General features: G+C 41.0%; 1 protein-coding gene and 1 long non-coding RNA gene across 3 annotated transcripts; one reads left to right on the top strand and one right to left on the bottom strand.

Annotated features, from left to right (window-relative positions):
• Window positions 1-27987: 27987 nt before the first annotated feature.
• hnf4b (hepatic nuclear factor 4, beta) lies at window positions 27988-50559 on the bottom strand. Of its 2 annotated transcripts, none has more exons than XM_017700627.2 (10): window positions 50137-50559; window positions 43330-43507; window positions 40947-41041; window positions 36543-36646; window positions 35113-35265; window positions 34830-34917; window positions 34600-34752; window positions 32291-32563; window positions 30499-30618; window positions 27988-29549 (listed from the first exon to the last, which is right to left on the bottom strand). In XM_017700627.2, the coding sequence occupies exons 1-10, from the start codon at window positions 50249-50251 to the stop codon at window positions 29419-29421; spliced, it is 1410 nt and encodes a 469-aa protein (XP_017556116.1). In that variant the 5' UTR covers window positions 50252-50559; the 3' UTR covers window positions 27988-29418. The 2 variants fall into 2 exon arrangements, with proteins under 2 accessions (XP_017556116.1, XP_017556117.1); XM_017700628.2 differs by having other exon boundaries at window positions 27988-29546.
• Window positions 48691-59692, top strand: LOC108429114. The gene is made up of 3 exons (XR_001857980.1): window positions 48691-48787; window positions 53141-53284; window positions 59557-59692. It is a non-coding gene; the product is annotated as an uncharacterized LOC108429114 (long non-coding RNA).
• The last annotated feature ends 12397 nt before the right edge of the window (window positions 59693-72089 follow it).

Below are 72089 nucleotides of genomic sequence, written 5' to 3'. Positions count from 1 at the left end.
GTCTAATTGTTTTTCCTTGGTAACAGTTATTGAAAATTTAAGTAGTAAAATTAAAATAAATGTACTGTGACTTAGAAAGTCCCATTACAGGGGAACTTTTAAGAAATGTGTACAAGAGTGCTTGTAGACTGTATTTGCTACTTTCCAGCTCTGCATATAACCTTTCTGCTCTCTTTCTTGGAAATCTACATAATCCTCTGGCCTATTTAGTTTCCTCTTCATAGTCCCTAGTAGTTATTTACTGTCTGGAAGAGACGATGGAGCAGCTTTCAGAAGATATTCCAGTCCCGGGTCTAATCCACATGTTCTAACCTGTTCTGCTACTTTGTGTGCACATATGGTTATTGTCGTCAGAAGAACTGGGGCGGATGTATAGAGTACTTGTGCTCTGTGCAACTTGTATGGGTGAAAGGTTACTTGTGTGGTCTGTAAGTATGATTGGTACCTTTTCCGATACCTACACTACATGGCCAAAACTATGTGGACACGTTCTGCAGGATTTTGGAGTGTGCCTGGTGGAATTGGTGCTCTGTGCAGGCCTGCACACCAAGCTTCTCAAACCATGTCTTTATGGACATTGCTTTATTCACACAAGCACAGTCATGCTGAAACAGGAAAGTGTCTCCCCAAGCTGTTGCCACAAAGCTGGAAGCATATAATTGTATAAAATGTCTTTGTATGCTGTAGTATTATCAGACCCAGGCTATCATTCCTCCTCCACAACTTTACTGTTGGCATTTTGCATTCTGGTTTCATGACTCCAGAGAACATTCCACTGTGCCCAGTGAGTCCAGTGTGCTACATACCACTCCAGCTGACACTTGGCATTGCGTATAGTCATATCAAGCTTGTGTGCAAGGTGGCATTGTAAGTGTGCACTTACTTTTGACCTTGGAAATAGGAACTTTTATTTACTTTTTTCTATTGGGTAACTTTAATGTTAAGCCCTTTAAATGTTAGACAGGTACAGTAATCAGAAAAGCCGTCATTGCAATTTATGAAGTAATAGATGATTTGTATGTGCTTGAGGGTGCCTTAGAAACTCTGATGTTTTGCTAGTATTTCACTTGCTACTCTTTTTGCATCAAGATCTGGATGTTCCACCCTGGTCCATCGAAAGCTGTGATACTTTTAGAGTCCTCTTTGGCTCCACTTTGTGAAGTGCACATAAAATTAATTGTCATCAAAAGAATTTGGGCAGTTATAAAGAGGTACAGAGCTCTGTACAGCTGGTGTGGTCTGTAAGCATGACTGGTACCTCCGGCTTGTAAAAAGAAAAGGCCGGTTTTCCACTTTTGAAACGTTTCCATTTGGTAGGATGTCCCACCAAATGCAGAAAATATTTGCAGCTCTTACGAAAAGCACAGTGATCAATAGAGCTAATGTTTCAGTTTATGAACAGCATATCATTTGAGCTTGTCTTTTCCAATGACCATTCGAATTGTAACCTTTTACCTGCTGCTCTTTTTGGATTGCTTTCTCATCACACATGCTGCCTTGGCGCCAAGGCCTTCTGAAAGACACAGGGCAGACCCTTAGCTAAGCCACAGCTTACAAGACCCCGCCTGTGTCTGGTTTGTGGGTCTTTTCACCAGAACATGGTAAAGAACTAATGGTTGTGTTTATGTCTGAAATAACCATGTAGCAGGTCTGAGGTTACCATCATGTGTTTTTAAGTCTCACCTGAGGTGAGACGTCAGGATCTCAGAAGACTTTATAGCACAATATTTACATTTTGGGTGACTTTTACAACTTTTATTGCATCGTATGGAAATAAAACGTGAGATGTCCCATGTGGCAGTGCCTGAACGCAGACTGAAGCATACCTGTGTGCCAGTACATTCCAAAGGGTTTCTAAGGTTTGCTGCCCTTCAGTTGACTTTGGCCTTGTTATTACTCAAGGTTTATCCCATGTCAGATCACCTTCAGTTTTCCAAAAAAAAAAAGTTTCATTTTCATTATATGTCTGTGAAACATTTAAGTAATAGGAAAATATTACACAATGTTGGGCTAAATAGTAAAAATGTTGAAACTATGGCTTTTTTGCCTGCTCTGGATTCTTCAGACCTTTTATTACATAACAGAATGATATGACATCTTACAATTATAGTTAATGTACCTAGAGGCCAGGCAGTGTTAAAATATTTTATACTATTGTGATAAATTGTGTCACAATATGCCAAAATATTATTTTATTTTATAAAATAATATATTCTATATTGTAAATATCATCAGTACTCAAAGAACACTAAACAACTACATGTTTCATTACACAGAGAGCTTATTTGGACTAAGTTCAATACAAAATAGTAAACACTGAACAAAAATCAATGCACTCGTGTTTTTAAATGTGTGGGCATTCTGTCAGTTCCAGCTTGCTCTGTAAAAAATGGTTTGCCAGTTTAACCTAGAAAAAAAACTTTATGTTGGAACAAGTTAAAGGGGGGGGGGTGAGTGCGCCAGCTTATCCCCGCTGTACAATTCAATGTAACCTTTATAGTTTGGTTGAACATTCTTGTATTTATATGAGTATACATCAGCTCACATGACCCAACCCAAAACAATACTGGCCTGCTGGGAATTCACACAAATCTTTCAGCACTGTTCCAAATACAATATAGCCAACGAATAATGAAAGTTTTCAGCCATTAGTTTAGATGACACCAACAATTCAACACAGTTGGAAGCAAATGTGACTTACAGTTTGCTTGATGCTAACTGAGATATAAGCTTCCACTACTTTTTAAATACTGGTAAATATTGGTCTCATGTCTCTCTTCAAGCACAAAACATGTCTCAGCTCATTATATTATGTTAAAAGGAAAATTGTGAGCCATCGTTTTAAGAGGAAACTTTGAACATTAAATTCCGGGCAGACCAAGACAAAAGCCAAGGACAGAATCAAGAAGAAGTCCTTTGCCAGTTCTGAACCTTGTTTAGAAGAATGCTACGACTATAAGCGGTGATACAGGGCTACAGAACTACATATATGAAATATATAAATGTGTAATACTCACAAATAGCTTAAATCAATCAAATCATTAATGCTTTTTGACAACCTGCCTCTTTAAAATTACTCCTGAGTGGAAAAGTACTCTCCTGTTTGCAGCCTCAGGTGTAACGTGAGAAGCTCTGCTTAGTTTTGTGTGGCTTTGCCTCTCTAGGGTCTGTGTATGTGATCAGGTGTGTTGGAGGCTCATGCCACAGTCCTGCTACTGCCAAGACCCTGTTCCTCTGTTCACCCACAGTCTTATTCCTTCACCCCCATCCATCTCTCAGCCCCTGGAGCCAGCTCACAGGTGGGTGAGCGTACGTGGTGCTCAGGAGTGCAGTTTCGCCTCTGCTTAGCTGCTTAACCTCAGACTGAAAACAGCTGGAAAAAGTGAGCAGAGACTGATGTGTATACAGAAACTTGTAAAAACTTGTAAAGCTCCCTGCTGTGCTTACCTGAACCCTACTGTACAGGTAAGCATGCGCCAGTGGGTATTTCCCTGAACAGGGTGGCATTTGGAGTGGGGGAAAAAAAACAATTTAAATAAAAATAAATATCTTATTTTCCAATTTTGTCTGTTAACACTTTAAATGAAAACATGAGCTTAATGTGCTGTATGTTTTTAGATATTTTTTTGAAAACAAATCAAGATCTGAAATATTTTTGAAAACAAAGCAGATATGAAATCAAACTGAAAGTGATTCTTCTCAAAAATAAAATGTCTGTTACAGAGATTTTATATGTATTCACTGAATAAAATATGTATAGCAACTGACTGATTGTTTGGTTAATCATCCTTGTACCAAAAATATGATGTAGACAAAGAGTCTGACTCCAGTGACAGACAGGCTGACGCATGCAGCTTTGCTTAAAATTGCTAAATTAATTAAAAGCCTAAAATGTTTAATTATTAAATTATTTTGAATGAATGTCACAAAATGGGATTTTTAAAACCAGTAACACACAGAGGTAATTGTGGTCTGAAATGTAAAATGAAAGATACAGTTGTGTAAAACGGGGAGAATGTGAAAACACCTTCCCCTCCAAAGATTCGAAATGACACTTCCACATCCAATTTGTGACCCCAAAAAATGTTTAATTCAAAATACATATTAAAATGTTATTATGGCACAAGTAACAAAAATATTAATCACAAAATATTTTTAATAAAAATGCAATTTTAGGTTTTGTTTCAAAACAGATCAGCTCAAGAATAGCGTAGAGAGCTGGATGGGGGATTATGGTGTGGGGTTGTTTTTCAGGAGTTGGGCTCAGCCCCTTAGTTTCAGTGAAAGGAACTCTTAATGCTTCAGCACCAAGAGATTTTGGACAATTTCATGCTCCCAACTTTGTGGGAACAGTTTGGGGATGGCCCCTTCTTGTTCCAACATGACTGCGCCCCAGTGCACAAAGCAAGGTCCATAAAGACATGGATGAGCAAGTTTGGTGTGGTCCTGGTAAGTCCTGACCTCAACCCAATAGAACTTTGGGAGGAATTAGAGCGGAGACTGCAAGCCAGGCCTTCTCATCCAACATCAGTGTATGACCTCACAAATGCGCTTCTGGAAGAACGGTCAAAAATTCCCATAAACACACTCCTAACCCTTGTGGAAAGCCTTCCCAGAAGAGTTGAAGCTGTTATAGCTGCAAAGGGTGGGCTGACAATATATTAAACCCGATGGATTAAGAATGGGATGTCAATAATATGGTTAATATGCGCATGAAGGCAGATGAGCCAATAATTTTGGAAATATAGTGTATGTTGGCAGGCTGGCGATTCTAGGTTGAATTTTTTCTCCTAAAGGACTGGTCCTTTCCTGGATGATGCTTTTGTGCCAAATCATCATTATCTTACCTCATTTCTAGCCCTAAATTAACCCCATCTAAACTTTTTTGAAATGTGCTGCATGCCTGAATGGCAGGAATGGATGTATATTTACAAATGAAATGAACTTGACCAGATGAAACATGAAATATTGGGTTCATACTGTCTGCAAATGAAATACAAGTCAAAGTAAATTTCTGAGAACTTGGGCTGGAGTTCTGTGTAGCTTCTGACTGAAACTAGAAGGCCAGATCTCCTGTAGTAGGACTGATGCAGGACTGAGGAACAGGGAGGAGATGGGTGGTGCTGGCGATTGAGAACCCTTCATCATGGGAACAAAAGGTGAGATATAAATTTATAGGGCATTAGACTGAAAGAAGAAGGGGTTTCAGGCGTGTTCCTTCCCCAAACTTCAGTAATAACAACCACATTAAGCTAAAAACGCTACAAAAAGTCCTTTATTGCTTTAAGAGCTTTATTGGACTGTCTGAAGATATAAACATAGGCTGTTGTTTTGCTTATTTATGATTAGAAATAATCTAATCTAGTTGTGTTCTATTGTTAATACCTCCTGGACTTGACTGGCCACTTCTGGCCATATTAAGAATAGCAGCTGAGGTAGCAACCTAACATAAAATTTTAGCTTCTCAACAGAAGTGGAATGCAGAGCTGCAGAAGTGGTTCATTAATCTATAATATGCAGTATTTTGGAAGGATAGTAGTAATGTGTCTTTATAAGCAGGATAAATGCAGAAATAAACCTTGGCATCGTGCATTAGGTGGACAGTAAATAAGGAAAAGGGTGGACACATATTCCTGCCATGTCACATCAAACACAGCTGCCCCCATGTCCTCGCATAACCTTCCTCTGTTTGGGATTTATTGTATGCCTTGGCCCAGAAGTCCTCTGGACAGAGACCAGCAGCAGGACAACATGCAGATTCCAAGAGTCATTCTTGGACATGCACAGTCGTGCGATGTGACTGGCATATCTGCTATGAGAGCAAGCATACTAAGAGTGCACTCAATGCCCTCTGTGCAGACTACTATAGCTGCCCATGATTTATGGAATCGCTTTCAAGTCCAGCATCAACATTTCATTAGAAACTCCCAGTGGTGGACAGTGACTAAATAAGTTTAATTAGTTTCTGTACTTAAATAGTTTTTCGTGTATCTGTACTGAGGTTTTTCTACTTTAACTAAAGTACATGGTTTGTGTACTTCTTCCACCACTGGAAACTCCACCCATTTATAGAATGGGCCAATGTGCTGACCTCACATTTCAAAGTCAAATATCTGACTTTTTCCTCCACTACATTTTGAGAAATCTATCGTTCCTTTGGGTTTCTATGTGTATAAAAACGTAACATGTCAAAACGAAAGAAGTGCAAAGCAAGAACACCAATCAGGGCACAGCGGTCACTTTGTTTTGAGTATGTTTTGACCTGCTGGTCATACCGACCCACTGCAGCACACAGTTCAATGTCAGTGCAGCAGCATAAAATTTTGGGAGAGTCTATTCAACATAAATGATGAACTAACCTAACTTTGTGAAAATAGAGCACAATATAGAAATATGTCCACATATGCAGTCGTGACTGACTTTATAGTAAATTAGTTTGGGCTGGTTTCTGTTTATGAACAGAGACCTACAGATCAATATAGTAAAGCCAGTTTTTATTAAACTTAAACTTGTAACTAAGTTGTAAATAAATCTTAAACTGAAACTTTGCTTGTTTGTAAAAAGTGATTTCAGAGCCACTCGGTTCTACCTGATGGAAACTGTTTGCCTTCAGTGTTTTGTGCTTATGATCATTTTAATAAACATCAGCGTCACTAATTAATGACATTCTATTAAAAGACTGGTTTACCAAGAGAGACACTGGAGGATTTTCACCTAAAATGAGTTCATGAAGCCAGTCTTGTTATAAAAATGATAACAGGACATCAGAGCCATAATTAATCTTTTAGTTTACTTTTACTTTTGATACTTAAGTACATTTGAAGGTAAATACTTTAGTACTTTTACTCAAGTGGAGGTCTAAAGGGAGGAACTTCTACTTTTACTGGAGTAATATTTTACCTTGGGTGTCTCTACTTTAACTCAAGTACATGGTTTGTGTACTTCGTCCACCACTGGAAACTCCACCCATTTATAGAATGGGCCAATGTGCTGACCTCACTGCTGCCTTGACATAAATTTTTAATTAAAATGATAAACAGTGAGCATCAGCAGCATTTTATTCCCGACAGTAAGTTAATAAACAAAACCTTTCAATCTTTCGCTCATAATATATTAAAACCACACTTACTTGGAGATGGACTGATGAAAAAGCATTGTTTTATTGAGGCTTGTCTTTTATTAAAACCTCTGCCAGAATGACATCAAAGCCCTGGGTCTCAGTCAGTGCGTATTTTGAACAAAAAAACAGATGGCTGAGCCTATCGAACCACGTCCTTCTACGATGATTAGAAGGCTGGCAAACAAAAGGCTTTATCTAAACTTAAAAGCCTGTGACATCAACTGCAGTTATGACTAACAAATGACAATAGACAGTCATTTTGCCCCTTATCACAAAGCAACAGTAGTCCACTGCAGGTGTGCAGTGTGGCTGAGCTGATGGCATCAGCTGGCTGAGCTGATGATTTATGAAGAAGGGGAATTCCACCAGATTTTCAAAATGTCGTCATAATTAAATCACTAAGATGTAAACAAAGCTGTTCAGAGTGGTTTGATATGAGTCAGAATTGATCACATCGGTGGTATTTGGAGCATTTAATGCAACTTAAAGCTCCCTTGCAGAACGCTACTCCCTGGAATGGTTATAAAGACACGGCCTGATGTCTGAGACATTGTTTTATAGTAGTTTTTTTAGATTTAGTTTTGGCCTAAAACAAAAATTCATTCATGGTGGAAAGAAGCATGCAGGGTGTGAGGCCAACTATCCCCCAGTAGAAAATGTATTTTTTCAGATGTTCTCCAGTTGTGCCGTCATCAATTTTACATATAAAACCTCAAAAGATGTGTAGGTTCATTTTGTGTAGTAAATAAAATGGCTATATTTGCATTGAAGGTATTGAGACTCCTGGGGTGGTATTACAGAAAATTCTTAAGTCTGAGATCTACTTTGTTTTCATGGCAATTTCAGTTAAGACAGAAGTGTGGACAGAAACCATTATGGAACAACAGTTCTTAAGACTGAAATCATATCTTCTTTCCAGATAAGAAAACAGTTTTATAGAACTATCCTAAGTTGCCAAAATACCCTAAATATTTTAACTTTAAGATAAACCCCAGAACATCTTAACTTCTGTTTTAATCATCTGTTTCTATTGTTTTATGCAGTGATGGGCAGTGCCGTTCGCAATAAGTAGCACAATGACGTCAGCTACGCGTTTTACACCGAAAACGGTGCTTTGACTTTTGACTTTTTTTTAACAGCGTTTTAAAGCTCCAGATGCTGCAGACATGATCTTCACCATCCCCTCTTATTACTTTTGTGTGTTAATGTTGATGATAAAATATTACAGTGATGGTGGTGAATAATGAGGAGACAGAGCTAAACGTGTATCTGTTTGTTAGGGGGAATAACATTAGTGCGCTCGGCTAAAGCGTTTGGGAAATGGAGACTGAAACTGGAGACGGTGACGCTCTGATAAACAGCCCTAAGTCCTGACAGAATATTTTTTACTCTTAGTTTTAGACCTGTTTTACCTCAGGAATGGTAGCTAACACTAGCTGTCTGTCTAACTAACTTGATTATGTGTTTACATTTCAACTGTACACATATGGTTGGTCCTAGGTAACAGACACAACAGTTGATTGTTGACTTCAGTCGAGTAAGTTAAGATTTCCTAACGTGAGATAATAAAAGATGCTGTAAGATGAGATAAGATTCCCAAATTAAGATCAGATTTGCTTCTGTAATACGAATTAGTGAAAAATCTTATCTTGGCCTGTTGGATATCCATCCATCCATCCATCCATCATCTTCCGCTTCTCCGGGGTTCGGGTCGCGGGGGCAGCATCCTGAGCAATGAAGCCCAGACCTCCCTTTCCCCAGCCACTTCCACTAGCTCCCTGGGAGGGATTCCGAGGCGCTCCCAGGCCAGCTGGGCGATACAGTCACGGCAGCGTGTCCTGGGTCTTCCCCGGGGTCTCCTCCCCGGTGGACTTGCCTGTGACACCTCCCAAGGGAGGCGTCCAGGAGGCATCCTAACAAGATGCCCGAACCACCTCAACTGGCTCCTCTCGACGTGAAGAAGCAGCGGATCTACTCCGAGTCCCTCCCGGATGACCGAACTTCTCACCCTATCTCTAAGGGAGAGTCCAGCCACCCTGCGGAGGAAACTCATTTCAGCTGCTTGTATTCGCGATCTCGTTCTTTCGGTCATTACCCAAAGCTCATGACCATAGGTGAGGGTGGGAACGTAGATCGACCAGTAAATCGAGAGCCTTGCCTTATGGCTCAGCTCTTTCTTTACCACAACAGACCGGTAAAGAGCCCGCATCACTGCTGACCCAGCACCAATCCGCCTGTCAATCTCCCGCTCCCTTGTACCATCACTCGTGAACAAGACCCCGAGATACTTAAACTCCTCCACTTGAGGCAAGAGCTCATCCCCGACCCAGAGAGGGCTCTCCACCCTTTCCCGCGTGAGAACCATGGCCTCGGATTTGGAGGTACTGATCCTCATCCCGGCCGCTTCACACTTGGCTGCAAACCGATCCAGTGAAAGCTGAAGTTCACGGCCTGATGTCCCCAATAGGACCACATCATCTGCAAACAGCAGCGATGTGACCCTGAGGTCACCAAACCGGACACCCTCCATCCCCTGACTGCGCCTAGAAATTCTATCCATAAAAATTATGAATAGAATCGGTGACAAAGGGCAGCCCTGACGGAGTCCAACTCTCACTGGGAAAAAGTCTGACTTACTGCCGGCCATGCGAACCAAGCTCCTGCTTTGTTTGTACAGGGCCTGAATGGCTCGTAGCAAAGAGCCATGTACCCCGTACTCCCGAAGCACCTCCCACAGAATACCCCGGGGAACACAGTCGAATGCCTTCTCCAAATCCACAAAGCACATGTGGACTGGTTGGGCAAACTCCCATGAACCCTCAAGAATCCTGGAGAGGGTAAAGAGTTGGTCCAGTGTTCCACGACCAGGGCAGAACCCGCACTGCTCCTCCTGAATCCGAGGTTCGACTATAAGCCGGACTCTCTTCTCCAGTACCCTTGCATAGACCTTACCAGGGAGGCTGAGGAGTGTGATTCCCCTGTAGTTGGAACACACCCTCTGGTCCCCCTTTTTAAAAAGAGGCACCACCACCCCAGTCTGCCAATCAAGTGGCACCACCCCCGATGTCCACGCAATGTTGAAAAGGCGTGTCAGCCAAGACAGCCCCACAACATCCAGAGCCTTGAGGAACTCGGGACGGATCTCATCCACCCCTGCAGCCCTGCCGCCAAGGAGCTTTTTAACTACCTTAGCGACTTCGGCCTCAGTAATGGACAAGCCTATTCCCGTGTCCCCAGACTCTGCCTCCTCACTGGAGAACGTGTTGGTGGGATTGAGAAGGTCCTCAAAGTATTCCTGCCACCGCCCAATGACGTCTTCAGTCGAAGTCAGCAGCACACCATCTCCACTATATACAGTGCTAGTGGCACACTGCTTTCCCCTTCTGAGTCGCCTGACGGTTTGCCAGAATCTTTTCGGAGCCGACTTAAAGTCACTTTCCAAGGCCTCACCGAACTCTTCCCACACCCGGGTTTTTGCCTTGGCAACGACTGAAGCCGCAGATCGCTTGGCCTGTCGATACCTGCCAGCTGCCTCTGGTGTCCTACAGGCCAACCATGTCCGGTAGGACTCCTTCTTCAGCTTGACGGCATCTCTCACCTGGGGTGTCCACCACCGGGTTCGAGGATTACCGCCCCGACAGGCACCAACTACCTTGCGACCACAGCTACAGTCAGCCGCTTCAACAATGGAGGAGCGGAACATGGCCCATTCTGAGTCAATGTCCCCCACCTCCCCCGATATCTGGTCAAAGTTCTGACGGAGGTGTGAGTTGAAGATCAATCTGACAGGTTCTTCTGCCAGACGTTCCCAGCAAACCCTCACTATACGTTTGGGTTTGCCTGGTCTGACTGGCATCTTCCCCCACCACCTGATCCAACTCACCACCAGGTGGTGATCAGTTGACAGCTCAGCTCCTCTCTTTACCCGAGTGTCCAGTACACATGGCCGCAAGTCCGCTGACACGACTACAAAGTCAATCATTGAACTGCGGCCTAGGGTGTCCTGGTGCCATGTGCACTTATGGACATCCTTGTGTTCAAACATGGTGTTCGTTATGGACAAACTGGTTTGCACAGAAGTCCAAAAACTGAACACCACCGGGTTCGGATCAGAGAGGCCATTCCTCCCAATCACACCCCTCCAGGTCTTACTGTCGTTGCCCACGTGAGCGTTGAAGTCCCCCAGTAGGACAATCGAGTCTCCAGGAGGAGCACTTTCAAGCACCCCTTCCAAGGACTCTATGAAGGCTGGGTATTCTGAACTGCTGTTCGGTGCATAAGCACAGACAACAGTCAGGACCCGTTCCCCAACCCGAAGGCGTAGGGAAGCTACCCTCTCGTCCACCGGGGAAAACCCCAACATACAGGCGCCGAGTCGAGGGGCTATGAGAAAGCCCACACCTGCCCGCCGCCTCTCACCATGGGCAACTCCAGAAAAGAAAAAAGTCCAGCCCCTCTCAAGGAGATTGGACCCAGAGCCCAAGCTGTGTGTTGAGGTGAGCCCGACTATATCTAGCCGGTATCTCTCGACCTCGCGCACCAACTCAGGCTCCTTCCCCGCCAGTGAGGTAACGTTCCAAGTTCCAAAAGCCAGTTTCAGCAACCGAGGATCAGAACGCCAAGGCCCACGCCTTCGGACACTGCCCGATCCACAATGCACCGCACCCCTACTACTGCCCCTCCCATCGGTGGAGGGTCGATGGGAGGGGGCCTGTTGGATATGGTTACTATTATTACGACTGTAAAGACATCTGAGTTTTTATTTACATCTCAACCATTGAGTTTTGAAACATTGATGGAATTCCTCCCATTCTAGGCTTCTAAGAGGTTCAATAAATTATTAGTGTTCCTTGTTGTTGACCCATATTCATGCTTTTGGTGTGTTTAATATATGGGATTAATCTGTAGGCTTCCCAGGTTAAAGAGCGCTGATTTTAAATTCAGGTTGCGGAAGAAGAAAGTCTATCTACGGCTACATTTAAGAAGCCTGGTTTACTGTCATAAATCCGTTACTCAGTGGAGAGTCCTGTCAGTCATAACTACCTGAGAGGGCAGTAGAAATGTCTGGAGAACTCATCTTTTGCCTTATTTAACTTATTTAATGATGCATTGAATTTATTTGCTCATGAATAAAATATTTCTTCACTACTTACTTTATTTAAACAAGACTTTATGTTTATTCATGTGGAAGCGATGTAAACACCTAAATTCTAGACAGTGCAATGTTGAATAGATTATGAATAGATTATTCATTTACTAAACCCAAATTAAAGTGGTTACTGCTTTAAACTTGCTTTATTCAGATCTGGCTCCCTTGTATCACAACAGAGATATTTCTGTCAGACTGTCATTCAGTGAGTGACTGTTGTAGGGAGAATGGTAATGGAAAGGAAATAGCAGGATTTCTTTAAAGCCGACCTGGATCTAGAGGGTATAATGATAATCAGGCCTGAATACTGCTGAAGCATCTGTAAACTCTTTAGTTTATGCGCTCTCGTCCCTGCCTGTGCTTGGCGCCAGAGTGGCACCCAGATAGAGACCCATCCTGTCATGGTTTCTGAGGGTTTTGCATCCCCTGACTCATACCACCTCTTCTGTTCCCTTTCATTCTAGGCTTGGTAAACCCTCGTCTCCTCCCAGATTGGGTTACACTCCACTCATCACTGTGACGTCGTTGGCAGTGTTTGAGACTTTACTGCTCTGTTATTGTGGGATGGAAGGACCTATACCATCCACTTTTCTTTAATTAAAGAATTAGAAAAGAGACACTTCCGTTTAACAGTCTGCTTGCCCACTCTGTTGAGTGCTTGTGTGCTGTTTTTAAATGTGTGTGCGTTTGGTCCAACATCAACACCCACTTTGAGACTTGCAAATGAAAGCCAGATTGTTGTGTTTATGTTCTATATTGGGTTGGGGCTTTATGGTCCACGTTATGATCAAATGTGGCCTCTTGACACACTTTTCCAGCCTGTAACTGTAACCTTGGTCTTGTCTTGGGATGAATGTTGACAAGTTCATCAACATGTCACGTTAGTGTCGTGTCTCGCACAAATTGGTTTTTTAAAGTGATCTTTAGATATGGACTCCACTTATGAAGTCATGTTTCAGTAGTGGTGACCCGTGACTATTTCAGCAAGGCCTCAGTTTGTGCCATTAATACCAAAACAAGTGGAAAACACTTTTATGATGAGCTACACTAATGATGATTGACACAAACATTTTTTGACTCTTCTAGATATAATATATATATATATATATATAATATAAAATATATTGACATTTGAAGCTTGTAAGACAATATGTTTTATTTGAAGCTTCTAACAGACATTTACATATATGTAACCTTGTATGTAGCAGTTTTACAGTGGCTCCTAAAGTAAACAGCCCCCTGGCATAGAACTGCCACTGTTCTCCATTACTATCAACTGAGGCAGTGATGTATCTAGGACTTCCAAAAGGCCTAGAGTGGCATATTTGTCCTATTCATTGGAAATCAAAATGTGATTGGTTGATTCCACTGTCAGTTCCTAATTATATTAGTGGTTTCTCTGACCTGTTAGGCCTTCAGTTTACATTCTGATGTCTAAACCAATAGGAACACTTGCTTGGCTGTATCTGCCTAGATACCACAAGGGAGAAAAAAAAATACTGATCAGATAACTTTATGTTGGGTGTTTTTAAATGTAGTCCTTTGGCTTCCAACCAAAATTTACCAATAGCTTGTTTTCTATACTCCAATTATTTTCAAATTTTGCAAATGCACAAAAACACTCAATTATCACAAAAAATGTTTTACACTGAGCTGGGGAAGATAGAAATTAAGCAGAAATGCGAAAAAAAACAGAGGTTGAAAGCGATTGGCCCTACAGATCTCTGATGATGGCTTGTAGCTTTTTGAAGGTTGTGTTTGACATTCTGAAATCTCTACTCCAAAGCTCGTTTGAAAAATGGCTCTGACCAATGTGCTCCCAGAATTGTCTGGTGCGTGTGCACACCTGGTGGGAAGGTGGATGTAGCCGGGGTGGCGCAGAGATTTCAGCCCTCATTAGGTAGGCCATTGCTCATCCAACCCAGTGTCTCTGAGCTGCAAAAACCAAGGCCAACAATAAGATGGTAAATGGCTGTAAGGATAATTCTACTCAAGTTAAACCAAGTTAAATGTACCAATAGTTAAATAAACCACTGTAGCCCCTAATCATGGAAGCCTGTCATCTAAAGCTTCTTAACATAACAAGAGTGGCTTAAACATGACTTAATTTGCATTTTTATCTGCTGAAATTTCATAAATGGATATAATAGTCATGAAATGTTTGAATGGAAACCCGACTTAATGCAACAAGAGTTTTACTACAGTTCTTGTAGAATTTAAATACAATAAGTATAATAATTAACTAAAAAAACTGATTTTTTATTCACAGAAATCATTAGGCCTTTTCTGAAGGCCCTGAAAGTTCCCCACTGTGTTACAGAGAGTAGTGATGCCTAAAATCATTCTTACTCAAGTCTTTCTTTTCAGTCAGTTTCAGTCACCCAATTTACAGAAGACCGTTTCCAAGTGGAACCAGGATGGTTTGAGGTGATTGACCATGCGTCAGTATGGTCTGATCTTTATTGTGAAGCACAGTTATTAACTCATGCCTTGGCCAAACTGAATTGGAGATGTGTGTTCCTTATTTTGGCAGCTATAATAACATGTTCATGGTTTTAAAGGTCCCTGAGCATGTTCACTCACTTACATGGACTCAATCTCCAACAGTATTCTTTGCTGAAATGTAAGCATGCCATTAGATGACGTTAGTGATCATGGCCACAAATGACATGAAACGATATACCACTAAGTAAAAGGTTCAGATGAATGTGTACCCACCAAATAAAAGAAATAAATGGTGAATAGTGACATTTCACTGGAGACATAAACTGATCAGGCACAACATCATGACCACCTCCTTGTTTCTGTGCTTATTGTCCATTTTATCAGGTCCACTTACTGTATAGGTGCACTTTGTAGTTCTACAGTTACAGACTGTAGTCCATCTCTTTCTCTGCATACTTTGTTAGCCCCCTTTTACCCTGTTCTTCAGTGTTCAGGACCCCCATGGACACTTAAAGAGCAGGTACTCTTTGGGTGGTGGATCATTCTCAGCACTTCAGTAATGCTGATCTGGTGGTGGTGTGTTAGTGTGTTGTGTTGGTACGAGTGGATCATCAGACACAGCAGCATATATAGTAACCTATATATATATAGTAAGTGGAGCTGATAAAATGGACAATGAGTGTAGCAACAAGGAGGGGGTCAGAATGTTATGCCTGATTGGTGTCTGCTGGGAACAAAAAAACTAAAAGGCCCAGCTTTTGCTCATAAGGAAAGCTTCTAGTAGTACAGTCACTGTCCTGGGTTGTATCAGACAATTCTAGGGAGTAATAAAGTGCTTTATCATCAGTACAAAATGATAAACACAGAGAAATGACTAACTCTACAGGAGTACAAAGTGTCTAATACCAAACAACCATCATTAATCCTAAAGACTGCAACAACCAGCACATCTGACACTTAACAGTGTTACTACGTCATGGTCTAGGGTGAGTTTGCCACTAATGCTGTAATACAAAGACATAAGACAGATGAATTCCACCTCTTATCAGATAAAATCATGCCAATATTACGCTTTTGGAAATGTGAGGCCTCAACCTTTCATTAGAGTTAGATGAGGTGACCTACTATAGTAATCTTTACCATTGAAACAAAACTAGAAAATGATGAGCAGGCCGGGCAAAGCCAGATGGAAAGATCAGTCTGTATAGTTGTATGCATGACAGTGGAAATCAGTGCTTGTTTGTGAGCATAATACCTGATGTGCATTCTTTCCACTTGGCAGTCTTGCTGTCTGTCACGTTGCCTTGACTTCACCCCTTGACGCCGCCTTCAGAGGACGAAACCAGGTCAGCGAAAATCATTTCACCCGAAGCTCCAAGGCACCGCCAACGTTTTGGTATCTGAGAAAAGAAGGCAGGTTCTGGAGAGGCTAAGTGAGGCTTTGGGTCAGCGAGGACGATGTGCAGGCTGAAAGGCCTAGTCTGTGTGATGCGGGCTATGTGGTTTGCCGTTTATTCCTTTTGCCCCCACCCCTAAAAAAGTTTGAGGACAGGGCTGGAGCAGGATGGAAAAGCCCAGCTGTACTGTAGCACTCAGAGAACGGAGAAGGAGCAGAGGAGAAAGAGTTGGCAAGAGGCAAACAGTTGGAAACATGCAGAGCTCCTGATCCTTTCCCAGAATGTTGAAAAAAGCTTTTTAGCTCAAGTCAGGGGCCCTGTTCATCCACGATGGAATAGATGGCCATTTCCTTGAATGAGTACTGAGGCTGCTTCTTAGTAAAACATATAAATAAATCTTTTCAATGGGAAAAAGTTATCTGCTGTTATTTCTAACCTTAATGATTAGAGTGGACTCCTAACAACAACAACCATGGAACAGAAGTACTGCAGAGTCTCATTTGGGTTTTGTGTGAATAAAAGGCTCATGAATTCATTGCAAAAGCTCATAGTGCTCATTGTGAGGACTGTGTAGGTCCTTCTTGGCAATTTAACACCTGTTCAACTCTTTATCTATTTCTTTCTTTATTTGTTACACCACTTTCTGCTTCTCATATTTCATGTTTATGGAGAAAGTTGATCATCAAAGTAAAGACCTGGAATGGGTTTGATCTGAGTTTGCTAGCAAATAGCATGATTATTTTAATGGGTACAGACTTGCCTGGCGTGTAAACAATTGTGTAGCCTAAACTCTTGATATTTTTAAACCAATTAACTCCAAATTTAAAAGAAGAGCAGACAAAATATCTCCTACTTACATCCTGACCTCACAGCAGCTCAACAGCATTCACAGGATCAAGATGGAGACTAAACACTGTAGATCACAGTCAAAAATGGCCCAGCTTCCTTAAATAGCCTAGCAATCCTAGCAATGTATATGAGATGGAAATAACAGTAGTATTTTTTTCTGGACTAAATATATGTTTAGATATACTTTTACCCACTTGTGCCAAACCTTTTCTGTTATTTTTTTAGATGTTAATGTTGTACCAGTGACCTAAACGGGTTCAACATTGTGTCTTTACATCTGTACTCTCTTTTTCATAAACTCTTTCATAACCTTTGTACTTTTTATGTGGTAATTGAGAGCAACGTCTATTGACAGTGGGCTTAAATAGACAAAGGGACAAAGAAACACTGTTTATGCTGCCCTAGGTCTTGCTATGTTAGCTAAGCTAACTAAGAAAGTGGCCCACACTGTATAATCAAGACCCAATCTCTTGGGTTGTTGGGTGTCTGATTTACAGGTACCCCACCCAAAACATTGTGGCATACTGAGGTGCTCAGTTGCAGTTACAAAAGAAGTGGAGTTTAAAGAATAACTTGTACATCATAGAATGGGAATCAGATTTTGTGTGGTACTGGGAAGCTTGACTATTACTGGACGCTGCTAGTTTGTATGATGACGTTGCTTCAATAATCCTAAAACATTCCTAGGAAAAACTACTTGGCACTAGTTAAAAACTACTCTACATTAAGTGATAGCTGTTTGCTGCTGTCACGAGTGGATCAGACACAGCAGTGCTGCTAGAGTTGTTAAACACTGTGTCCAATTCTACCGTGTCAGTCCACTTTGTAGATGTAAAGTCAAAGACGATAGCTCATCTGCTGCTGCACAGTTTGTGTTGGTCATCCTCTAGTTCTTCATCAGTGGTCACAGGACACTGCCCACAGGACGCTGTTGGCTGGATATTTTTGGTTGGTGGACTTTTCTCAGTCCAGCAGTGACACTGAGGTGTTTAAAAACTCCAGCAGCACGGCTGTGTCTGATCCACTCAGACCAGTGCAACAAACACTAATACACCACCACCACGTCAGTGTTACTGCAGTGCTGAGAATGATCCACCACATAAATAGTACCTGCTCTGTGAGGGTCCATGGGGGTCCTGACCACTGAAGAACAGGGTAAAAGGGGGCTGACAAAGTATCAGAGAAACAGATGGACTACAGTCTGTAACTGTAGAACTACAAAGTGCACCTATATAGTAAGTGGAGCTGGTAAAATGGAAAATGAGCGTAGAAACAAGGTCAAAATGTTATGCCTGATCAGTGTATATGCTGCCTGCAAATGGCACTGTTGACACTTTTACACAGAATCCAAACTCGCAGTAAAGAGTGAGACATATTCAGTGCTCTACTACTCAAATGACAATTTTGTTTTATGGGAGGTTGATAGAATTACATAAAAATGTGCTCAGATAATTATATACACTGAAAATAGGGTGGAGAGAAAAAGCATATGTTTGTTCCCCACTATAAATGTCGGGGTAGGGGGGCTGAATTTGCTCCTTCAGGGACCTATATTATAGTACTGGATAAATGTCAGAGGCAACCCTTCTATTATTTAATTTTGGTATAAAACAATTCCAAAAAAGTTGGGATAGTAAGTATAATGCAAATAAAGCAGTGACTTATGAGTCTACATTGACCTGTATTTGAACAAAAACAGTACAATTAAAAGTTAAAACATTGGTGCCCCAGAGGAAAAAAAGTCTTTTTTAAGATGGTCTCAGAGAAATAAAGCAGATCTCCATACTGTATTAATGAAGAATCACTGATTTCTGAATTGTTTCTCCTAAACTCCCCTTAGGAGAAAAGAGGAGATTAGCATCAGCATTTCACTGTGAGAAGTTCTGGTGATTAATGAGAAAAGCATAAGTTCTCCTTCTACACTAACCGATTGCTCAGAGAGTTCCGTGATCTAGAACAGAGCTGTAAGAGGAAATGATGAGATCTTACACATTTTTTATGGAGATATTATCCAGCTCAGACTGGGCTGAGACAAGTTAGATGCTAAAGAGTTAATTCACATGTGTGACAACATTTTGATCCAAGAGAGAAGTTTTATTTCTCAAGTCTCACTTTGATTTCAAACAGGACTGAACCATGTCTAGGAGAAGAACATAAAGTCAAGAGGAGATCTCATTTAGAATATTTCTTTTCTCTGGGACATTAGCTTATCAACTTCATTGTTATATATATATATTTCTGTGATGGCTATCACCGTACAGGCTTGGGAAGGCTTTAAAAATTTAAGTTTGCTTTGAAAAATGCAAGGCAAGACTATAGCATGAACAGTGGAAGTCATACATCATCAGTGTCCGGAAGCGCTGCCAACTTCTCTGGGCTAGAAATGGATTGACGCACACAGGAAACGTGTATTGCGGTCTGACGAGTCAGCCTTTCCGATCGTAATTGTCGGGCCAGAGAAATAAAGGAACATCTAGATCGTTACCAACTTCATAAAGTTCAAAACCAGTCAAGCTTGTCAAGGCATGAGGGCAGGGGGTGGTGGTGTTAGCGGGTAACTTGCACACCTGTGAAAACAGGCATGCTGTCTTTTAGACATCGTCTTTTTCACAGACTCACATGCTTATTTCTACATGACAACACCACACCACATCCTGCACATGTTACAACAGCATGGCTGAGTAATCGGAGAGCGGGTGCTAGACTGGCTTGCGATCTCAAGTTGTCTCTTACTGAAAATATGCGTCTTATTAAGCTCAAAATATGACAACAAAGGCCCTATATGGATATGCAGCTGAAGACCTGTATAGCAAAAAGATTAGCGAGATAACGAAAAAAATTCTGCTTTCAAAACTGGAATAGTTGATGTCTTCAGTCCCCAAATGATTATTAAATGTTGTTGGAAGGAAGATTGATGTAACACAGTGGTAAACATGCTCCTGTCCCAATTTTTTGTAACATAAAATCTTGTGTTTTTATGCTGTTTTCAACTTGAAACAGCATTTACTAATCACTGTTTTTTGTTTTATTAGCATTTCACTTACTGTCCCAACTTTTTTGGAACTGGGGTGGTACAAGTTACAATATTCACTATACATTCTATTCATTATAAGCAGAAATCCTGTTTAACAGAAAATTATGCAGTAACTAAACATGAAAGCCACCTTTTTTACAGCTTCCATTCTTTTTTCTTTGCTTTCAGATTCACCTCCAAAGTTCAGTTTTAGAAGTTGGTTGCATTTTCTGCTTGTTATGGTCTAAGCAATCCCAAACACATTCAGCGATGTTGAGGTCTGGACTGTTGTTCTGAGAACACCAGCAGCTTCTTTGTTTGCAAGTGTTGTTGTGTGTTGTCTGTTTCCTTTTCTCAGTAAAAGCTTCAAGATGGCTATACATCCTGTTGTTGGGTTGTCTTCTCACAGTGAAAGGATAGACAGAAACATCTTTGGAATTTAGATCTGAAGCAAGAGCTGAGCTTGATTTTCTTCTGTTTATCACAAATAAAAGCTTAAAGTACTAACACCTAGTTTATCTGACGGTGGCAGTTTTGGTGGTTTACCAGGTCTTGTCTGGTCACGGTTGTTAGGAACCCCATTTTCTCTACAACTTTTAACAAATTTTAAACTCTAGTTTCAGAAGCATGTTGACTTTTCAATTTCTTATGCAAGTGAGAGATTATCTTGCATCTAATCTCCTCAGAAATATCCTGAAAAATGAAAATCTGTTTTTTGACTGTAAAATTAAATAAATAAGGATGATCTGACTTTTCCACAGCACTGTGTGTGAAACTTGATAAGATATAAAACAAAAACATATTATGAACTAATACTTTTGATCAAGAAGTGATTAATAAGGAGCACACTATATAAGTGAGCCTCCCTAAAGAATTCACACAGGCCTTCTACCCGAACTGTACCTCTCCTGTATGTATTTGCCTGTGCAGTGAGAAGGCCTCTTTCTCCGATGACTAATAAGGCAACAATCTAATGGTTTATTATTCCGATAAATCATGTAGCTTCAAGCTGACAAAATTGCAGACACTCCACATGGAGCATGAATTCTTTCAGTGAGCCTAAATTTCCACTGTGTGCACGAACACAAGTTGCTGCTATTATATCACTTTATGTCTCTGGGTTTTATAAATGACCCAGTGTCAGTACTATAAGATAGTGAGGTCAGGGGGAGAATCTGGACTAAACTGAGCTTTGTCAGCACTGACACTGGTCAGATATTACTCAGTTGACTGGTTAAAGTCATGGCTTAACAGGTGTGTGTGTGTGTGTGTGTGTGTGTGTGTGTGAATGGGGAAAAAGAATCCAAAAGTTCCAAACAGCCAGTAAATGATCCACAGTGTAGGTAAATGCTACTGTTGTGGCAACTGTTGCCATTAGCTGAATATTTCTTTCTCTTCTTTTCTACTGAATTAGTAGTTCAGGTTTGAAAATAAACACAAGTGGTAGTCAAGGTGGGGGCTTTCATCAGGGTAAAACCCACCCCCTGATTTGCCCCGATTCACGATGAGTCAGACTATCTCTTCTGGAACCTTCTTTCAGCACACTGATCAGGGCCATCACGCTCATTAAGTTTAACCAGCTGTGACGTTCTGCTTAGTGAAAAAGACAGAACATGTACAATCTCCAGAGAAAACCACCAATATGATGGGACAGTGCAAGTTGAATTTCATGAAAATATAGACTATGAAGAGCGGGGATCGGGCATCATTGCAAAGTTTTAACATTATGTACATACACCAGGCATAACATTATGAGCTCCTCCTGGTTTCTGCTCCTATTGTCCATTTTATCCACTCAGGCCAGCACAACACACACTAACACATCACCTATACATCAGTGTTACTGCAATGCTCAAATAGTACCTGCTCTGTGAGGGTCCATGGGGGTACCAACCACTAACAGGGTAAAAGAGGGCCAAGTATCAGAGAAACAGATGGACTACAGTCTTTAACAGTAGAACTACAAAGTGCACCTATGTAGTAAGTGGAGCTGATAAAATGGACAATGAGTATAGAACTAAGAAGGTGGTCATAATGTTACGCCTGATCAGTGTATATTAGTTAAAATGTGTACTGTGGGATCCAAACATCTGTGATTTTTTGAACCTTGGAAATAAACAACATAACTATGTTATAACTAAAACAAGTAAACTAAAGCTATGACAAGCAAGATGAGGAAAGATTCTTCACTATTTCTAGGTAACCATTCAAATTTAAGCAAATGGATTTGACATCTGTGGTTATGTTGAGGCCTTTGCACAAAAAGGTCATTTTTTTATTCTTATATTTTCCATTGAAGCATATGTTGAGACAACATTTGGTGTGAAATGTTCAAGTGAATCCCATCAACAAATAAAACTGGTGAGCTGGCACAAAAATTAGCTCATCGTTAAGAGAGCCTTACTTTGTTGTGACCTGAATGGCTGTCATAGAGGGATGAAGCCCTTAGTCCAAGACTGGCATAAGAAAAACCAGACTGTAGTCCAACTATTTTACCACAACAATCACATTTTTGTATAGACGTAACAGGGTGAGACTTTTAATCCAAGGAACACTCTCCCAACTGTGATATCAGTTGTGGGGGTTTTGCTTAAAAAAGGGACTGGTGCACTTCAGAAAACAGATGACATCATGAGGTAGTAGGATTATCTAGAGAATCTGAAACAACACCTCAAGACATCAGCCAGAAAGTTAAAGCATGGTCACAACTAGATCTTCCATGAGGACAATGATCCTAAGCATTCGTCCAAATGTCACAAAATGGACAAAAAAAAGAGAAAGTACTTAAGTGGCTGACGTAAATCCCTTAGAACATGCATGTCAAACTCGACCAGTAAAAGGGCCACATTAAAAAAATCTCATCTGTGGGCCAGAGAGAAAAAAAAAGTTTTTTAATGAGTGTTGTGCTGTAACCTGAACTGGCCTCTGTTTATTCAAAATATGCTAAAACTTTAACAGTAAAACACAGACACTTGTAGGCGACCTTAAAATAATACACAAATGCTTAAAATATTATAAATGTAAATGTCTAATTGAGGAGCTCAGTCTTTAAACCTCCCTATCTGCTTGAACTGGACACCTGTTCTCTTTTCCAGAGGTTCATTAAGACTTGGGCTCAGTTTCTGAGTCGCTGAGCTGATGTTGGGTGTTTATGTTGACTGAACTGCAGCTGAAATGCATTTTGGTGATATGACTGGTGTGGAATTGTGTAGAATTGTGTAGAATTGAGGTGTAACCGCTGTCCCATAGACTGTTGTTGGTGAAGGAGAGTCAGAGCACATTACACATTGCAATGCATGCTGGGGAGTAATAATAATAGAAGATTAAAACACTTTTGCAGGCCAGATAGATTGTGTGGCCGACCTGATCTGGCCCACGTGCTGTGAGTTTGTATAGAAGAAGTGTGAGCTGAGCAAGGAGGCCCACAAACTTGTCTAATTACACCAGGTCTGTCAGGAGGAATGGGCAGAAATTGAGAAGCTCATTTTCAAAGGCAATCCGAAATGTTTAATTCAAGTTAAGCAATTAAAGGCTAATGCCACCAAATACTAACAAGCTAAACTTTTGACCCAGTGAAAATCTGATGAATTGAATAATATCTGAAATAAATCTGCCTCAAAGCTTTTATTGTGAAATGACCTCTTTTGGAAATAAAGTACATTCTCTTATTGACTTACTATCCCCTTATTAGGCACAGCAAATATATGTTAACCGGAAGTGTAAAAATTGCATTTGAATGTCTTCAGTAAAGGTAAACTTTTGGCTATACACTACAATAATTAGTGGTGACTTTAATTTTTACATTTTTTGAGTAATAAAAACCCATAGTTGTTATAGGCTATAGATACTTGCTCTTCCAACATTTCTTCTGACATCAACAGCACTTAATTTCTCTGTTCTTATGGGAAGGCATTACATGAGGTATATAAACATTGCTATGAAGGCTTCATCCCAAAGTACTCAGTGGTGATCCATTAATGATAAACAGTCCAATGCTGGAGTGTTTTATATCCCTCATGTCGATGCTTGGCATTGGACATGGTGACACGCTCATGCACAGCTGCACCAGAGCATCTGTTTGGCAGTGCTTTTCTATACAAGCTGTTGAAGGAGAGCTCCTGTGTGAGTGTAACTGATGCACTTCAAAGCAGTTTTTAAAAATGTTATATGGTTAAAAATGAGGAGAATTTACCACTGAATATTTTTTATGCATTTCATTTAAAGGATTTATTGTCTGTCACTTTAATTAGGCAGCAAATTTTATGGCATTTGCTGTGTATTGTTTTAGCTGAGACTTTAAGCTTACATTTGATGATAGTTGAGTGGTCCTAACATATGGCACACTGAGATATACTACAGAGAATGAAAGCCGTGCCAAACTGCACTGGTCTCCCTGCAAACTGAGATCAAACAGTTATCATTTATTTACTTTATAAATCAACACAGAAACAGTCTTAAGACATCAGTCAAAAGCCATATTGCTAACAAAAATGTAATTTGGTACATGCAGTCCTCTTCAAGGGCCCCTACTTACTGGGTCTTGGTAAGTACATGGCGCCCTCTGCTGAATATTTTGCAAATATGTCCAGTGTCTTCTTCAAAAAAATCTACTTACAAGTACAGTAATGTTCAAAAGCTTGGAATTATTTGTCATGTTAATAATTGTTATTCAGTGATGAAATTAGACTAATAGGCTATTAGCCAGACACCAAAACGGGAACGAATACTTTATTCACAATGTAAATGATTTTGAAAACATGCAAAGCTATGACATGTCATATTAATATGATATTTTATTACAACACTAACCTATAATATCCTGTCATGAAACTACTATGAGCTACACTATATGGCCAATAGTATGCGGACACCTGAACACACCTACGAGTTTATTGAGACATGCCATTCCAAGACCATGAGCATTAATATGCCCCCCAACACTTGGCATTGTACATACTGAACTCAGGTTGATGTTGCTTCCAGAGGAAGTTCAGAGTGTAGTTTGATGTTCAGAGGGAAGTTCAGAACTCCAGAGTGAGTGATGCAACAGAGAATATGCGATTTCCATTTCATAATACCAGCACTTACAGTTCATGCAGAAGACGTGTCTCTTGTAGTTTTGTCCCTTCTAGTTGACAAACTGCCATTTCACAAAGGTGGCATCTAATTATAGACTAATTTAAAGCCACTGAGCTCTTCAGCACAACCTATTCTACTGCCAAAGACTGCATGACTGCTAGATTGCATGACTACATGCTTTATTTTATACAACTATTGGCATTGGGTGTAGCTGAAACACCTGAACTCAGTGATTAAGAGGACTGTTAGTATATAGTACATAGCGATCAGGCATAACATTATGAGCACCTCCTTGTTTCTACGCTCATTGTCCATTTTATCAGCTCCACTTACTATATAGGTGCACTTTGTAGTTCTACAGTTACAGACTGTAGTCCATCTTTGCGTACTTTGTTAGCCCCCTTTTACCCTGTTCTTCAGTGGTCAGGACCCCAATGGACCAGCACAGAGCAGATACTACTTGGGTGGTGGATCATTCTCAGCACTGCAGTGACACTGATGTGGTGTGTTTGTGTGTGTTGCGCTGGTCTGAGTGGATCAGACACAGCAGTGCTGCTGGAGTTTTTAAACAATCTGTCCACTTCTACCTTGTCAGTCCACCTTGTAAAGTCAGAGATGATACCTCATCTGCTGCTGCACAGTTTGTATTGGTCATCCTCTAGTCCTTCATCAGTGGTCACAGGACACTGCCCACAGGACACTGTTGGCTGGATGTTTTTGGTTGATGGACTATTCTCAGTCCAGCAGTGACACTGAAGTGTTTAAAAACTCCAGCAGTACTGCTGTGTCTGATCCACTCAGACAAGCACAACACAGAATAACACACCACCATCATGTCAGTGTCACTGCAGTGCTAAGAATGACCCACCACCCAAATACCTGCTCTGTGAGGGTCCATGGGGGTCCTGACCACTGAAGAACAGGGTAAAAGGGGGCTAACAAAGTATCAGAGAAACAGATGGATTTATACAACCTCAATTCCAGTGAAGTTGGGACGTTGTTAAAACATAAATAAAAACAGAATACGATGATTTGTGAATCCTTTTCAACCTATATTCAATTGAATACACTACAAAGACAAGATATTTAAATGTTTAAACAGATAAACTTTATTGTTTTTTGCAAATATTCACTCATTTTTAATTTGAAGCCTGCAACACGTTCCAAAGAAGTTGGGACAGGGGCATGTTTACCACTGTGTTACATCACCTTTCCTTATAACAACACTCAATAAGCATTTGGGAACTGAGGACACTAATTGTTGAACCTTTGTAGGTGGAATTCTTTCCCATTCTTTCTTGATGTACAACTTCAGTTGCTCAACAGTCCGGGGTCTCCTCTGTCGTATTTTGAGCTTCATAATGCGCCACACATTTTCAATGGGAGACAGGTCTGGACTGCAGTCAGGCTGATCTAGTACATGCACTCTTTTACTTTGAAGCTATGCTGTTGTAACACGTGCAGAATGTGGCTTGGCATTGTCTTGCTGAAATAAGCAGGACGTCCCTGAAAAAGACGTTGCTTGGATGGCAGCATATGCTGCTCCAAAACCTGTATGTACATTTCAGCATTAATGGTGTCTTCACAGATGTGAAAGTTACTCATGCCATGGGCACTAACACACCCCCATACCATCAGAGATGCTGGCTTTTGAACTTTACGCTGATAACAATCCAGACAGTCCTTTTCCTCTTTGGCCCGGAGGACACGATGTTCATGATTTCCAAAAACAATTTGAAATGTGGACTCATCAGACCACAGGACACTTTTCCACTTTGCATCAGTCCATCTCAGATGAGCTCGGGCCCAGAGAAGCCGGCGGCGTTTCTGGGTGTTGTTGATCACCCTGGGCTTTCACTTTGCATGGCAGAGTTTTAACTTTTAACAGCGACGAACTGATTTCACTGACAGTGGTTTTCTGAAGTGTTCCTGAGCCCATGTGGTAATATCCGTTACAGAATGATGTCGGTTTTTAATACAGTGCTGCCTGAGGGATCGAAGGTCACGGGTATTCAATGTTGGTTTTCTGCCTTGCTGCTTACTTGTAGAGATTTCTCCAGATTCTCTGAATCTTTTGATGATATGATGGAGTGTAGATGATGAAATCCCTAAATTCCGTGCAATTGCACGTTGAGAAACGTTGTTCTTAAACTGTTGGACTATTTGCTCATGCAGTTGTTCACAAAGTGGTGAACCTCGCCCCGTCCTTGCTTGTGAACGACTGAGCCTTTCAGGGATGCTCCCTTTATACCCAACCATGACACTCACCTGTTTCCAATTAACCTGTTCACCTGTGGAATGTTCCAAACAGCATTCCTCAACTTTCCCAGGCTTTTGTTGCCCTGTCCCAACTTCTTTGGAACGTGTTGCAGGCATCAAATTCAAAATGAGTGAATATTTGCAAAAAAACAATAAAGTTTATCTGTTTGAACATGAAATATCTTGTCTTTGTAGTGTATTCAATTGAATATAGGTTAAAAAGGATTTGTAATTCATATTGTTTTTATTTTACATTTTACACAACGTCCGAACTTCACTGGAATTGGGGTTGTACATATATCTGCCACAAAACTGTATAACATATTGAAAACTATAATTCCAGACTTTTAAACATCAATGTAACTGCCATAGAAACATTTGACTAAAACTCAACATGGCATCGAGTGGCTGGTCATGGCTGCTTCCCCCCCCCCTGTGTGATTAAAGACTTAACTATACAGTCAATATTTTAAAATCATTTTCTTTAAAAAAAGCATTTGTCTCTAATAAGAACATGCTACAGTATTTGAGAGAAAAAGAGACCATGTTCTCAACACGCACGGTTCTGCTCATATCCTTGTTCCTGCCACATCACCAGTACAATAAACAGTACAATAATTTACCCATGACTCCACAGATCTTACTTCCTCAGAAAATACGTCTTTGTTATCGTCTGTTAATATTTCACAATCATATTTTATTGTAATCAATGATTCCTTTTGCTCCTCTCACACCCTTTCTGGCATGCAACGAGTGATGCATTCAAGATGTCACATTTAAAAAAACAGTCCTGTGGCCAATAAAGAGCTCCAAAGATCTCCCACAGCTCTTATATTTTATATTTTACTTTTTTATGCAACAAGTCCAGTCATGATTCATTTTTCATGAGCATTTTCCATTAATCAGGCTGGTTTTATTACTATCAGGCTACGTAAAAATGTCATTGCTCAATTCAGATTTTTTTGCACAGACCCAATCTTGACGGTCCACATTTGTGTAAATGACTCAAATCTCAAATTTGTTCTGAAACAACCCAAACACACACATTCTGATCAATAACATCACAGGAATGAGCCGTGTGAGTCATGAACAACAATAAAACTGACTAGGATCAGATGCATTATGTTTGCAGCATTTACTGGCAATAACTTCACAATTGGTGGTGCTGCCACATCAGTGAGCGATGGTGCGTGCGCAGTCAAAAAAATAACTCTATTATAATAATTTTATAATAACGCAAACTAACCGCTATAGGACTGCATATGAAAGTGGCTCAGATCTGATTGGAAGTCACCTGATTCGTGTCCACACAGCTCAGAAATCATTAGATGCATCACTTTAAGGCACAAAAACTGGGTTTGTGCCAGCCTGGTGATGCAAGCGTAGCCTAAGACTGATATGTAAAACACTTCTGCTCTGATTGGTGCCCCTGTATTGTGCCTCATCCAAAAAAGAGTCTGGCGCTGAAACAGTCTATAACTATTATAACTTCAGCATGAAAGGGTGGAGCAAAACTGCTAGTTGAATATATCGCTGATGTTGGTGCAAAATTTTTGTATCTCCAAAATGGTAACTATACAGGAGAAGGAAAAAACATTCCTTACTTTCAATGTAAGTCAGTGGAACCAGAATTTTTCCTGAGTAATTTTAGGCCATTTCTTTTGGCCCATTCATCATGAAATTTATATACAATATAAAGAGCAACAAGCTTTTTCAAATTATGCCAAAAAATGAAAAAAAATACAAGGTTTTGTTCTCACAGCAGCGATATGTAAATGATTTTTTGTGAGATCAGAAAAACTATTCTTTCAAAATGGGTCATTTATGAAGCTTGGTTTTCATGTATGGACTGGGAAGTTTTGTATACTAAACTCTTTTATAAAATAAAATCCGTTTTGTATGATTTGGGCCCTTCAAGGTTTAAATTACACTGCTTCAGTTGGCAGGGATTCCATTTATGTCTTTTACTTTTTGTTCACCCACTGTTAATTATGAGTGCATCTCTTTGATGGAATATAGAGAACCTAGATATGTGACTATGCATCATTCACCTGTACATAAATGTTTCTGTGAGTACAAGAGTAAATGTTTTTATCTTCTCATCTGCTCAGAGGCACGTGTGAACAGCTGGCACGGAGAGGCCACTGGTCAGCTCTGTTGACATGTCTGCAGCCTGTGCATATGTGTAGAGCTGGGTGCCAGTCTGAGTGGAGAGTAGGGGAACACCAGACAGGGCTACTAGAGAGAGAGAGAGAGAGAGAGAGAGAGAGAGAGAGAGAGAGAGAGAGAGAGAGAGAGAGAGAGAGAGAGAGAGAGAGAGAGAGAGAGAGAGATGAGTTTGGCATTACATAAATAAGCCTGACACTCCTAATGCTCAAAATCTTGAGAGGAAGACAACAATACTGCTCATAATGATGCAAACTCTAATGATGGGAAACAGACATCGACATTCTGCCCTGGTCAACTTGTCTCTGTGTTTGTGTGTGTGTAGGTTTGTTTTCATAAACTTAAGGACATACAGTGCTGTGCAAAGATCAGAGACCACCCTTTATTTAATTCCCAGCTCTTTCTATAGTTCCCAGTCAAAATGGCTGTTGAGGTCAGGAAATATTTCTGAGGAGATTAGAGATATAAGATAACTCACTTGCATAAGGAAGGGACACAAAGAAAATGAGTGGAAAAAAAAAGTTTCCGAAACTTTGTCTCCTTTAAACGATTATTAATGAAAAGAAAATGGGACCCTTGGCAACTGTGCAAGACCTCATAGACCACCAAAACTGTAACTATGAGAAATACTTAAAGCTTTTCTCTTTGAGAACAAAAAAAAAGGTGTAGGATACAGTGTGGAAAACCACATTACCAACTAAACCTGTTAAACAACCCTATGTTTTTCAAGGACTGTAGCTTAGTTAGTACACTAGCAAGACTGGCTAGTCTGACTTTGTTACTGTTATTAGTTTAAAATTAATAATTTAATAATATAATTAACATAAAAATATGAAATACAAGTTATGCTGGCTGATATTGGTTATTAGAACTTTTATCCTCTTAAAAACACAAAATGTTCATATCGGTCAGGCAGGGTAACGTGTGCAGTATTAGTGCAATTGTATTAGTAGAGCTTAAATATCCCTCTTGAACATTTTGTATATTTCAGTTTGAACCATTCTTTATATTGACTACTCACAGGATGGTACAGGGAGGATAACTGATGTGAAGTTAGGTAATGAGATGTGGTCCGGTTGTTGGTTCCTGGGCAGGGCTGCGTCTGCAGGTGGGCTAAAAATGAGCACTTCCGAATATGACCCTGTTGCGGATCAGACAGGGGAAAAGACAAGCTCAGATTTACCATCCATCCTCTACATCATACTCAGCCAGCCACTCAACTTCCTCAGTGGACGAACTCTGGCTCTGAAGAATTAACCAGTGTGCTTACAGTCTGACTTTGCACCGAGAGTCATGGAGAGAACATCTGGACTAGGACTCAACTACAGTAGACATGAGAAAAATTAAATAAAATTTAAGTCAAACTTGTATCCCAAAAAGGCAAAATCAGGGTTTGATAAAGCAGTTTTGGCTTACCAAATGGCATATTTTCCTTGAATATGCAAACGTAACAGTAGCTAAATTAAATTGAAAATTTAATATGTAAAATTGCAATGTACTACTATAGTTGGATTTAAATTTCCCAGCCTGAGGACAAGGCTGAGACAATTCTTCAATGCTAATGTAAAAAAGTTATAAAACCTTAGAGCTTACAGCTTAGCTGTAGTCCTGACTAGTTGGATTGTCTGACAGGTGTAACATTGTGAAATGAATATGCTAATGGTTGAAACATTTTTAAAACTATTCTGGTACAGAACAAGTGCTGAAGGGTATGAATATGTAATTACAAAGGTGTTGTTTCCCTTTGTACAATTAAATGTAGTCATCTTTTTAGTTTGGTTTTTGCTTGGATAGTGTAATTTGAAGCGTCTTATTAGGGAACGTAAATGCCACAAATATTTCATAATCACATGAAGTGTGACTGCAATTCTAGTTTAAATAAAACCACTATTAACTGTCTAAATCTTTGTGTAAAAGGAATGTCAATACTACAGGGAGATTCAATCGAAAGAGGCCCTGAATATTCTGTAATAACTCTTACTAGGATGATGCAGTCTGAACAAATTGTGCAATTTGCTCCTCAGTATATGGAGCTTCAAACAAGCTGGGATGCCCCTGTACTGGAGCAACGAGGTAGGTGCCAGACAGCCGACGTGCCGTTTAATCTCCATTTGCAACCTTCCGGGTGCAGACCCCCTGTACCCCTTCATGTGTCTGGCAGTAAGCGGAGATCACTTCCAGCTCTGCATGTAATGCAATCGATTACACACACACCAAGATATGTAGTGCATTTTTTTTTTGTACAGACTGCTACATCCTAATGGGAGTTACAGCAGAATATTCAGGGCCTCTTTTAAGTGAATCCCCCGATAATATACCAGATGACAAATGAAAATGGTAAAACTAAATTTGAATTGCTATTTTGAGCTTGAATACTGTAATGTGCATATGTGTAATGTCGAATACACTGGTGTTTTACACATTACATTTTAATTTTGATATTGACATCCTCTGTATGGAACGCTTTTATTTTACTAAATCAAATGTCTGATGTTTCTACTGATCAGTTTCTTAACTTAAAAAAATTAAATTCATCTACTTACTTTACATTCGATTGATTTTATTCAGAAATATGATTAACATTTATTACTGCTCCTTCCATTTGGACTTGCCTGCAAATTTTAGGAATACTGCACGTTTCCAAAGCCCTCTTTGAGTGTTTTGGAAAAGTCATTGCCAGGGCTTTGAAACTGCTTATTTTGATTTTAACTGCATATTTGAAGACTGTTCACACTGGTCCTAATTGGTCACAAAGGTCTAAACTGACCTTGGAACAATGGCAGATGTTAACCATATGCACAAACATCTGGTACCTGCAGAGGCTGAAGCTGACTGTGGCTCACTTCTCCTCACTGCGCCCTCTCCCAGTATCATCTCCTGCAGCAGGCTGTCCACATTGGCCTCTCCTAAGAGTCGGGCCAGCTGGAGCTGTTCTACCATCTGCCAGGCCATGCTCTGTAAAGGAGGCAGCAGCAGCAGAAGCTCCCCAAAGCGACCCCGTTGCTCACAGGTCGCCTCATCCAGCAGGACCTGGGCCTGGAAGCGTAGCCTGCGCACCATCTGAGAGCTCTCCAGTCCAGGGCAGTCTGGTGGAAGCCAAAATACACTGCTCAAAAAAATAAAGGGAACACTCAAATAACACATCCTAGATCTGAATGAATGAAATATTCTCATTGAATACTTTGTTCTGTACAAAGTTGAATGTGTTGAAAACAAAATCATCAATGGAAATCAAATTTATTCACCAATGGAGGCCTGGATTTGGAGTCACACACAAAATTAAAGTGGAAAAACACACTACAGGCCGATCCAACTTTGATGTAATGTCCTTAAAACAAGTCAAAATGAGGCTCAGTATTGTGTGTGGCCCCCACGTGCCTGTATGACCTCCCTACAAAGCCTGGGCATGCTCCTGATGAGGTGGCGGATGGTCTCCTGAGGGATCTCCTCCCAGACCTGGACTAAAGCATCCGCCAACTCTTGGACAGTCTGTGGTGCAATGTGGGGTGGTGGATGGAACGAGACATGATGTCCCAGATGTGCTCAATTGGATTCAGGACTTGGGAACTGGCGGGCCAGTCCATAGCTTCAATGCCTTCATCTTGCAGGAACTGCTGACACACTCCAGCCACATGAGGTCTAGCATTGTCCTGCATTAGGAGGAACCCAGGGCCAACCACACCAGCATATGGTCTCACATGGGGTCTGAGGATCTCATCTCGGTATCTAATGGCAGTCAGGCTACCTCTGGCGAGCACATGGAGGGCTGTGCGGCCCTCCAAAGAAATGCCACCCCACACCATTACTGACCCACTGCCAAACCGGTCATGCTGAAGGATGTTGCAGGCAGCAGATCGCTCTCCACAGCATCTCCAGACTCTGTCACGTCTGTCACATGTGCTCAGTGTGAACCTGCTTTCATCTGTGAAGAGCACAGGGCACCAGTGGTGAATAAGCCAATCCTGGTGTTCTCTGGCAAATGCCAAGCGTCCTGCACGGTGTTGGGCTGTGAGCACAACCCCCATCTGTGGAGGTCGGGCCCTCATACCATCCTCATGGAGTCGGTTTCTAACCGTTTGTGCAGACACATGCACATTTGTGGCCTGCTGGAGGTCATTTTGCAGGGCTCTTGCAGTGCACCTCCTGTTCCTCCTTGCACAAAGGCGGAGGTAGCGGCCCTGCTGCTGGGTTGTTGCCCTCCTACGGCCTCCTCCATTTCTCCTGGTGTACTGGCCTGTCTCCTGGTAGTGCCTCCAGCCTCTGGACACTACGCTGACAGACACAGCAAACCTTCTTGCCACAGCTCGCATTGATGTGCCATCCTGGATGAGCTGCACTACCTGAGCCACTTGTGTGGGTTGTAGAGTCTGTCTCATGCTACCACGAGTGTGAAAGCACCACCAACATTCAAAAGTGACCAAAACATCAGCCAGAAAGCATCGGTACTGAGAAGTGGTCTGTGGTCCCCATCTGTAGAACCACTCCTTTATTGAGTGTGTCTTGCTAATTGCCAATAATTTCCACCTGTTGTCTATTCCATTTGCACAACAGCATGTGAAATTGATTGTCAATCAGTGTTGCTTCCTAAGTGGACAGCTTGATTGCACAGACGTTTGATTTACTTGGAGTTATATTGTGTTGTTTAAGTGTTCCCTTTATTTTTTTGAGCAGTGTACAATAGTGTTTGAGGGACAGGTGCTGCAAAAACATGCTGAGGAACCAATGCTAAGCATTATTTGAAAGACTGACTGTGCCTGAATTTGTGTATTAAACATTCACGGCCTAAAATGGGTGGTGGGGCCTGGCTTCATGTGTGTTTACTGAATCAGTTCTTTCAGTCAGAACTTTACAGTCCTTAACCATTTTGGCTGGACTTTCCTAGCTGACCTGGCTCTGCTATTATAATCAGCTACTCTTGCCAAAAGGCAATAAAGTTCAGAACTCTCCTATCCTTGCCAGCACCTTCCCAGATATTAATAGTTTTCCACAGAACACAGTGAAACCAGGTGTTCAGACTAGCATACATGTGCCAAGAGCAAAGACCAAAGCTCCTGGCAAAGCCATTTCTTTGGAAAAGCAGGAAGGTGAAGTAATGGGCACACAGTACTGACCCTTCACTGACCTGGTGAAAAGAAGATGATGGCCTTGAGACACGCAAATTCTGCATCAGTGATATCCAGCTCTTTCAGAGGCCTGACCAGCTCGTCCAGCACACGTGCCGCCAGCTTGGACATCTCTCGCTCTGGGCCTCTCACAGGGATAACAAAATCGTTTCCTGAGAGGATAAATTAAAGCTGTAATCCCTGCCCACAATGTGACATGCTTTCAAGCTAAACAGGAAACCATGCTTACCTAGCAAAATGATGTCACTGTAGGGCAGCGAGCGACGAGCCCCTCCTAGGATGAGATGCTCGGCAGAGTGAGCTCGTAACAGGCTTACCTGCATGCAGACGCAGCACAGACAGTGCACACATTCAGATATGTATACAGTCAAGTTCTAGGCGCCATCACGTGTAGCCGAACAGCCAAAAAACAGGAGACTGATTTATAATACTGCTAATCGTTAAATGTTGAGCCTTGCGGACCGAATTGAGAAGACTCAGCATGTGGTCAAATAAGCAAAAACAAGGCTTACCCTGTCGTCCACTGGCAGATCACAGAACTCGGGGATGCGCTTTGCCCATTCCACCAGGAGGAGGAGCTGCTGCTTCATGGACTCACACACGTCGCATGGGCGAGCTATCTTCTTGGTGCTAATGTCACACATCGGGGGAGTCAAGGAGGTGTACTGCAGATATAGGCCAGAGACAGTAGGATGAATGCTACTGTGGCTGAGCAGCACAGCGACGTAGTCTCAGACAGGCAGTTTAACACTAACAATTGCAGTGCATAAAGGGGAATGCCCCCGATTTTTTGCATAATTAAACCATTAAGATGTGCATATACAGAGTGGCTTGATGTGAAAAGGCTCCATCCTAGATAAACAAGTCAGAATTCTTCACAGTGGTGATGACAGGAGCGAAATGTTTGAAGTATTCAACATCTCTAAAAGCTACCTCACAGAAAGTAATCAAAGGGCTCAGATCACATATAACTGGATTTTCCTCACTGTTTTGAAATAAAACAGTTTGACATGGTACATAAACAGAGCACCAAATGCATTACATGATGCATGAGATACTAAGTAACTAACTAAGTAAAGTTCAAGTAAGATTCTGCCACTCAAATGTACTTTTAGTGTAGGTAAAGGATTATGTAAAAAGTGGGTTCACTGCTTGTTTTGGATAGCAAATAATATGGCAATATGTGTAGACATCACCACACCTGGTTTCTAGCACCACCACTATAAAGAAATGTGAGTTGGTCAGTTGCACTACAACAGTATATCACATCAAACCATTGTGAATGTCTTTGTTTACATCACAGCTGTTGAATTATGCAAAAAATTTTGAAAAATGTCTCTAATGGAGATGCACCATGATGCTAGATTAGGAACAAGCTTGTAAGAGTGATTTGTAGAAGAGAAATGAACTATGGACAGGCCATCTCATGGTGGTCTATGGCCTCTCTAGCAAAATCTGTTAAGACTTAGATCAGACCTTGCTGTGCGCTGCTCACATGAAAGGCAAGCATGTGGATTAGACCCCAATGGAAAACATCCCAGGTTCATTTTATGCCTCATTAGTCAATCATCCAATTAGTTCTCTGTGTGCTCCTTTGACATATCATGTGGATGCATGGTTGTTATCATACTTTGGAGGGGTGGGGGGTGGGGGGGCAGCTCTGAATTCTGGCACCAGTTCCAAGCTCATGCACTTCAATTAAATAGACTGTGATCAGATTGAGTCCTGAGGCAATTCCAGCATTCACAGAGGTAACCAAAGGCAAATGACTGATCTTGTTGTCTCTAAGGATTGCCTTAATGGTTGCTTCTCTTCAAACTCTTAAAGCATATTCTAGTCTTTCCCAGATCACTTCAGCAGTGACTTTTCGTGCATTTTAGTAAAAGGAGAGCCTAGTCACTGATTCTCTTTTGTGGTTCTCGTTCATAGAGCCTGGGCCTACCTGATGTGTGCTGGCCTCTGCTTTCAGAAGGATGCTGATGGTCAGAGTCCCGACTCCATGGCTTTCTCTACGGCAGCTAATTCGGTCTCGTTCATTCTGCACAGCTGTGGCAAACCAATAAATAAGAGCCACATTAATGCCACATCCTGAAAATTTCATACATCTGTGGATGAAGATATCTGGTTTTCAAAAAAAGTTCACAGACACGATAACTGTGTGGCAAAAGACTGATATTTAAAATGAAGTATAGAAATTTTCAGACATCTACAGTTTTGATTGTCCTTTTGATATAGTATTCAGTGTAATTATGTTGATTACACAATAAATTATGCAGCTAGTCTCTCACACACCCCCGCCCCACACACACACACCACCTGTATTGACAAATTTGAGTCATTTTTCTTCAGTGTTGATGTCAAACAATGGCAAAAAGACACTATATTTCCAAAACCATTAGTTCATCTGCCTTCACACGCATATGAAATTGAGTGACATCTCAGGTCCAGATGTAAGATATTCAATGAGGTATGGAGCCAGTGCTGTATGGACAGGTTATGAGCCAATATGAGCCAATGCTGGATGATAACTGTTTTGCTGCCATTAAGCCAGCCATACATATTTTCAAGGAACTTTCCATAATGGGGAATTTAGAGTTATCATTAAGTAAATGAAGTTCACGAAATATGTCTGTCAGAGAAGGGAGAGGATCAATAACTTCCTCCCAAAAAGCATGCATGTTACGTGTGGGCGCCTTGTGCGTGCTCTCTCCCCCTCTCTCTCTCTTTCGTGCTCCCTCGTTAGCTCTTTTCTCTCCTCTTTTCTGCACCTGTCGGTCTGTCTTTCACCTTATAGGTGGATCGGGGTGTCATTCGTCATCCTCGTCGCGCTCGTCGCCTCCTGGCCAATCAGAGGGCGCGTCCGGACCAGGAGAGGGCGGGACTTCGTGCTCAAAAGCTGCGCGGCGGCACTCGTTCGGAAGCCTTCGGCTGGCTTGCTGTGTTTACGCTGTGCTGCTCAATTTGTTAACGCTGTGTTGTAAAGTTTTGTGCCTCAGTTAAGTTGTGCTGTTGTCATTGTTAATCGTTTGGTATTGGTTGTTACTGTCTCCCCTTTCTTCCTACTGTGTTTGAGCTGGTTTCCTGCTGGGAGGAAAAGCAGTTTAGACCGTGGCCGCACTTACACTGCCACACGCAGGTAGTCTAAGTGTCTAGACACACTAGTTTAGAGGCGGGCACCACCCCCTGTATTTTTTGTCTAGTTTAGAGTAGTGTAACAGTCAGCTATTTTGTTTTGTTAGTTAGACAAGACACAAATACCAGCTAGTGTAGTTCTTTTGTTATTTTTTTTTCTTTGGCGCCATCTGTGTTCTCCCCCAGACTGGTCCAGTTCCTCAACGTCCCGGCCTGTTGTCTTGATGTTTTGTGAACATTTGCTTCTGTAGTATACTGTGGATGTCCTTGAAATAAATCTGTTGTTCTGTATACTCTGGTTACCTCACTGGTTGGCCATCTCCACCTACTCATACCACACATGTTACTGTCCCCACACCCTCCCCTGGACCGTAGCTATTTGTGGGAACATAACAATACACTTTTGGGCAGTCCCACATAATGTGCATAAAAGTCCTCAGAGTTCCATGTTGACAGAAAGTACATAAGGGGTGAGGGTTTAAACCCATCAAGTGTCTTACCCTGGGTGTCAGATAACCCATTGGGGTTATGTGACGCCCAAAAAACATTGGCTCATGCAATTTCCCAATTTATCTGCCTTCCCCTCTGTTCCATAACTATCCAATTCCTTTTGCCCAGAAATATTTACAGATACATGCGACAAACTTGGCATAGATAAAATATGCTATTCCTTTGGGAGCCTCTGTGATCCAACTGATTATTTGACAGTCTTTGAAGTCTGAGCCTCATTTGACATGTGATTTCAGTGCGGATCTAATTCTAAAGTAAAAGAATGAAGTAGTATGATTTACATTTAGAAGCCAGACTTCAAACTGAATTATCCACTTGCTTCTATTAGCTATGAGCGAGAAACAGTACAACATGCTTTTTTGGTTTTGCTATTGTGATTTCTATGGGTTAAATCTTAGTTACTCCTACTGCAGCAATGTGAGGAGAATGGCTGCATTGTTGGGATGAAGTAAATGTTTTGTTCTAATGAAGATTTTTGGCCCTGCTTTATTATTTTTAGTTGTGTTTTATGAATTACTCCAGTGTTGTTCTTTTCAGTGCTCTCAAATTCAACTAACAAGGAGTTGTTTGAGAGAAATTAGTCTCTGCAATTAGAATCTGTTATGGCGCTTATACACCGATGAGGCATAACATTATGAGCACCTCCTTGTTTCTATGCTCATGGTCCATTTTATCAGCTCCACTTACTATATAGGTGCACTTTGTAGTTCTACAGTTACAGACTGTAGTCCATCTGTTTCTCTGATACTTTGTTAGCCCCCTTTTACCCTGTTCTTCAGTGGTCATGACCCCATGGACCCTCACAGAGCAGATACTATTTGGGTGGTGGGTCATTCTCAGCACTGCAGTGACACTGATGTGGTGGTGGTGTGTTAGTGTGTGTTGCGCTGGTCTGAGTGGATCAGACACAGCAGTGCTGCTGGTGTTTTTAAACACCTCAGTGTCACTGCTGGACTGAGAATAGTCCTCCAACCAAAAATATCCAGCCAACAGCATCATGTGACCACTGATGAAGGACTAGAGGATGATTACCTCATACTATATAGCAAGAGATAAGCTATTGTCTCTGGCTTTACATCTACAGGGTGGACCAACAACACAGGTACATCTAATCGAGTGGACAGTGAGTGGACACAGTGTTTAAAAAGTCCAGCAGCACTGCTGTGTCCACTCATGCCAGCACAACACACACTAACACACCACCACCTCCACGTCAGTGTTACTGCAGTGCTGAGAATGACCCACCACCCAAATGGTACCTGCTCTGTAAGGGTCCATGGGGGTCCTGACCACTAAAGAACATAGTAAAAGAGGGCTAACAAAGTATGCAGAGAAACAATGACCTACAGTCTGTAACTGCACAGATAATATAAGTATCTGTAGACAGTAAGCATCGCAGTGAATGATAATTCTGTAGACAAATAAGATAAATTGAGAAACATGCTATGGCGTTAGTGCAAGTCTGTTGGCTATATTACTAGCTGTCAAGCTTAGCTTTCAACAGCACAGAGTACCAGGTTGCACAACATTCTCTCAGACTGATGCGTGTTCCCCTCAAATAAACCTCAGTAAATATTTGACCATACTCAGGCATGTTAATTATTGATATGAAAAAAGGCCATTCATGGCACTCCTTGTCCTATTTTTTTTCCTCCCCCTTGGTTGTCAACAGCAGCCAGAGGGAGATAAAAACCTGGCGTCCACACAGCCAGTCACTCACGCAGCTCAAGACGCCTGCTGAAGAGAGATGTGGTAATGAGTTGTGCCTTTTCCCTGGAGATGCTCAACTCCCTCTTACACGGCTCGAACTCACTTGGCTCTTCTTCTAGGTCCAGCTGCATTACATAATGTGGGTAAATATTATGATTTGGAACCTGTTAGGGTTCGTGCTGATCTTAAGACAATGGCAGGGGAAAGGACGTCATGGACTCGACATATCCAGATACTTGATAATTATCTCCAAATAATATGTGTTAACATCACATGCACAGGCTTAAAAAGAAAGTCTGGCACAATGTTTAAGTCTTCACTTTTTCACTTTTCACTTTTCTTGCAAATGATCCTTGATTTATTTTTTTCGAACCCAATTATTTAATTCAGAAACATTAAAAAAAATAAACAACTAAATAATGTGTGCAGGGGTCCTTTTGGAGTATGCTTGCTTGAGGCAACATTGTGAGACAATTGTGAGAAGAAATTATATAGAGCCGTGTTCCCTAAAGTGGTGAGACCTGGCTTGCAGCACTGCTGTGTCTGATCCACTCAGAGCAGTGCAACACACCACCACCATATCAGTGTTACTGCAGTGCTGAGAATGATCCACCACCCAAATAGTACCTTCTCTGTGAGGGTCCATGGAGGCCCTGACCACTGAAGAACAGGGTAAAAGGGGGCTAACAAAGTATGCAGAGAAACAGATGGACTACAGTCTGTAACTGTAGAACTATATAAATAGTAAGTGGAGCTAATAAAATGGACAATGAGTGTAGAAACAAGAAGGTGGTCATAATGTTATGTCTTTCTTTACAGAAGAAGGAAAAGACGGAAAAAAACTTCTTTATTTGTAATGTAAGTCAATGTAACCAGAATATTTTCATTTTATTCCATTTCTTTTGGGTCATTCATCATGGAATTTACATACAATGCAAAGGGCAACAGGCATCACTTCAAAATGAATAAAGTCTTTGTGGTAAAAAAATCTCACCTTCTTTCCTCATTCCAGCTCTGAAGCACTTTCGCAGCCTGCAGTATCGACACTGATTCCTTTTGTCTTTGTCCACCACACACTGCCTGCTGAACCTACACATATCCAGAGACACACTATAATTCTCACATGTGCAGAGTTATATAGCAGAATCGACCTGTTGAAACACTTCATATGTCACATTCTGAAAATAGGACACGGTTGTATTGTGGCATGTGCTCTAGCCACCCCTGAACAACTAGAAAATGACATTTCCTCTCATAGTCGAACTGTGAAATCAACCCTCTCTAACACTCGCTCATTGCTGACTTGTTTGCCCAGACAAATCCTGTTCTATTTTTGTAAGGATTGTTTATTTGACATTATCTCCACCTTACATGATTCTGAAAGATGTAGGACTACTAGAACAAGTCTCATCAGTTAACTTTAACCACACTTGGATGGCTGTACATCTCTGTCTGTTCACTACATTCAGAAGAATGTAGTAAACCACACTCATATGAAAGCATTATAACTTCCATTAAATAATTCTAGGATAAATTTTGAATTGGTATAGAACATTTACATGTGGATGTTCTTTAATCTTATGAGTTTTTCACACTTTGATCCATTTTCACACCCAAGCTCCTGTGGGAGGTAACATTGTTCTTCTACGGCATTGCTCTGAGAATCTTTGAGATGCATTCACCTAGAGTGTCCATACAGCTTTAGTTTGCATAGGAAATAAAGTGTGGTATATATTAGGTAATATTCTTCTCTGTTTCGGCTCCTTTAAAGCTCTTTTAAAATATTTTTCAAAATTTATTCAATTTTATTTTTTTTTATTACCTGCAGCTCACAATTTGTGTGCTAAATTCAAGTGATACTTATTAGTCACACAAATGGGGAAATTTCACCTCCACATTTAACCCCACACTAGTTAACACACACACTAAGGGGCAGTAAGCACACTTGCCCAGAGTGGTGGGCAGCCCTATTCACAGCACCCAGGAGCAGTTGGGGGTTAGGTGTCTTGCTCAAGTAAAATGACAGAGCAGGGTCAGTGGATGCTGAGGTGAATATTGCGCAGAGGTTGCCAACTTTCTGCAGAGTCAGTTGCTACAAACCTCCAAACTTCATGTGGCCTTCAGATTAGCTCAAGAACAGAGTAGTGAGCTTCTTGGAATGGGCTTTCATTGCCGAGCAGCTGCATCTCAGCCTTACATCACCAAGCGCAATGCAAAGCGTGGAATGCAGTGGTGTAAAGTGCCGCCACTGGACTCTAGAGCAGTGGAGGTGTGTTCTCTGGAGTGACCAATCACACTTCTCTACTGGCAATCTGATGGATGAATCTGGGTTTGGCGGTTGCCAGGTGATCGGTACTTGTCTGACTGCATTGTGACGTAGTAATGTTTGGTGGAGGGGGATTATGGTGTGGGGTTGTTTTTCAAGAGTTGGGCTTGGCCCCACAGGGCGGCACGGTGGCGTGGTGGGTAGCACTGTCGCGCTATTGGTATCAATATCAACAATAGCAACATAATATATCAACATTATATATAAATAGTACATGAACATCTACATTTGTGTTGTAGACATTGTGACACCTGGTTCCTATCACCACCACTGTGCACCATTTCACATAAAATCACTCCAATTGACTGTTTACATTTTAACCATTGAATTGTAATAAGATTATGGGGATGGGGGCAAATTTCCTGACTGAAAGTTCCCTTTAAGTCTAAAATAGAACACTGAGTTAAAGGTCAGAGCTGTGAGTCCAGCCCTAATTCTTTTGCAATATGAAGCACAAGTCTGCTATTGGTCAGCTTCTTGTTTGACTTTTCCTGTTCCACCTTAAATGGAGCAGCAGTTATATTCTGGTGCTTCAGGCATTAAAACTGCTGGACTATTTAAGGTGGAACAGCTAATTTAACTAGCTAGCTACCAAGATGTCAGTGTAAACCTAGTGATTTTTATTGCTTTTATGAAGAAAAGGGCCATAATACATTGAAACAACATTAAAATAAGATAATACAATGATTACCGTGCTTTTTTTGGGTTTCTATGGTCACTTGTGCGACCATCTTACCTGTATTTCTTCGTTCTCAAAACACTTTTGAGTGTAACTCTGAAAAACCTGCGTTTAGAGGGCTATGTACCCAAAACTTTGCCCTACCCCTCAGCAAAAATCAGGGCACCCTACTCCTAGAAATGAACCCACAAAACAGAGAGCTTAGTGCTAAGTGATAGGGGCAAGGGCTGAAAGGAATTGGGCCTTAGGAACAAGTATTTAGCCATCACTACTGTTTTAAAGTATTCTGCTCATTACTCTGATTACTATTCACCTTATATTCTATATATAGATTATATTCCATAGGTATATATGGAATAGATATGTCCTCACCTGCATGTATAAGCGTGGTTTTTGCGGACGCTCCGCCTGAAGAAGCCTTTGCACCCATCACAGCTGTTTGCGCCGTAGTGTTTCCCGGTGGCCTTATCGGCGCAGATGGAGCACAGGGCACTGCTGGCCTGCTGCAGTTCGGGTGTCCCCGCAGGTGAAGACTCAGACAGCAGTGGTTCTGCAATGTGGTGAAAAAAGGCCAGCGTGAGATGTGCTGAGCTTTATAGCCACCAGCGTGCCTTTTGAGCAAATATGGAGCATTTGAGCAAAATTATAGTTAATAAATGCTTAAACATTTTTAATGTGGAAGAATGCAATAATTTCCTGAGCATAGAACAGCATAAAACATTTCAGCACCGCTCTTATATTTTTTATAGCGTTATAGGAGTTTAAAAAGGCGCCTCTTGCGTGTGCATGACGTCAGTGAGCGAGAACAGCCAATGAGCTGCTCTATTCGCCAATCGATCGTCATGCATCATCTGCGTGGTTGAGGAAGCACAGAGAACCTGTTGATACGACTTTATTTCCCTCTGTTTTTATATTAAGTCTATATTACTTAACAGTCTATTTAGGGGCTCTTAACTTTATGTAGTAGTTATTTATTTACAGTGATGGTTAAAGTTATAGCATTCCTTAATCCATGTAGATACTGTATTCATAATAGATTAGAATAGCTTCGTATTTGCCAGCTTCTTTTTCTCCTGTTCCACCTTAAATGGTGCATCAGCCAGCTTCTTGTTCGCATTTCCCTAAATGGTGCGGCTTCAGGCACCAGAAAGTGAATGCTGAACCATTTAAGGTACCAGAGTAGGTTGGGTCTCCCCTTGACCAGAGTAGGTTGGGTCTCCCCTTGTGAGTCTTGGCTACTCCCAAGGTTTCTTCCTCCAGTCTGAGGGAGTTTTTCCTTGCCACCGTCGCCTCTGGCTTACTCACTGGGGGATATATGTTTTGGCTGTATGTTTTCAAACTTCTGTAAAGCTACTTTGTGACAACATCGTTGTAAAAGGTGCTATACAAAACTTGAATTGGTCATTCAAATTACAGCACCTCCTAAGGTAAAACTTGTCCGGCTCGAACATTGTTTTAGAGTCAACAGCCCTCACGAAAGGGCGGGAAGAAACAACTCGCGGAACAGACCGCTGTAGTGGTGTCGTCATTTTGTTCTTATGCCCATATTAGGAATTTCGGAGCTGAGCTGTTTCTTTGTGGCTAGAATGAATAGGGTTTTCGAAAAATCGCCTCTATCGCCCCCTGCGTTAAATAAACACGTCAAGACCCCGATACGTTCTGTCCTGTGAACATTATTCTCTCGAACACCACTGGATCCTCCGACTTACAGACTGTTAAAGACTTGAAATATGAATATTGCTACATGTGAGCTAAAGCTACTGCGCATGCGCACTGAATTCACGTATTTAGACTGGGAGCCCCCTTAAGCGTTTCATCACCCTCTGATAAACCGATTTTGGTTGCCAGAATATCCTAATTATTACTTTAAGTAGTAACTTTACCTCGAATGTAGCAATATTCGTATTAAGGCTCTTTAACGACCCCGTAATTCAGAGGATCCAGTGGTATTCGAGAGATGTACACAGGATGTAAATGTACACAGGACGAAACGTATCGGATCCGAATACTTTTATTTAACACAGGGGGCGATAGGGGCGATTAAAAAAACCCTATTAATTCTGGCCCATAGAGAAACGGACCTCAGACCCGGAATTCCTAATATGGGCATAACAAGGTCTACAGAATGATGCAGGACTAAGGTGGCCTACTGAGCATTAGGTCTGTGTGTAACAGCAGATAAGGCGAGAGCACAAAGTGAATAACGAGAATTGTCTGTCCAGAGAACTCAGAGAGGAGAATTCCCATTCTGCAATGTCTTTCGGTTTTCGGAGTGAGTCCAAAATTTTTGGACTCACTCCGTTGCTATGGAGCATTTGAGCAAGGTCAGTTTATAAATGCTTAAATATTTTTAATGTAAAATAACGTAATTTCCTGAACACAGAACAGCATAAAACAATTTAACACCGCTGTTATATTTTTAAGAGATTTTAAACTCGAGTTAAAGCAGTTTAAAAAGGCGCCTCATGGACCTACCATGACGTTAGTGAGTGCGAACAGCCAATCAGCTGCTCCGCTCGCCCGTCAATAATCACGCTCTAGCAGTAATGCCCGCCTCCTGCTGCCGAAACCAGTGAAACGTCCTTCAACTTTCTAAAATTAATGAAAGGTTCTGTGCGAGTTGTTGGACACTATTTGAACTTTTCGTTTTTATTTGTTGAGCTCTATTCACTCCCGTTCATTGAGGACTCTCTCGCGGGCGCCCTCTGCTGTTAAGCAGTCCTGTTTTTGATATAACCAGGGTAATAGGAAGTGGCCAGACTCCTCATAAATCGCCTCTGGTCTGACTGCGGAGCCGCAGAACCACAGATTAACGCCAGCAGTTTTACTCCAGTTGTTCAAGCCAGTGGCATTCAGCGTATGCACTAACTCATCTATCAACATCACAGTCATTTTATGTGGGTTTCTAATACATTTACGCTGGGCTAACGTTATATTTTAAGCTTGAGGCTAAAACAAACTTTGGTTTGAACGTATATAGAGATTCACAGGGTAAATACTACATGAACTACAGCTGATGTGGCTCTGGGTAAACTAATGGGTTATGTAGACATACAGCTCAGTTAACTTACCCTTAATACCAGGGCTTTATGGGTACACTTACTTTACATTCACAGCAATAAAACTTTACCGTAGCAGCTTAAACTGGGCATAATTTTAAGCTTTATGCTAAAACAAACTTAAGTTTTTGAACGTATTCTTACTAAAAGAAACCATTAAGTTTTGGTTTCTGATGGTATTGTAAAGTGTTTTGGCAGATGGTTTAACCGGTTTCCAATGGCTGATTCGTATATTCCTGAATGGTAATGTGCATGGAGACATATACAACCAGAACAAACAGTCGCTGTTTATGTCAGCAACGTTATAAATGAGGAGACGAGCCACTGACTGAAATACGAATGAGAATGCTCAAATTTTTACGACGGCGTTTTAGGACAACTGTAATGAAAATAAAAACAGTAGACTTTGAGAAAAGTCATAATATTTTGAGGAAAAAAGTTATGTTTTGATGATTTAGGATGTGATGATCAAAATGATCCACAAATAGACAGGAGTGAGTGGAACTCCCACACCAGCACAGCAACCGAGACTGCAACTTAATATGGCAGCCCCCTATAGTTAGCCCACGAAATAGTTTTTTTACAACATTAATCTCAAAATATTATGACTTTAATCTCGAAATATTATGACTTTAATCGTGAAATGTTACAACTTTAATCTCGATATATTACAACTTTAATCTTGAAATCTTCTTTTTTCGGCTGCTCCCGCCACAGTGGATCATCTGCCTCCATCTTGCTCTATCCATTGCCTCCTCTACTTTCACACCAACAATCTCCATGTCCACCTTCACTACATCCATAAACCTTCTCTGAGGTCTACCTCTTCTCCTTCTACCCGGCAGCTCCATATCCAGCATTCTTTGACCAATATATCCACTATTCCTCCTCAACACATGTCCAAACCTTCTCAACCTGGCCTCTCTGGCTTTATCTCCAAACTGCTCCACCTTCACTGTCCCTCTGATCTGCTCATTTCTAATCTTGTCCAGCCTTGTCACTGCCAACGAAAATCTCAGCATCTTCATCTCCACCACCTCCAGCTCAGCCTCCTGTCTTTTAGACAGAGCCACAGTCTCCAAACCATACATCATAGCAGGACGCACTACTGTCTTGTAAACCTTCCCTTTCACGCTTGCTGCTATCCTTCTGTCACACATCAGCCCTGACACCCGTCTCCACCCACTCCATCCTGCCTGCACCCTCTTCTTCACCTCTTTTCTACACTGTCCATTGCTCTGGATGACCATCCAGATATTTGAAATCATCCACATTTACGACCTCTACTCCTTGCATCTTCACCTTTCCACCTGCCTCCCTCTCATTCACACACATGTATTCTGTCTTATCTCTACTGACCTTCATTCCTCTCCTCTCCAATGCAAAGCTCCACCTCTCCAGATTCTCTTCCATCTGCTCTCTACTCTCATCACAGATTACAATGTCATCTGCCTACATCATGGTCCATGGAGCCTCCTGCCTGACCTCATCTGTCAACCTGTCCATCACCATTGCAAACAAGAAGGGGCTCAAAGCTGATCCCTGCTGTAACCCTACCTTCACCTTGAAACCATTTGTCACTCCAACTGCACACCTCACCACCGTCTCACTATCCTCATACATGACCTGCACCACCCTAACATACTTTTCAGCTACACCTGACTTCCTCATACAGTACCACAGTTCCTGTCTTGGCACCCTATCATATGCCTTCTCTAGATCCACAAAGACACAATGCCGCTCCTTCTGACCTTCTCTGTACTTCTCTACCAACACTCTCAATGCAAAAATTGCATCTGTGGTACTCTTTCTGGGCATGAAACCAAACTGCTGCTCACTGATTAATCTCGAAACATTACGACATTGATTTTGAAATATTTTGACTTTAATCTTGAAATATTACTTTAATTTAAAAATATTATGACTTAATCGTGAAATATTACGACTATAACTTCAAAATATTCCGACTTTAATCGCGATAATATTACGACTATAATTTTGAAATATTACGACTTTAATCTTGAAATATTATGACTATAATTTCAAAATATTCCGACTTTAATCGCTAAATATAACGACATGAATTTCGTCGGCTTTAATTTCGAAATATTACATTAATTTCGTCCACTTTAATTTCGAAGTCTACTATTTTTATTTTTATTAACAGTGGCCCTAAAACGCCATTGTAACTTTCCTACATGGACTGTTTACATGACGCAATTGCGCTTTCCTTCTGCGCGTGCGTTCCGCTGGCCTGAAACACGCTACTGAACAAATAGTTAATACGAATAATTAATGATAAGAAGAATGTACTGAAGACGTAAGTGAAGGCGTCTGCTCCCACTTTCAGTAAAATAACACTGTGCGAAGCAGCACGACTGTGTCGAACAAAAATCTATTGACTAAGTTGTCTTTTCTGAGGAGAGGGCTAGCAATAAAACAGCGTTCAACTCAGTGAGCCTTCACCGGCAGCCATGCTGCTGGACCCAAGCCTCTGAGGCACTGCTAGTTATTACTTGGAGAAAGAAGAAACTCCCCATTTAATTAAACCAGTTACAGGTCAGTGGAAAGCTGAGGTCTGCAGCCATTTTCAGGCTAATTTTGCGCTGCCAGCTCTGTTTTAATTCAATCTCCTTATGTGTTGTAGGGTATTCAATTGCCCTCCAGTATTCGATCTCGTCAGGATTGCTTCACAGTGCTACAGCAATGACCATCAAACGCACTCTCCATACAGGCCAGGCACAGTGAGGACAATGGCTATACTGCCTAATGTATGTAAATTACACACTTAGACTTTGTACATTTAGCAGCGAGGGGACACACTTTGTGTATTGAATGCAGGGTTTGGGTTCAGAGGGCAGCTGTATTGAATTAAGAGATTACAATGCATCTGCCACCCAGCTCGCTGTGCTCTGAAAGGTGTAGGAGTGCCCCTGATTCAGCAGAACAGGATCCTAATGATTGCAGAAAATGAGATTAAGTAGGAGAGCATGAACACACACCAGTGATTGGTCTGTTTTTTTAAAAGTCAGACCAAGAAACAACATTTCTGATCCCCTGCGTCATGAAAAAAATGGCCAAACTTCCCGATTGTGAAAGAATTTTAGATTTAAGAGCAGTTAAGCACATGTTCGGGCTACAGACTCAAATATGTCAAACTCCCCACCAGTGGGCCATCAAAGTGCCTTGAAACACAAAACTTTAGTGCATGTCTGCAGTCTTGTGTGTGTGTTTAACTCATATGTGGTATCACTCAATCAAAACCGCCCCCCTGAGAGAACTGCAAAGCCGCTTTCTGCAATGCATCTCCTGAACTGTAAAATCAAAGGAATCTGAGAGGTTCATTGTGATCTTTTGATTTGTGATGCTGGCTTGGTGTGTTTGGTTGATTGGACACATACGTTGGAAATCTCTATACATGTTAACCTTGTTGTTAACTCACTCCTGTCTCTTTATGGATCATTTTGATTATCATTCTCAGTGAAACTTCATGCCCTCTTTGAAATGGGGGGAGATGTAGCCCCCGATAGCTGTGTAGAACACCCTGCCTGAGGTTCTCCTTCAACAACACAGACAGACAGTTTCCTCTGAGCCCGCCTGGCTCTTTATTCTAGATAAACAGTTTCCTGCTCAGCCGTTTCAGACGGTTCTTACACTTATACCAGGCTGGTGCTGATGTGCTGGACCAACGAGGAGGCAGTGTTTCTTCATGGGTGAACTGATATGAAAGTATAACTCCACCAACTCAGCTCCCCTCATTTAACACCAGGAGGTGCTGCTTCCCTTTGCAAATGCTTTAGCCAATGTATTGCAGCCTTTCCTGGTATTAATGACACTTTAACATTGTAATTCTTTGCCTTTTTTTCTCAAAATATTTTTTTTCTCAAAATATTATAACTTTTTCTCAAAATAGTACAACTTTCTTTCTTGAAATATTATGACTTTATTCTTGAAATATAATACCATACAACATTTTTCTTGTAACATTACAACTTTTTTTCTCAGCATATTAAAGAGTTTATTCTCAAAGTCTACTATTTGTACTTTTATTAACAGTGGCCCTAAAACACCGTCGTATTTTAGACATGGTGGACTGCTTGTTGTAAATCATCACACCTACCTGTGACTGCCGGCAGCACTCTCAGACTATCAAACTCCAGCATGGTGTAGCTTGGGTCCAAGCTCACAGCGTAGTCAGTTGCGTCCAGATCCAGTGCACCCTCAGAGATCTTCATGGTATTGTGATCCTAACCCAGGCTGGGTGAATGTGGCCTAGCACTTTGCTTTGTTGAGACACTGACACAGCCTAAACAGCACCGCCTAATGTCCACCAAGGCCTTCTTGCTCAGATCATTCCTATTATTCCTCAAAATCACCAGGCTTTCAGTTTGGGCAACTCAAGATCCTTTAGGTTGCTTTGGTATTTATGTCTAAAAGACCTTTTGGATTGGAACATCAACCGGGGCTTCCAGACTTCTTAAAACTGTCTCATATTCTTCGCGGTCCTCCAAACTGTTCTGTGTCAAGTTGGCTCGAGAGAAGCTGAGATTTGATGTGCTATCAGTCTGTTTGCTGTGTTCTTATCAGTGTGGAGAGAATCATAAAGGGGAGGACTCGGGCAAGTAAACATGATTCACTCAGCAATAGAAAACAACACTAATGTTACACTTAACAGCACAGGTGTGTTTTACAGCTTAACAGAGAATGGCTCAATGCATCTAGGTCTCAAATTTAGATGTATGCTCCGTGTTTGGTCTGCCAGCATAGCATTTGCCTGCTCTTCATCTGTGCCTTCACATGAATGAAGTTTTTTGTTGTGGCCACTAGAGGCACTGTTGTCCTGGTCACACACTGATGTTCCATTGGTGGATTGTTTTTGCTGGCTGTTTGCCTGTTGTTTTGTGTGACGAAGCAAGAGCTTTCCGTTCACCTTTGCCCTGCAGTGAGTTTGCTATCAGTAAGTATTGATTAAAGGCAAAATGATAACGTGCTGTTGCATGATGTCCCTTCTCTTGCATTTCATTCAAATAGATTGCACAATTGAGAGCACACATAGCATAGAGTTGGTTGTTTTCAGTACCAGGCCTTTTCTTTAGGTCTTTGTCTGTAGAGTTATGTATTGTCAAATTAATCTGTTCAAGCTTTATAAAAAGGGCTCTGACAATAAATTCAAGCAAAGATAAACGTCCATGATCTATGACGCATTCCTCAACAGCTCTGTCACAGTTATTAGAGATTCTCCATTCCCTGAGTTACGAGAGTGACTTCTGAACAGTGTGGTGGTCAGTTGAGTCCAAAAAAGGAAGAGCTTGCTTATTAACGTCCTTCATTTTTTAAGAGCATAAATTCCCAGACATCTATAAATTTGTCTGGGTCAAAGAAGGGAAAGGCAGAGAATGCAGGCCAACTCTTTTTTTTTTTTTTCTATTTTTTCTGTGCTTAAGATATCTGTCCTTATGGGGAACAAACAAGGCTGGCCATTCACATGCGGTGTGAGTGTGCCTACTTTATAAGTTGTTCACATTATACTGTTAGCTATGCATTCGTATCTGTATAGTATAATGTATAGGTTAATTGCCACACACACACACACACACAGACACACATATATATATATATATATATATATATATATATATATATATATATATATATATATAAGAAAAAGTAATAGGGAAAGAAACATAGAAGGTAGAAACAAAACAGGGTGACCATATCATTTTTATAAATTATAACAAATTATGTACTGGGCTACATATGAGCTTTTTTGGAGCAATATCAATCATGCTTTGTAGTAATGGGCTTTGCTGGGTGAGCGGCACTCCCTCCCTGAATGTCACGCTAGGCCGTGGGTCAGACCTCCCCCAGCACACGTTTGCATGTGGGCTCCGCTTTAGGTGATTGATGGCTCATAAAAACCTGTCCGTCACAGCACAGCATGAGCAGTTTGCCGTAGTCTCTCATCAAATTATACCTGGCTCCGGTTGGAAGAAAGCTTTGAAAATATATACCATTCTGAAATGAAAATATTTTTAGGAAAAAAAATACAACTGTATATATTCTAAATATGATTTGTCATTGGTGGATATGTTGTCTTTGTGATGTAGTTGACTGATTTTTTGCTTTCAGGTGTTTTAGGGCTGCAGAGAATGATTCAAAAGAACAAAGAACAAACTGGGTTTCTTTTATTCTGCTTCAGATGTCCCAGGTGATTAGTTTTGGTAAAAGACCACTAGGAGGAGACAAAGTACAGCGTATAGACGAGCGCCTTCTTCCACTTTCGTGGACCTTCATCTGGACAGCAAATTGTACAACATCTGCATACCTTTCCTCACAAGGACTCTATAAAACGTGCAAACTGATGGACACAAATGGTTGAAAAGTCAGCACTCTGTACTAGTCCTACAGTGTCCGGGTTCAAATGACTGAAACACCTGGCTCAAAGCTGAGTGGGTGAGAATAGCTGTCTATGAGGTGAAAGTCTTTCTGTCAGTGAGGCCAAATTTACTCTTTACAGGTGCACTGGAGGCAGCTCTACCTGTCCGTCTGCATAGGCTGATTGATGAGGAATGGACGGCCATATTTCAGAGTCAGGGCTTCAGCAGTTAGAAAAGGCCAAGTGTGGAGTGCAGCAGAATCGGTTTTGGCCACCGTTCAGTGCCGTCACACTTTTGCCCGTAATGCTCGTTGGGCTATTAACCAAACATAAATAAATAATGTCACTGGCACGTCTTAGCAAGTTCAGGCCTGAGACTTTTAGCGGTGCATTTCTAATTTTCTCGTCAGGGGAAGTCAAATTAAATTAGCTTTTGAACTGAATCATTTGCTTGGATGGCTCCAGCTCTCTAATGTTCCAGGCACTTACATGTAGGGTGAGCATGCACACAACTCCGGGTGAGTACTCCCAATGTCCAAGGTGACGGGAGATGAAAAGGGTGATGTGTGGTTTAAGCTTTGCCACAAAAAAAGCCAAATACAAATTATATTGCTGTTGCTGGAACTTTCTTTGATCTTCTTCAGATCTGGTGATTTCAGTCAGCTTTCAGCTCCTTAATATTGCTCAAATGCTGATATGATCTCTTTTCTTATTTTCATTTCTTCTTCAAAACTCTCTTTTCTTTCAGGTTTACTGGGCAGATGGTCAGCTCTGTGAGAGAGATGGTGTGGGGATGAGAATCTGAAAGAGAGCCTGCGTGAAATGAATCAACGGAGATGGAGGAGAGGCGCACTGCTTATTTCACCTGCAGCAAGCCTCGCTATAGTTACAGGTAATAAGGTGCTAGATAGTATCATTATATTGAAGGGATATGAGGGGTGAAAGTACTGTATCATCTACTGTATTACCTCCATGCTGTACACTTTATGTAGTCTCCACAAAATGCATTTTCATGAAAAGCAATAACTGAAATAATGTACTGTATCATTACTCCTGTAGTACCCTAATGGATAAATCTGAGCATAAAAATAGAGGGCCCGGGGCGCGGGACAGGAATTGCTTTTGTGGCATTCAAGGACGAAGATCCTGTAACATGACTTTTTTTTTCTAGCATATATACTAATTATCAGAAAGTACACAGGCTGCAACTTTATACAGGATCAAGGAAGGGTTTATTTACAGTGTTTGTTTGATAACACTTTACTGTAGGGTGCTGTTCATAAGGCTACATGACACCTACATAAGCATGTCTTGAAAGCTGACATAACCCTACATAAATGTTTAGAAATGCTTATTACACTAGCCGTCATACGTCAAACGCTACTTTAGCTAACTTTGATCAAAACATTATAATGAATGATGCCTATTGGAATAAGTATATATGAATATTTATGTAGGGTTCTGTCAGTTGATATGACACGCTATGTAGGTGTCATGTAGCCGTATGGACAGTGTCCTACAGTAGTGTTACTGTTTGTTTTCATCTTTCACACTGAGTAGTGGGTATTCTTTAAACCACAGTGCACTCTTTGTATGACTGTGAGCAAGCAGTTAGAATGTTAGTGGAGGGGAATCTTGCCTTTACTGATAAGCATTCTGTAGCCTGATAACAGCACCAACTCTGTACAGAAGGCCTCCTCTGAGACCTCTATGTTCTCGATTAGGGGGAAAAAAATGCAAAGTACAGTCTTTGTAGTTTTATTCCAAAAGAGGCGGCGGATTAAAAAAAAGGAGCAAAGATTGGTTATAAAAGCATGGCAGGCGTATGATTTAGTGGGGCAATAAAGAATGGAAAGGTAGCCATTCATCATGGAAGCGGGCTCACCAGGAGAGGGGCCTGTCACAGACACCGCCAAGTCCGGGAGGTGGTTCGAAAATCGCCCCCCAAAACTGGCTCGGACCAATGGGTTTAACATACATCCACACATGGAGAGGAGCATGTTGGGAGAACTCGGAACTGTCCTCCATGCTGTGTGGTCATCAAGGAAACTGGCATTACAGATTGACAAAGTAGTAGTGTAAGTCTAGTAGTTATGAGGAGCTGAAATTTGCAGTGGTTTGATGAATACCCTTCCGTTTATGCTTGCTTTACTGTCCTTGAGCAGCAAAGGCCATAAAAACGGGGTAATTGTATATAAACCTTACTGAGATACCAGCATGATGACATTCTTTCTCTTAAATTTCAACAAAGAAATCTGCTGCATGTTTATCAGTGTATGAACTAAACTGGACTAAAATGAAAATTAGAACCCACAAAAATGCTAGTCAGTGTCAGTGGTGGACAAGTACACAAACCATGTAGTTAAAGTAGAGACACCCAAGGTGAAATATTACTCCAGTAAAAGTAGAAGTTCCTCCCTTCAGACCTCCACTTGAGTAAACGTACTAAAGTATTTACCTTCAAATGTACTTAAGTATCAAAGGTAAAAGTACTAAAAGATTAATTATGGCTCTAATGTCCTGTTATCATTTTTATGATACTCATTTTAGGTGAAAATCCTCCAGTGTCTCTCTTGGTAAACCAGTCTTTTAATAGAATTAAAAAATCATTAATTAGTGATGCTGATGTTTATTAAAATGATCATACGCACAAAACACTGAAGGCAAACAGTTTCCATCAGGTAGAACCGAGTGGCTCTGAAATCACATTTTACAAACAAGCAAAGTTTCAGTTTAAGATTTATTTACAACTTCCAAGTTTAAGTTTAATAAAAACTGGCTTTAAACTCAGGATCACAAATGAGTTTCCTTTACTATATTGATCTGTAGGTCTCTGTTCATAAACATAAACCAGCCCAAACTAATTCACTATAAAATGAAATGCTGTTTGTATAAATTCAGAAAAAAATCGCGTCAGTCACGACTGCATATGTGGACATATTTCTATATTGTGCTCTATTTACACAAAGTTAGGTTAGTTCATCATTTATGTTGCATAGATTCTGCCAAAATTTACGCCGTTGCGCTGACGTTGAACCGTGTGCTGCACTGGGTCGGTATGACCAACAGGTCAAAACAAGCTCAAAACAAAGTGACCACTGTGCCCTGATTGGTGCTCTTGCTTTGAGCTTCTTTCGTTTTGACGTATTGCGTTTTTATGCACACAGAAACCAAAAGGAACAACAGATTTCTCAAAATGTAGTGGAGGAAAAAGTAAGATATTTGACTTTGAAATGTAGTGGAGTGAAAGTAAAAAGTCATCAAAATGGAAAAACTTAAGTACAGATACACGAAAAAACTTACTTAATTACAGTAACCAATTACATTTACTTACTGCCCACCACTGGTCATTGTTCACCATTACACGTCCGAATCTTAAAAATGGGACAGAAGGTAGCAAGAGCACTTGCCACAAATAAAGTCTTTTCTGACAATTTTAAAGAATTAATCACTAAAGAAAACATGTTTTTTTTTCTTTTCAGTATTTAATGGGTTCTTCGTTGGCCTTTGTTACAGCTTCTATTCCTTTTGGCAGACTTGCTTTCAACTTTGAAACCTGAAAGTTTTTCCACACCTTCAAAGTTCAGCCATAGAGCTTCTGATTCTCACAGTCCAAGCAATCAAACTCTGGACTCTGTCGGGGCCTGTCGGATTGAGTTGGCTTCTCACGTAGGAGGTATTGACAGAAACACCTGTGCATTTTTTTCTGATATAAAGATATAGCATGATTTTGTCCTCGCTCTTAAACATGAAAACTTTGTGACAGTTTTGGTGGTCTACAAGATCATGCGTGCCTGTTATGAGTCCCATTTTCTCTATTTAAAAAAAAAACCTCACATTTTGGAATCTCCTCTTTTTTCACTTATTTTCCATTGACCTTCTCCTTCCTTAAGCAAGTTGATCATAAATCCATCCTTAAATCTAGTCTGCTCAAAAATATCTTCTGGAAAAGTGAATAACTAACTTGCACCTAATGCCTGTTTTGACTTGAAATTAAATAGAGGTGGTCTCTAACCTTTGCACAGGACTGTGTATCTAATAATAAAAATGCAATAAATTGTATAACACACAATTGAAAAGAAAACAAATACAATGATTCCAGTTATTTCTTTTTCTTAAGTTATATAAAACTAATGTAAAAGTAGTATTACATTCGTGTAGTTATGTGTTGTGCATTAAAAGTGTAAAGAAAATAAAACTTTGGTGTTAAAAGAGCAGCTATTCTGTTGATAATTGGTTAATCTTATTCTGTAAATGGAGTGGAAATTATACTGTGGTTTAACAACCAACCCCTGAAGAGTTAAGCTGAATCTAAGTTGAACAAATAGGAAATGTCGTCATGTGATTGTACGCATTGCTAATTTTGAACACAAAATATTTGATGATGCATTTACAAATTTAGGACTTGAAATTGATTAGAGATTAATATTTAAAGTACCACTGAAGTACTAGAATTAAGAACAAACTAGTAGATTAATTTATCCACTTGACTCCTTGAGACCACCGGTGGTTCCAAAATGCACTTTGTAATATTCTTCATAACTTTCATATTTCATAAGCTACATTCAGAAGCTGGGCATCGTATGAGGCTATAACTCTTCTTCCCATTCAAATAGATGGTGATGTCATTTTAAACCCTTATAATGAAAGAAGCTGAACTCAGTTTGTTTTTCTACTGAAAGTCGACCCATTTTTCTCCAAATCTGGGCTATAAACTATAAACAGATGGCATCTCTTCAGTGATCTGCTCTGTAAACATTACTTTTATAAAATAACACAGAGCGTTTGAGATTTTTGGCTTTCAGGAGTAAATTTTAAGCATTTCTGTTCATCTGAGGGGAGACTTTACAAAAAAAAAAAAAATAAAAGTTTGGTCCTGTAAATTCAGATGGACCAAAATATACCCTGGTCAATAAGAGGTAAAGATGCTCACTATGTACATGCAAAACAGTTTAACAACTCAAACAAGAAGCAGTAGTGAAAAGTGAAAAAATGTATGAAATAATACTAAGATCTGCTTGCTAAGTCAATCCCACAGTCAACCTTTTGTCATCCGTAGCGGCACTAGAGAGAAAAAAAAATAACCTTGAACAACTTGAATGGAATTGAAAGTTACAACCACATGCTCTCTCAGGCCTATGTGATCTTTAGGAGCACAGTATTCAGCCTGGAATGTGAAGAAGGGATTATTTGATTGCACCCATATGTAAAGTGTAACTTTTCCTTTTAAGTTGAAGGGTCACAGTGTCACAGACTCATGCTAAAAATCGGTACGCCAGTACCGTTCATTAACTCTTATAAACTTCAGTACACTACATGAGGGAGGAACAGACTGCTGTCAGCACGGGGTCACAAACGTTTCCCATGAAGATTCCAGCGGAGTTCCCCGACTATTTCCTCTGTAGGAAGTGGTAAAATATGGCTTTCTGCAGTCCTGTTCCTCACAGGATGCTTTTATATGCCAGTCAGCCTGCTTAAACCATTCCTTTGCCTATGCCCACAGGAAGCTCTACACTCTAAATATGGGCATTTGAACTCAAGCTTTCCATCTTTAATTCCTTTTGCACCATTGCTCTTACCCCAGCTCCTCGTCCGGCTTTCCCTGTTTACCCGCTTTCAAACTCTTTAAAGGAGTTGTTGAAGAGAAATGTGCTTCAGATGCTCATGTTTGGCTTTTAAGATGCTGGAGAAAATGTGTAACACCTTTTTTTGAGGGCAGAGTAGATCCATAACTGCTAATAAAAGGAAAAACATATGCAGTCTCCTCCGTAGAAATGATGAACTCCTTTCGATTTAAGGCCCTCTGCGAAGCAGCTTTTAATTAAAACCACTTGTCCCCAAACTTGTACTTAATGTTTCCCATTAGTCATGTTTGAGGGATTACAGACAGCTCCAATGAGAGTCAAGGATTAAATTGAAAACGCAGATGTGCGAACAATGCGGCTTGTTTTATTGCGATCACGGCCAGTTAGTAATTACAAAATATTTACCAAATTTGACAAGGTTTCCTAATTCCTTCTGCAATTAATTTTGACTTCTACCTTTACTAAAAAAAAGTTTTGGTCATGGAGTTTCTTGGATCTGGGATGAGGGAGACATGAGTTCAGAAGTTCCGTTTTGTGGGGAAAATGTTGGCAGAATTTTCTTCCCGTTATTCATGCAGTTTGTCAAAATTACATCCTCAGATTTTAATTCAGTGTTGTTTTAATTGAAGATGATGTGTACCTCTATCAGAAAAGCCTATGATGGTCAGTTGTGGAACATACTACTTAGAAACGGTGTTTTCAAACAGGCTGTCGGATTAAAAGGGCCTGATTACAGAATGAATTCTAAGCTCTTTTAAAATACTCTGAAGCAGCTTATCTGCTTGGCCTCTTTACAGTATTGCTCCAGTCCATACCTGTAAAGAAGACAGCTGTTTTACCTTGTTTTTCAGTTCATTGAGGAGATGGCTGCTGTTTGATTCTCTTTAACTCACCCTTCTTGGACTATTCTGAGTGGTTGGTTGACCTTTGACTTGTAGGTTTTCCCTGTCGTGCGGGTTTCCCCTATTGCTGTCCAAATCTCTTATGGCAGAGGTGAAGGTGCATGGATTCCTTTGCCCCCTCCTTCATTATCCATTGCCCTCAGCTGCAGCTCTGCATCCACACATGGTGAACTTGGCAGAAGATCAGTGAGTTCGAGGAGCATGGTTCTACATTAATTAGGCCACTCACATATGCACCGCTACGCAAGATGTATGTCTTTAATTATGTACCATGAGTTTGACCTCTCAGTTGCGGCATTGTTTTTTCTTTCCTTTGGTAAAATCCCACAGAGATTCATAAAATGCACATAAAGCGATGCATCAACAGCTTGTTTTGCTGTTTAAAATGCAGAGAGGTATAATTCAGTATAAGCGGAAACAGGGAAAAAAAAGTCTCCTCTCAGGTGCTTTTCTCCAGGGTAAGACGAGCGGAGTAAGTTGAAGATGAGCTGTGATTCATTTTCAGGCCTGGATCTCTGAGCTTTCAGGTGGGAAAAAAAAAGAAAAACGTGGTGTTCTGTAATGGGCAAGTCTTAGGCCTGCTATGATTATTATGAAACCTTCATAGGTAACCTATAACTATGAGCTACATCACTGCATTGACAGTTCTAATTAATGTGCTGTTTGTGCTTCTGTAGCCTCCTAACTCCATGCACACAGAGAAGGGATGATTTGTGGGGGAAGAAAAAGGCAAGAGAAGAAAAGAAAAGTCGAAGAGCAAGGGGCAGGCATCGTGTGGGGGAGAAGAGAAATGATTCTGTGCAACGAGTTCGGAAAAAGGTATGAAAGTAATTATTTTTGCTCTTCGAGATTTAGGCATATTTATGGGGCATTACTGTAGGAGCGGGCTGTTTAATGTTATTTGCAGAAAGCACACATTGTTTGCATCAAGCGCACGAGAAGTCGAGGGTGCAGCTGGAAGAGAGACATGACCTTGCAGCACCAGCTCTATGTTACTGCTCAGCCAATGGCCTACACATCTCGTGTAAGCTACTCACAATTAATGATGGAGGCAAGTCTGAGAGTAGACAACTCCTTGAATTGCCGCTCAGCCTCGGCTTCTTTTTGCAGGAGGGAGCTCAAGGCACTAGTACACCCCGTGGTCAGATAGCGGAGATACTGTATAGTAAGAGGAAGTCATTTACTTTTGCTTCAAAGAGAGAGGGAGTATGTTCCGGAGAGAAGCTGGCTACTACACTACGCAGTTATGTTGCATCAGAAAAAGATAACTGGAATTGAACTTGAAGGAAACTTCTGTGCTTGTGCTGGTTCTGAGCTGAGACAGTACTGAATACTATGCAGTGTTTCATTAAGCACACAATTCTTACTAGTGTAGCATATAAAGACATTTTTTGGTTAAAATTTTATTTTGAACCATTTTGCCAGCTTTTTCAGCAGAGCAGCTTTTGCCTTGCATTGTTCTCAGCGCAAGTTTAAAGGTTATGTGTGTGGAATGGATTTTTATTCTTTCTCTAAATCATATGTTATTTTGGACTGTACAATAGACGGTGTGGATGGCAGGGGTGGAAAAGCCAGGGTCTTTTTCCAGCCCGACTCCGGCGCAGAGTGTAAGTGCTGACTCGCGGGACCCACTTACAACTAAGACATGGTATGCTTTCATCCCGTCTGGCTGAATGGTGAAATAAATAAAAAGAATGGAAAATGGCTGCTCTCCGGGCTGTACCCTTGCTCCCCGGCTCTTTGTTAAAACCCTATCTCTGCTGCTCCATTGCCCCTAGCTACATTAAATCCCATTAAATTCACCTTCATTAAAGCAGCCCCTCTCTGCTCCTCGCCACGGCCCCTAATGCGGGGCCTCTCAAGGACAAAGCTGTAATGAGGGTGGACTGGATTTAACCTTGAAGAGTACAGGTTTTCATTTCCAAATCAATAACTTATGCTTCAAAACCACCACTAGATCCAGGCTATAATTTTCAGGCATTAATTGTGCGGATTATGTTTCTCCTGCAAAACTATGATGCCAGAAAAGGCATTTAAGCTATAAGGTCCAGTGTACATATTGCATTTAGCTTTGCTGCTCTTTTTTCCCCTCCTTTGCCTCTGTCCGTCTCTCACACACGATATGAATTGACAGCTTGCAGATTTTTTGTATCAGCGGGGTTTTGTGCACGGGTCCTGGCAGGGTAACAGACACAGGATATGATTTCAAAGAGCCATTATTCTGTGTGTAAACAATTAGGTGATAGGGGCCATTTTCAAAAGCGGCAGGCAGGCAACATGGGCTCGGATCTTCCTTGCACACCTCCATGTGAAATTGCAGGCTAGTGTCGTCATGCGCACTAAATACGTGGAAGGCAAAAGCGACTTCCATCAGAGTTGTTTGATTTGCACCCAGTCAGTCGTTCGACGGTAGAAGAGGAAGTGGAAAATGGTGAATTATGAATAGTAATTTGAGTGTGGGGTAAGATGGGAAGGCAGTAGAAGTGCTGGGGGATGGAGGGGGGAGAAAAGAACACCTATGATGAAAGAGAGAATGCACTTCACACTTCCTCTTCCACAACTTCGCTATACATTCTCCTTCATAGAGACCAACTCATGTCATCATAGGATTTCTATAGGAAGTATTAATTTGTCCTGCGGTGATAATTTCTGCTCGACATGTTCATAATGTGAAATATTGGATCACATCCTGACTTGGGGGGGTGGAGGTGGGGTGATCATGGCAGCTTAATTTTTTAATCAAATTCCCTCTTAAATGGGGTTTTATTAAATTACACAGCTCACACTGTGGGAGTGGGCCACCGGCAGCAGTGGTGCAGTGTAAAAAGAGCTTCTCGGGATAATTAAATAAAATTAATAAAAATCTGGAGCCGAGTGAGGAGAATAGGTAGGAGGGGAACCCGGCGGCCATTTCTCTTCCCAGATTCCTACTCGCTCATCTGGCTCCTTGGGAATCTAAAATGATGGAGCAAGGAGGGGGTGGACAGTTAAATGAAGAGAGGGAGTTTGGAGTTTTTGTGCCTTATGAAGGGTTTTTTTTTCCCAGAAGAAGGAATCTCTATGATCAGGTTTGGTATGCCATGCAGAGGATGCTACTATCACTGTGTAGTGTTTGAGATGCCACCGCAACTTTGGCTTGCAAGAAGTGATGCAATGTCCGAAATACGTCGGAGCATAATTTTTGATTCTTCATTCTTTTAAAGTGTATTCCACAGTGAACCATTGTATACTTCCTAAGCGTTTTGGAACTAAACAGAGAAATCTCTTTCACAGTTGGTTCATCACGCATTAGGTATACTACATTAACCTAAGGATCGTCTAAAAAAAAAAAAAAAAAAAAAATCTAAGTATTAGAGTTCTCATGATAATAATAATAATAATAATATGTGTTAATAGCACAGTTTAGTTTCTGTTTAGTCTTTGCCAGCATCACATGAGTGATTATGAGGTTCCAATGATTGACAGCTGGGCTCATCACCCAGAATGTGTTTGAGTTTGCCGCAAAAAGGGCATGTTATTTGGCCACGGCAAATTCTTTGGGTTGTGTCCTTGGATTCTTTAAATTTTTTTTGGATGCTGCCATCTTTTCATCAGCCTAAATGTTTCTAAATGAGTCTCAGCAGCGTGAAATTATGATAAATGTCGAGTTGGGTTGACGTAAAAGTCGCATGAATTCCGATCTGGCTGTTCAGACTGAGTCGCAGTTCCTCAGATCGGATACATATCAGATTTCAGTACCACATGTGAAAGATTCTTAAATCGGAATTGAAAACATCCGATTCAGTGTGTTTATCTGTTCACACTGACACAAAGACACACATATGTGTCACAGATAAATAGAAAAAGCTGATTTGGGCCATTTTTACCTGCTGTGTAGACGCAGCCGCTGTGTCCAACTGTCGCAGAGTCAGTGACACTCTGCTGTCTAAACAGAGCCTCCCACATTGTGTTTGTTTACTAGTGTAGCAGTGTTCACTCAGCTTTTGTCACAGCATGTATAGGTATGTTGTTATTTTTTAAGGAGCACGGTACTGGACCGATACCCAAACCAGCATCTGTTTTGATGCATCTCTAGTGCAGTACTCACAGTGTAAATGTACCTGCAGCACCATATAAGGTGGAAGGAAAATCAAACGAATCAAAAGAAGCTGGTGTATAAGAAGCTGATTTCAGCTTCAGTTCATTTTTGCTACACTCAGAGGAAGCTGCTCTGGACTCTGCATACACTCACCTTTGTCTCGTTAGGGTTAGCAAGCAATATTGACCTACATATTGTTCATTTCTGTTGGTACTGTTGGCCTAATAAAAATATTTCGGATTTACTTCAGTTCTTAAGTATGGTTCTTATTACAAGTGAAACGACATCCAGAATAATATGCCATTGTTAATCTACAAATAAGGTTATATATATATATATATATATATATATATATATATATACTGCTCAAAAAAATAAAGGGAACACTTAAACAACACAATATAACTCCAAGTAAATCAAACTTCTGTGAAATCAAACTGTCCACTGACAATCAATTTCACATGCTGTTGTGCAAATGGAATAGACAACAGGTGGAAATTATTGGCAATTAGCAAGACACACTCAATAAAGGAGTGGTTCTGCAGGTGGGGACCAGAGACCACTTCTCAGTTCCTAGGCTTTCTGGCTGATGTTTTGGTCACTTTTGAATGTTGGTGGTGCTTTCACACTCGTGGTAGCATGAGACGGACTCTATAACCCACACAAGTGGCTCAGGTAGTACAGCTCATCCAGGATGGCACATCAATGTGAGCTGTGGCAAGAAGGTTTGCTGTGTCTGTCAGCGTAGTGTCCAGAGGCTGGAGGCGCTACCAGGAGACAGGCCAGTACACCAGGAGATGTGGAGGAGGCCGTAGGAGGGCAACAACCCAGCAGCAGGACCGCTACCTCTGCCTTTGTGCAAGGAGGAACAGGAGGAGCACTGCAAGAGCCCTGCAAAATGACCTCCAGCAGGCCACAAATGTGCATGTGTCTGCACAAAGGGTTAGAAACCGACTCCATGAGGATGGTATGAGGGCCCGACGTCCACAGATGGGGGTTGTGCTCACAGCCCAACACCATGCAGGACGCTTGGCATTTGCCAGAGAACACCAGGATTGGCAAATTCGCCACTGGCGCCCTGTGCTCTTCACAGATGAAAGCAGGTTCACACTGAGCATATGTGACAGACGTGACAGAGTCTGGAGACGCTGTGGAGAGCGATCTGCTGCCTGCAACATCCTTCAGCATGACCGGTTTGGCAATGGGTCAGTAATGGTGGAGGGCCGCACAGCCCTGCATGTGCTCGCCAGAGGTAGCCTGACTGGCATTAGGTACCGAGATGAGATCCTCAGACCCCTTGTGAGACCATATGCTGGTGCGGTTGGCCCTGGGTTCCTCCTAATGCAGGAAATGCTAGACCTCATGTGGCTGGAGTGTGTCAGCAGTTCCTGCAAGATGAAGGCATTGAAGCTATGGACTGACTCGCCCGTTCCCAAGACCTGAATCCGATTGAGCACATCTGGGACATCATGTCTCGCTCCATCCACCAACGTCACATTGCACTACAGACTGTCCAGGAGTTGGCGGATGCTTTAGTCCAGGTCTGGGAGGAGATCCCTCAGGAGACCATCTGCCACCTCATCAGGAACATGCCCAGGTGTTGTAGGGAGGTCATACAGGCACGTGGAGGCCACACACAATATAGAGCCTCATTTTGACTTGTTTTAAGGACATTACATCAAAGTTGGATCAGCCTGTAGTGTGTTTTTCCACTTTAATTTTGTGTGTGACTCCAAATCCAGGCCTCCATTGGTTAATAAATTTGATTTCCATTGATGATTTTTGTGTGATTTTGTACATTGCACATTCAACTTTGTACAGAACAAAGTATTCAATGAGAATATTTCATTCATTCAGATCTAGGATGTGTTATTTGAGTGTTCCCTTTATTTTTTTGATCATTGTGTGTATATATATATATATATATATATATATATATATATATATAAAATACACTATGCTGTCATACATACCAACACCATCAGTACTCGTAATTATTATAACATACATTTTTTACCATGCTGTCCACTACTAACTATACAATCATGAAAAATTTCTATTTATTCTTTTATTGTTGTTCATGTAGTTAATTTATGTGAAGTTAATTTAGCATGTTCTTTAGTGTTGCAAATTCACCCATGGACGTGGAGAATCTTTATGCTCCTACTTATGTTTGAAACACCAAGCGCCAAGGATGCCTAAACAGCTTTACTGTTTTATGCCTTTAGTAGAAATGCTTTGGTTGCTAATTATATATCTGTGTGCGGACGAGTGGCTCAGGGATATTTGGCACTTGCGGTGCATATTAAAGGCTTAATTGAGCATGTAATCTGGATAATTGGAGGAGTGATGCATTGCTGCTGTTAAAGAAACTTCATAGAGCCACTGTTTGTCTCCTTTCCATGAAATTACATTGATGTTTCTTCACTTTTTGAAAGGGACCGTTTTTCTTTTCATTTTTAACTGTTTTTTTCTCTTTATGATTATTATTTTTTTGCTTCTGCATAGATGTGAGATGTTAAATGTTTAGACTCATTATCCTGTTTTTATTTTCCTTTCAGCAGTGACATTTTCTAGACTTGGTGTTTTGGCTGCTAGACATTTGGACGTCATGGTTGTCGCTGGTTTCTGGAGACACTGTCTGTTATTCTTAGGCCCTGAAGAGGTCTCTAGTGGTTCACTTGGAGACTGGGCCGTCCCTTTTTCAGCCTCCCCCTCTGCCCTAGTATCATATGGAGTTGGACGCCAGCCATCTATCTGTAGTTCAGTGCCCATAGATGAAACTGATATGTGTGTAAAGGCATTACAAACAATCTGGGAGGCCCTGTGGTTTTTGGGGTGGGCATGCAGCACTCATGCCCTAACCACAAACACTCTCTATGGAGGAGAACTCGGCTGGCTGTTCATGGCCTGCTTTGTGTGAGAGGCAGCAGGCATGATGGGATCAGCATGTTACACACAAAGACACACACACGCAGTGGAAACCAAGCCAAGGTTCTGGCTTGTAGTTGCCTGTTATATGTTCTGTGTGCCCCTTGACTCAGAAGGCTGTGTTCTAGCTCACTGTTGGGTACTGTTAGTTAGAAAAAGAAAACTCTTTGAACCTGGGTTCTTAATGGTGAAGTTATCACACACCACTGTAGAACAGATTCCCTATCAGTGTACATGATAGGGGGGGATCTCTCTCTCTCTCTCTTACACTCTCTCTCAGGAGCACTCTGGTCCAAGCCTGCTGCGGTGAGGTCTTGTTTGAATTAGTTTACGGGCGGTGAAATGAAAAGCGCCCCACTGTGATGTGAAGGGCCTGGCCTGAAGGCCCGTTCAGAGCATCTCTGGCTGAAAGGCATATTTATATCTTCCAGACCAGTAATTAATCACTCCTGGCTTGCTGCTGGTGCTGGTGGTACATGAGGGGAGCTGGAGAGAATGAGGCAGAATGCGTAACTCATGAATCCTGCCTGAATTCTACTTTTGTGCTGCCTAAAACCACACAGCGCAGCCACAATTAAAACGTTGATTTAATTTATGGCATAAGAGATGTTAGATGTTAGGTTCTAGTGGTGTAATGATACTCAAATTTCATGATATGATATATGCTGTGGTTTGTGCTCCACAATATGGTACATTTTTGACAAAAAAGAAACCTAATTATGCATAAATATATTTGGGGTGCCATGCAGGAAAGTTTTTTTCTTACATTCATAGTTGTCACTTTTTGGATTGTATCGCAAGCTCTCAATTAATAATCACCCAACTAGCTCAGTCAGTAGAGCACTCTTAATTTCAGGGTCGTAGGGTCGTGGGTTCGAGCCCCATGTTGACCGTGGTTTATGATTGCTTTATGTGGGGCGCTCGTGGGCTGGAGATTAGGAAACCAGCCTTGTGATCGGAAGGTCACTTTTTCGATCCCCAGAGCCGATGGAATGTGACTGAGGTGTTCTTGAGCAAGGCACCTAACCCTCAACTGCTCCATGGGTGCTGCGGATAGGGCTGCCCACTGCTCCGGGCAAGCGTGCTCACTGCCCTCTAGTGTTTGTGCATTCACTAGTGTATATGTGGTGTTTCATGTGAAGGTGAATGTGAAGGTGAAATTGCCCCATTGTAGGACTAATAAGATTCACTTACTGTTAACAGCAATCTAATATTAATATATAGGGCTAGGTATCATTCATATTTGATATCAATGCCTTGACTTTGATTGGATTTGCTTTTTTTTAATGCTTTTTTTTAATACCTTCTTGTACACCGAATGTCAGTCTGTAATGTAAAACCCCAATTCCAATGAAGTTGGGACGTTGTTCAAAACATAAATAAAAACAGAATACAATGATTTGCAAATCCTTTTCAACCTATATTCAATTGAATACACTACAAAGACAAGATATTTAATGTTCAAACAGATAAACTTCATTGTTTTTTGCAAATATTCACTCATTTTGAATTTGATGCCTGCAACACGTTCCAAAGAAGTTGCTCAAAAAACACCTGTTTGGAACATTCCACAGGTGAACAGGTTAATTGGAAACAGGTGAGTGTCATGACTGGGTATAAAGGGAGCATCCCTGAAAGTCGTTCACAAGCAAGGACGGGGCGAGGTTCACCACAACTGCCTGAGCAAACAGTCCAACAGTTTAAGAACAACGTTTCTCAACATGCAATTGCAAGGAATTTAAGGATTTCATCATCTACAGAACATAATATCATGAAAAGATTCAGAGAATCTGGAGAAATCTCTACAAGTAAGCGGCAAGACAGAAAACCAACATTGAATGCCCATGACCTTCGGTCCCTCAGTTGGCACTGCATTAAAAACCAACATCATTCTGTAACGAATATTACCACATGGGCTCAGGAAAACTTCAGAAAACCAATGTCAGTGAAATCAGTTCGTCGCTTCATCTACAAGTGTAAGTTAAAACTCTGCCATGCAAAGTGAAAGCCATATATCAACAACACCCAGAAACGCCGCCGGCTTCTCTGGGCCCGAGCTCATCTGAGTTTGACTGACACAAAGTGGAAAAGTGTCCTGTGGTCTGACGAGTCCACATTTCAAATTGTTTTTGGATATCATGGACGTCGTGTCCTCCGGGCCAAAGAGGAAAAGGACTGTCCGGATTGTTATCAGCGCAAAGTTCAAAAGCCAGCATCTCTGATGGTATGGGGGAGTGTTAGTGCCCATGGCGTGGGTAACTTTCACATCTGTGAAGACACCATTAATGCTGAAAGGTACATACAGGTTTTGGAGCAACATATGCTGCCATCCAAGCAACGTCTTTTTCAGGGACGTCCTGCTTATTTCAGCAAGACAATGCCAAGCCACATTCTGCACGTGTTACAGCAGCATAGCTTCAAAGTGAAAGAGTGCGGTTACTAGACTGGCCTGCCTGCAGTCCAGACCTGTCTCCCATTGAAAATGTGTGGCACATTATGAAGCGCAAAATACGGAGACCCCGGACTGTTGAACAACTGAAGTTGTATGTCAAGCAAGAATGGGAAAGAATTCCACCTACAAAGCTTCAACAATTAGTGTCCTCAGTTCCCAAACGCTTATTGAGTGTTGTTAAAAGGAAAGATAATGTAACACAGTGGTAAACATGCCCCTGTCCCAACTTCTTTGGAACGTGTTGCAGGCATCAAATTCAAAATGAGTGAATATTTGCAAAAAACAATAAAGTTTACCATTTGAACATTAAATATCTTGTCTTTGTAGTGAATTCAATTAAATATAGATTGAAAATTCAGATTCAGATTTAGATTCAGATTCAGATTCCTTTATTGATCCCAGGGGGAAATTGCAGTCATTACAGTTATTTATATAAAAGAATAAACACTTTAATAATTTAAAACAATATAGAGAAATTTGCAGTATGTACACGAGATTTAAGTACTTATGAATACAGTAAAGTGGCGGTGATTGTGATAATAAATATGAAACATCTGGTATAAAGCAGTTCAACTATTTAAATTAAGTTAGTGTCCTTCTGAGTTATTGCACACACAATTGTTGTCATTGCACATATGAACAGTTAGGTATTGAGTTTTGTGAATCACACACCGAGGGAGGAGTTATAGAGTTTGATGGCCACAGGTAAGAATGACTTCCTGTGGCGCTCTGTGCTGCATTTTGGTACGATGAGTCTTGCAAAGCATTTGCAAATCATCATATTCTATTTTTATTTATGCTTTACACAACGTCCCAACTTCATTGGAATTGGGGTTGTAAATGTGGAGATATTTACTGTCACAGACCATAGTCTGAGCCCTGATGTTAATAAAATGCATGTGCAATATAATTTAGACAGCCAGTTTTCTCTTTGAGGCTGCTGAGGCTGTTTACTTAGGGTCTGAAATTTTGTATTGAATGATGGAAACTCATAAACCATAAATATATTTTGATACTTGATATATATTTTGAGCCCTATTAACACACACATTGTAACATCTCTACTAGTTTTTGAGGTGCTACCTTTGAGTCACATGTTATATTTATGTTGGTTGTTTTTATATGTTGTACATTCTTGTGATTTTTGTTTTTTTTTTGTGATGTTTTTGAGAATCATTTCACCATATTGAGTTGCTGAGTGTGTGCAGGACTCACTGTTGCATTGAGATTAAGGAGAATAAACTGCTTTTAAAGGTAATGCAGGGCAGCGTGGCAGGGCAGGATCTGCTGACAACATTCATGCTCATATTCCAAAATACTTCTGGCATGCTGTCATAACTAGAAGATGCGATGCTTTGTCTGGTTTCTCCGCATTATTTAGTTTGACAGGTCTGATTGCTTTCCTGCACTCTTATCTTCCCTTGAGGGATGATGACTTTACAAATAGGGCATTGATTGGAAAAAGAGTTCTGTACTGTCAGTGCCTTCATTGCGTGGTATTTTGAAGTAGTGCAGTCAATATCAAGGCAAGCTGTCCCTGTGACCCATCCTGGCACCAAAATGTGTTTATTTTGGAATGCATTTTGGAACAAGTACCTATTGTGCGAAGCTAAGCCAAAATGGTACACTGCTAAACCTCTTGTGCATCCAGGAGCATTAACAAGATGAAATGGCACTGCTGTGGGTACTTTAGTGTTAAGACTGTTTTATTGTTTTAAAAAGATATATGTATACAACCCCATTTCCAAAAAGGTTGGGACGCTGTGCAGAATGTAAATAAAAATAGAATGTGATAATATGCAAATCATGTAAACCATATTTTTTGAAGGAAAATACTACAAAGACACATATCAAATGTTAAACCTGAGAAAATGTATTGTTTTTTTGAAAAGTATTTGCCTATTTTTAATTTGATGCCAACAACACTTTCCAAAAAAGTTGGGATGGGGGCCTGTTTACCACTGTGTTTCTGTTCACCACCTCTTCTTTTAACAACACACTGTAAGCATTTGGGAGTCAGTGTATGATAGATCTGGACTTCAGGCAGGTCAGTTTAGTAACTGGACTCTCTTAATACGGAGCCATGCTGTTGAAATACATGCAGAATGTGGTTTGACATAGTCTTGCTGAAATAATCGAGGCCTTCACTGAAAAAGACGCCGTCTGGATGGCAGCATATGTTGCCAAAACGTGTATGTATTGTTCAGCATTAATGGAGCCTTCACAGATGTGCATGTCACCCATGCCATGTGCACTAATGCCCCTCTAAACCGCATGAACAATGGCTTTTGAACTGTGCACTAATAACAAGCTGAGTGGTCTTTAGCCCGGAGGGGACAGTGTCCATGATTTCCAAAAAGACTTTCAAATGCTGATTCGTCAGACCACAGGACACTTTTCCACTTTCCCTAGGTCCATTTTAATTGAGCTCAGGCCCCAGCCCATGCAGTGATTTCCACTACAGAATCATGTCTGTTTTTAGTGCACTGCTGTCTGAGGGCCCAAACATCACAGCCAGCAAATAGTAGTTTTTGGCCTCGTCCCTTACATACAGAGATTTCTCCAGATTCTCTGAAACTTTTAATGATGTAATGTACCGTAGATGATAAATTCTTTGCTATTTTGTGTTGAGAGACATTATTCTTGAATTGTGGCACTATTTGATGGTGCAGTCTTTCACATAGTGGTGAACCCTATCTCATCTTTACTTCTGAAAGACTCTGCCAACCTGAGATGCTATTTTATACCCAAACATGTTACTGACCTGTTGCCACAACCACCAGGTGTTTTGCATAATGCAACTTTGCCAGCCTTTTGTTGCCCCTGTCCCAACTTTTATGGAACATGTTGTTGGCATCAAATTCATAATAGCAATGTATTTTTTAAAAATGATAACATTTATCAGTTTAACATTTGATATGTTGTCTTTGTAGTATTTTCAATGACATGTAGAGTTTAAATGAGTTTTACGTAGTTGCATGTTGCTTTTATTTATATTTTGCACAGTGTCCCAAGTTTTTTGGAAATGGGGTTGTACATATCTCCTTCAAGATGCAGTGAAGAGGTATATCGGAAGTGTGGCTTGCTGAGGCTTGAAAAGTCCATGTTAAGCACACCTAAATCTCAGCTATTTGACAAATTTCAGACCGCAACACATGCTTTTGTATAAGAGTAAGCTCTAAAGCTATATCTATGTGCTGAATGTTTAGGGCTTGGCAGTATTTATTGTTTGTCATGATAAATTATGTCAAAATACACCAAAAGACACTTTTGAGAGTGTCTTGTGAGTATGGTCAGTACTTCTTGAACACTGACCAGCTGCATATTTTATTACAAAGTAAGCGGTGTAAGAGTGGTCATTTTGTATTGAATTTAGTGCAACACAGTGTGTGAAATATTGAATAAAGATCTTCTCTTTATCTCTAATCATAGTTTTTGGTTGTAGTTTTTATGTGTGGCCATACTGGTTCTTTTTAATCTGCTCTGATAACTGATCACATGTGTGAAAAAATATATATTGTGACTTATCGTGATGTTATATTTTTGCCCACCCAATTTACATACATATATATATATATATATATATATATATATATATATATATATATATATATATATATATATATTTTTTTTTTTTTTTTTTTTTTTTTTCTGCTGTTATAGCAGAGGCGTGCTGGAATTCAGCTGCAGATGCCTGTGGAAAACCATGTTATCATGTAAACCATATTATCATAATATTTCTACTCACC

Source organism: Pygocentrus nattereri, chromosome 15, assembly GCF_015220715.1.
Source record: "Pygocentrus nattereri isolate fPygNat1 chromosome 15, fPygNat1.pri, whole genome shotgun sequence".
In the NCBI taxonomy this organism is placed as follows: Eukaryota; Metazoa; Chordata; class Actinopteri; order Characiformes; family Serrasalmidae; genus Pygocentrus; species Pygocentrus nattereri.
This window is presented reverse-complemented; position numbering and strand designations above follow the sequence as displayed.

Bases quoted from the DNA above. Each gene is read 5' to 3' on its own strand.
- hnf4b (XM_017700627.2), bottom strand. From the start codon at position 50,251: ATGAAGATCTCTGAGGGTGCACTGGATCTGGACGCAACTGACTACGCT. The intron at 35,266-36,542 runs GTAGGCCCAGGC...CTATATCTGCAG, and splicing joins CAGAGGCCAGCACACATCAG to TACACCTCCTTGACTCCCCC. The intron at 34,753-34,829 runs GTAAGCATGGTT...TTATCCTCTCAG, and splicing joins CAGTGACATCATTTTGCTAG to GAAACGATTTTGTTATCCCT.